Raw genomic sequence first — 72,089 nt, forward strand, 5'->3', positions numbered from 1 at the left:
TGTTCCTTTTCTTAAGATTGAGTTAAATAACGAGCCTATAACCGCTCTCTTAGATTCAGGCAGTGTTTGTTCCATTATTTCGGCTGATTGGTATTCTAAATTGAAATCTGTTTGTAAACTCCCTGACTATGACTCATCTCCTGTTAAATATGTTTCGGCTAATTCATCTCCATTAGAAATTCTAGGTTCTTTACATGTCAAAATTCGGGTTTTCAAATTTACATGGAAGATCAAATTGTTTGTGGCCAAGCGTTTGTCTTGCCCCATCATATTGGGAGCGGACTTCATTTCTCACACTGGTCTTGTGCTCGATCTCCAGAGTAGGTCGTGCACATTCAAATTTGCGTCCAATTGTAGAATTCCCTTGTTAAAGTGTAATTCTGTATCATGTTCATCTATTTCGCCTACCCAGGATGAGATGTTGTTAGACCTTAGACATCTACCTGAGGAGCAGGCTGATAGTATTCGGAAACTGTGTCAGTCGTTTCCCGAGGTGTTCTCTGATACTCTTGGTGTTACTGACCTTATTGAATACAAAATTGAGGTCACGGATTCGATTCCTGTCCGTTTTCCACCGTATAGGCTATCTCCACCTAAAATGAAGGCTCTGAAAGAAATCATCGATCAGATGTTGAAGGATGGTATTATTAGGCCCTCTAAGTCAGCGTATTCTTCGCCTATTTTTCTAGTCCCGAAACCCCAAGGAGGCTTCAGGCCTGTCATTGATTACAGGGCTCTCAATCGGAAGGTGGTGTTGCAATCTGTGCCCCTTCCCGACCTTCATTCTTGTTTTTCATGGTTTCGTAAGGCCAAGTTCTTCACCATCTTGGACTTGAATCAGGCCTATAATCAAATTCCCCTTGCCGAAGAGTCTAAACATCTTACAGCGTTTGCCACGGACTGGAATTTATATGAATACAACCGCGTGCCTTTCGGGCTCCCCACGGGGGCAGCTGTGCTCACTAGGCTACTAGATAGGGTCTTTTCCGACATCAAATTTGAGTACTTATATCACTACTTGGATGATGTCGTCGTATTTTCCGAAACCTTTGAAGAACATCTAGATCATTTGCGAGAAGTTCTCAATCGCCTTCGTAAGGCTGGGTTAACTGTTAAGTTGTCCAAGGTTGCCTTTGCTAAGCCCTCTATGTCATTCCTAGGGCATATTGTGTCACCTGATGGTGTAGCAGTCGATCATTCAAGAACACAGGCCATCCGTGATTTTAAACCTCCCAAGGACATTAAAGGTATCGCCAGGTTCATTGGCATGGTGAATTTCTTCAGGAAGTTCATTCCTAATTTTGCTAATAGAGCAGCGCCCTTAAACCTTCTTCGTAGGAAAGGCATCAAATTCGAGTGGGGACCTTCTCAACAAGCCGCTTTTGAAGATCTGAAATTAGCTCTCTGTAATGCCCCTGTACTTGCTATGCCTGATTTCTCGAAGAAATTCATCGTCCAAACCGACGCATCGTAGTCAGCAGTAGCTGCAGTTCTTCTTCAAGAGACTGAACTAGGGAGGCGACCCATCGCCTATGCGTCTAGGACATTGTCAGCTCAAGAAGCAAAGTACTCCATATATGAGCTTGAAGGTTTGGCAGTCTTATTCGCCTTAGAAAAGTTCCGTCTCTATCTGGAACACGTCAAATTCGATCTGGAGACAGATAATCAAGCCTTAAGCTGGGTCTTAGGTAGGCCGCGTCGTACAGGTCGTATAGCCCGTTGGGCCATCCGTATTTCTGCCTTCCAATTCGATGTACGGCATATCAGAGGTACTGAAAATGTTGTTGCCGATGGACTCAGCCGTATGTTTCATAACGACGTAGAGACCCACGAACCGGTCGACAGTTCATCACCTTCCGAGTCCATACTATCTGGTGTTAATGCCATCTTAACAGATGCTCCCATGCTTTTTAGGGATATTGAGAAATACCAACGTGAAGATCCGACGCTGGCTCCGATAATGGAAACCCTTTCTTCTGGGGAACATGCTGTCCCTTATGTTCTGAGGAATGGTGTTCTATGTTGCCCTTCGAGGCATGATAAGTTGATGAAAGTTGTTGTTCCAGCGGTTCTTGTACCTATGATCTTCAAATACTATCATGAGACCCCATTGGGGGGGGGCATCTTGGAATCTTTAAAACTCGTGAAAAGATTCGTGAAATGTTCATATGGAAAGGTATGGACGGTGAAATTCGGGAACTTGTAAAAGCTTGTAAATCTTGTTTGATCAGTAAACCCACCATGTCCACTAAAGTAGGCCTTTTGTCTTCTCATCAAGCGTCGCGCCCCATGGAACGCCTGTATATCGATTATGTGGGACCCTTCCCCCAGTCAAAGGGTAATGCCAACAAGTTCATCTTTGTGTGTGTAGATGGTTTTACAAGATTTTCCTGGTTATTTCCGACTAAGCTGGCTACCGCTCAGTCCACCATTACTTGCCTAAATTCTATTTTTGCTTCTTTTGGTCCGTGCAAATACATTGTATCTGATAATGCTAAAGCTTTTACATCAAATCTGTTTCGTAAATTCTGTTTTGACTTGTCCATCTCTCATGTAACTACATCTGCTTATTACCCTCAACCATCTCTGGCTGAACGGGTTAACCGTAATCTCAGGTCCGCACTTATTGCCTATCATCATGAAGATCATTCTAGGTGGGACACGTCCCTGCATTGGTTAGCTTTTGCTTTGAATTCGGCGGTTCATGAATCACACAAATTTACTCCAGCTTCTTTGATGTTTAAGTTCGTTCCCAACACGCCGCTCTCTAACCTCTGGTCTCTGAATGACATTCTGCCCGAGACAATAGATCCGGACAACATTAAAGATCTTTGGAAGAAGGCTAAAGCTAATCTTAAAGTATCTCATGAAAAGGTTAGGGAAAGGTATGATCGTGGACGGAGACCCACCACCTTGAAGGTAGGTGACCAGGTTATGGTCAAAAATTTTGTTCCCGCGGGCAAGCTTGCCCCCAGATTTCATGGGCCTTGTATCATTCTCGATTTTCTTACGCCGGTTACCTTATTGCTAAGTAATCCAGCCACCGAGAGGATATTTAGAGTTCACCTGTCCCAGGTGAAACCGGTGTAATTTCTGTGTTAACTTGCTTCATATTATTTTGAAAGGATATGAGGGTTATATTTTTTTTTTTGAGTTTCACTTTAAGGCATTCTGCCCCTTCTCTAATATTTTGGTTTTAGATGTAAGCCTTGTGTAAAACCTGCCCCGACCCGTTAAACTGCCATCCTGTTCTTGCCACGGCCATTACCACGCTCCCGTCTCCTGCTCCACCTTACACTGTGGCTTCATAATAGTAAATGCCATGGATATCTACACGCCGCTGGCCCCTCAACCTCTCCACAAGCCTGTACCCTCAAAGAAAATGATTGTCCAACACAATTCTGCCGCCTAGCTTTAATGTTTCAGCGCCCCCGCAGCCGCGCAGCGCCGTGCAGCGACTGGGGAGGGGGATGGGCCCCCTCCTCTCCAGCGAGGACGACATGTGCACGGCGAGCCGGAGCTCACCTCCCGGCCAAGGCTGATGTGCGGCGCACGACCTGCTACATGCCCGCAGCCTGTATCTGTTCACCGCGGGCGCGGCGTACTTCAACACCTCTGCTCCCCTCATAGTGCGGGCAAACGGTATCTCAGGGTACTTGAGGGGTCCGAGCGGCCTCCGTTGGACGCAAGCTGCAACGGCCGGTCCGGCCATTCGACTCAATCTACATCAACTACATGGACAGTCACCATAAGCAATAACTACACTTGGGAATTCAACTACAATATTTGGTGGACATTGCAAAATTTTTCTTCACCTTTAAGTATTAAAAGTTTATCTTCAGAAATTCAAATTCTACAAACATAAAGACTTTCATTCACCTGCAACAACAACATTTTGAAACTGAATTAAGAAATCTTGTAAATGCTTCTGCTATCTATCTTCGTATCAACATCATTACTTGGACTTTGTTTCAAACGGATTTCATGTGTCACCCCTGGAGGAACTTTTGGGGGGGGAGGTCTGTACCGGGCGGTACACCTCTACACCGTTTATTTAAAAGTTGCGCCAGTTGAAACTCCTCTTCTGGAGGAAGGTTGAACTTTATCTATTCTATTAATTCTCTACTTTCTCCGAAGATGTCACCACGTGGAAAATTTTGAGTTTTTGAACTGTGTCACTTTTGATGTGTTTTTGTTTCGCTTGAAGTAAGAAGTGTGAACTTTCTCTTCTAGAGGACACTACTGAAGAATTACAATAGTGCAACCTAGTGCGAAATCAAAGAACTATTTTGTTGGAGAAATTTTTATTTCAAGAGTTTGTTCTTTGTTAAATTTCTTTCTGTCATGGTTTAAGTTGGCTGTATACCCCTCTTTTTCCCCTTATTTTGGATCTAGCCAATCCCGAATTTCTTTAATTAATTTTCCACCAATAATGTGTTCCTTCTTCCTCTATGTAGGGGTTTCTTTTCCCTAGCCAATAAAAACTTTGAGGGAGGGTGTTTTATTTCCCCTAACGCCTAGAATCTTCCGCGAGAGGATATAAACTGCTGATTTTGGGGTCTCCGGGCCACTTCTGTTCCATCTTTCAGTGTATTAAGTACATAGCAGGAGGCGGGAAGCGCCTCTTTCTTCTTCAGCCGTTCAACACCAGGTAATGGCCCATTAATAACTTCTTTTCTTGCTAGATCGGCAGTTTAACACTCGCGGCGGGTTCGAAGCATTTCCATCATGTAACCTTTTCCTAAAATGTAATTACTCTTTTCATCTTTTTCTTGTAAAGCTACATATTGGGATAGAGAGTGCTAACCCTCTCGAGCTCCCACTCACATTTGTTTTGAGGTGAACTTATTTTCTCAAACTATTCTTCGTTTATGTAATGTAAAGTGTTCTTCTCTAAGTCACCTCTGTAGTATGGGATTAGCCCTTGCGTTAGCGGCCCAGAGCCAGATTAGGTTTTAAAAAACAAAGTGTATTAGGAGTGCAAGATCGCCTCCTCTCAAATTGTTATTTTAGAGGTCATGTAATCAACCTTCTTTTCATGTAATAGACCTCTGTAGGTTGGGTATTTTACCCCTGTGAATACGTCCTTAGAGGACAGCTTGAAGGTAGAGTTTGGTGTGGCCTTTGAGAGGCTTAAATTTTAAGAGCGGATCGCTCTTTTGAAAATGGAGTGTCATATGCCTCGTGGAGGCTTTTCTGTGTAATTCGGAGCCAGGGGCTCCTAGGGATGAATGGGGTTTTCTGCCCCTCTATTAAAACTTGTGTTTGTGGTAAAACTGAGCTGATCGCTGAAGTCAGGGCGTGAAGCCCAAAACCTGAAAATATTGTATCTCCCCTTGTTTTGCTACATTGTACCTGCCATGTCTGTTATTGCTTGGTTTTTGAAAAGAAAATATAACCTAGTTAAATTTTAAATTAATTTTACATTAACTTTGATTCCGTAGTTTGAAACCCATTCACGCCCGCACCTTCTTACGCCTCTACCTACCGCTAAAACACGGTAACAATAATAATAAAATACAGATAAAATCATACAATAATAAAAATACAGATATCATCTTGTAACGGGATTTGAACCGTTACAGTACAAAGGCAGTATTCATTTTCATAACCACACTTCGACGGAATTTCGCGAGTGATTTCGTATCACCCCAACACAGGTTGACTATAATCTTGAAACGATCGGTCATTTATTGAAACGTGCAACAAAAAGAAGTCAATCCCTTTCCAAAAAAGAACACATTGTTACATGCTTACATTGGTTAGTAAATGGTGCCCAGCTGCACGGTGTAGCAGCAATGTATGGGGCATCAAACTCAATTATTTGCAGAACTGTTACCAATGTCTTGGATGTTATAGTAAATGTAATATTTCCTAACATAGTACGTTGGCCTAATAATCCACATAATATAGTGACGGAATTTTTAATGAAGGGTGAACTTCCTTCTGTGTGTGGATGTGTTTACGGTACTCTCATTAATATTGATGCGTGTCATCATTTGAGAGGTTATTTTCAAAGTTGCCAAAAGGATGTCCTGTTTCTCCTTAACAACTTCCAACACAGCCATCTTCTTGTATAAACCTTTATTTCCTATGATAAAAAATTTAAAACTAACGGTACCACAATTAAACCGTCAAGTTCGCCGTGAAAAATAATGCATTAAAATCATAGAATATTAGGCCTATAAAATTTGTCCTTGGAATAAACTTGATCAGATCGCTCATTCGCAAAGACTTTTCACCTAGTGAAGAAACTGAAAAGTACAACCTACACTTCTCAAGAATTGAAAAATGAAAAGTGCAAAGCTGAAAAGTTGCAAAGTTCGTTCGTGGAACAGGCCCCACCTCGAGAGCACCAGTCGAGGTAAAGAACTCCACCAGAGGAGGTATTTGAACGTGGATCCCCAAAAGCTCTTGGATAATACCTGCGAGTCATGAAGAAGCGTACTGTGGCAAGGAGAAAAATGGGTAGTTTCTCGTTGCTGTTTTCACTGAGCTACAACGTGGCATTTCAGTCTGCCTATCCCAGCGAATACACATAAGCACCATCTTAACCTGCGTGACACTTCCACACCATTTACTGTAGCGGCTAGCTTCGCAATGAATAGTATTTCTATCGAACAAGTTGGCCGTGCGTTTAAGGGTGCATAGCTGAAAGCTTGAATTCGGGAGATGGTGGGTTCGAATCCCATTGTCGGCAGCCCTGACGATGGTTTTCCAATTTTCACACCAAGCTGGGGCTGTACCATAATTATGACCACGGCCGTTTCCTTGGCCTTTCCTATCCCATCGTCATCATAAGACCTATCTGTGACGGTGCGACGTAAAACAAGTGGTTAAAAATAATACTTCTAGCAGTACTCATTTCTCAGTTATTTATAACCAAGTATGAGACTGACACAGACCATTAAAAGTAATAAACTTGTTATTGTCCGTACATCAGCCACAGTTCACAGTGTTGAGCAGGTCAGACTGTAGAGTTTTGGGGTTCTGAGCTCGAACTAGCGGGCTCGACCCGGCTCAATCCCCTAGTATTTGAAGGTGCTCGAATACGCCAGCCTCAAGTCCATGGAACTTGCTCGTAAAATAATTCCTTTGAGACAAAACTGTGACACTTCGATACCCCGAACACCGTAAAATAACTTAGTGGGACGTAAAACTATTAACAAGTCATAGTACATTGTATATACTATTTCTTGCCAGGGAAAGATATGAGCTTCTTATAAATAAATAAATAAATAAATAAATAAATAAATAAATAAATAAATAAATAAATAAATAAATAATATTATTTAAGTAGGATACAATGATTGTCTCATTCCGAAGTCCACGAGTTCCCAAACTTATTCAAGCTGCACCTCCTCTTCCCACCTGTAAATACATCAACCCCGTACAGTTATTACAAATATATTTTTTCGCAAAAATCAGTTATAATTGATAATAATGTAGAATCAATGGCAGGATTTCAAAACTCACAAATGTGCAATAACGTTATCTTTTACAAAACCTAGAACTTCAAATCCAAAGTATTGACCGGGAAAGAAATTTTAAATGCACATGCAAATTAATTCTGTTTTACTCACATTAATGATTTAATTGAACCTGTCTTTCAGTATATAGACACTCAGAAACAAAACATGTAGAGACATGGTGGGGGAACAGACAGGAGTATTCCGAATCCTAAAATATGAACCGGCTGGGAAAAATATGATGATAATGCTTGCTGTTTAGAGGGGCCTAAGATCCAGGTCATCGGCCCCTAATGGTACGAAATGGGAAGAAATGTAATGACAATGTAAAAGTCCAAAAACATCCACTGACCAGAATTCAAAACGTGATGATGATGAATGAAGGGATCGATAAGAATTTAAAATAATCAGTGGATCCGACCCGCAATGCCCCCCCATTCCCTGAAACTATCGTAATACAATAGTATTGCAGATCAAGGGACTGCTCCTAAAGCACAATCCTTAATCGATGATGCTTGTTTTTTAAAGGGGTCCAAAATCCAGGTCATCGTCCCCTCATAATGGTACTTATAGCTAGTAAAGTATAACCATGGTATTTGTCATGTTACGGTACTAATCAAAAGTAGCGCAGACTCGCGGTATTGCATAGATTATAGTACTACTCACAGGTAATGTATTACGCACATATAATGCTGACCTATGGTGTTTCTCACATTGCGGCGCCACTTACAGGCAACGCAAACCTATGATGTTCCTCACTTAGGTGTACTAATCACAGGGACTCGTACTATCCCATGGTGTTCCCCACATAGCGCGTACTAATTACAGGCAACGCAAGCCCGTGATGTTCCGCATATAGTGGTACTAATCACAGGTATTGCAAACCCACAGTGAACCACTCTGCTGCTACCTAACATAGTGGTACTACTCGTAAAAAAAGGTGACCCATGGTTTGATGATTATGATGCTTGTTGTTTAAAGGGGCCTAACATCGAAGGTCATCGGCCCCTGACCCATGGTTTTCCCAGCGTGATGGTACTAATCACAAGTAGTTTGATGGTTCTAATATAATCATCCCTTGGTCGCCCCTCTTAGTCGCCTCTTACGATAGGCAGGGAATACCTTGGGCGTATTCTTCGTCTGTCTCCCCCACCACAGAAGGTGTGTGTTGGGTCCACAGGGGCTATTTTATTTCGGTCAAGTCCACCGGCAAGCCGGTTAAGATCTCCCTATCCGCCACCTGGGACACGCCTCGTGGGAGTAGTACCCTTCCCCCTGCTGTGCCAGCGTAGTAGGTTCGTGGTGGGAAAAATATATATTAGTTATGAATATTAATGCCTCTTACAGTCCAGAATACACGATGTCTTTCAAAATCGTGGCAACGTTGACTGTGTTCTAATAATAATGAAAAACATCCACAGCCTGTTTCCAGTCATTCGACCAGGTCCGGAATGGAATGAATGAAGCGCCCATCTAGCGGCGAGGATAGGAATTGTGCCGGCTGCCGAAACCTGTCGCACTCCTCTGAGGCAATGAATGATGAATGACAGATGAAGTGATATGATACTGGAGAGTGTTGCTGGAATGAATTATGACAGGGAAAACCGGACTACCCGGAGAAAACCTTGTCCTGCCACCACTTTGTCCAGCACAAATCTCACATGGAGTGACCGGGATTTGAACCACGGAACCGAGCGGTGAGAGGCCGGCGCGCTGCCGCCTGAGCCAAGGAGGTTCTTGTTATAATAATAATAATAATAATAATAATAATAATAATAATGTTATCGGATTTGCGTCCCACTAATTATTTTACGGTTTTAGGAGAAGCCGAAGTGCCGGAATTTAGTTCCGCAGGAGTTCTTTTACGTGCCAGTCAATCTACCGAGACGAGACTGACGTATTTTATCACCTGCAAATACCACCGGCCTGAGTCAGGATCGAACCTGCCAAGTTGGGGTCAGAACACCAGCGCCATATCCCTCTGGGCCACTCAGCCTGGCAACTGTGTTCCAATGGAAAGATGATTTTCCATTGTGCAGAGTTGACCTAGATTAATACAACTCAGCAAATGCTGGAAGTTCTTTATTTTTCCAAACGGACACGGGGTGTTTGTTTTTTCCTTCTGGGAACATCCCCCATCGTTCTAAAATGGTTGTGGATTTTGAGAAACCTGCGTGGATTTGTTTAAAGTCTCCCACAAATTATGTGCCGATGGTAGCTCTTTCTCTAGTGGAGCGATGGAAAACTTATTCTCGGCTGTCCATTTCTGACGTTTTCTAACTTCTCCTTTGTTCAATTAGGCATTGTTCTTGCCAGGTAGCTATGATGGGATGGAAGACTAGGTCTGGCCGGTTGATGACCATACAGGGGGTTCCTAGGATCCATCTCCTTCTTCTTACTGTCTTCTTCCAGAACATATTTTTTTAAAATCTTGAGTGGCGCTATGCCAGCAAGGGGATACACATGGTGGTTGGGACTAGTTTTAAGGCAGCCCATAATGAGGCGAACCGATTACATGAGGGCCATTACAACCTACTTTGCAATTGCTAATACACCTCAGCATGAGCGATGTACTGTGACCTGATTATGTCTCTATTATTAGGTCTTATGTTTCTCTCTTCTTATCTTTTTTTCTGAGTAAGCTGTCTCTGCCCCATTTTAAAATTTCTCTCGTCATCCAGTTTTGGAACCACTGTTGCAGACAACTTATAGTGAAAAGGTGGTTCTAGATTCTGACCACAAGGCAGGAGAGGGTTAGAGAAGCAACAAAACGTACCATTTGGATTTATATTTATTCTTAAATATTTATTAAGGTGATTATGGTACACGTCATGTTTCTAACACCGTTTGGAAAGCTTTCAACCCAGATCCTCTAACAGTAAATTAAATCAACTGTAAAGAAATGAGAATAAAACTCCGCACGCCAGTAAAGTCCTCTATGTGTGTCACAGAGCAGTTTTAATGATAAATATTCATGGTAAGAACCGCTTGAACTCAGTAAACGGTACGAGTAAAGTTTTATCTCAACAAAATATCATTTCGTTTAGCGACCTGTCCATGTTCCAAATTTCAGAGAATTAAATTTTCATCACAGTGAATGATTACGGACTACACGAGGGAAACAGCTTTTAATCTTCTCAAACCGTGTATAAAGACCTTGTTTTATGATCTTGGAGCATTATTGTATGCAGCCACGTGTGAAGTCTGCCTAAATAACTGTTATTACAATTTTTGTATACACATACAAGTTGTGTACAGTTGACCAGTTCGTTAATAATTCATCTACTGTTTCCGATACAAGAGAGTTTGGTCCTAGCTGAGGTCAGTCACATGTGAGGGTGTTTAAATAATTTCCCACCGAGCTCGATAGCCGCAGTCGCTTAAGTGCGGTCGGTATCCAGTATTCGGGAGATAGTGGTTTCGAACCCCACTTTCGGCAGCCCTTAAGATGTTTTACGTGGTTTCCTATTTTCACAGCAGGCAAATGCTGGGACTGAACCATAATTAAGGCCACGGCCGCTTCCTTCCTACTCCTATCCCTTTCCTGTCCCTATCTGTACCTATCTGTGTCGGTGCGACGTAAAGCAATTCGTAAAAAAGAAGTACTTTCTCGGCTCATGAAAGACAAATCAGGCAGACGTAACTACGTTTTTAGCTTTTTGTGGATTCACAGTTGACATAAGTCTCATGGCTAGGGTTATCTGAAAATCTGAGCCACGAATTTAGCGATAAAAATGTGCGCCGCCCTCTTACATTGCAGCCGTGCGCGCGGTTTTACCTAGCAAAACAGAACCTCCGTACCTATCATTGCAAAATAATGCAATTGGAGCTTCGTTTACTGAAAGACATATTTATGACCATTGGATCATTCCAAGGGGAAATTAGACACAATTTCTTTGAACAGGAAGTGCATCGTATCTATCTTTCAATAAACACAAGTGTATACTACCCGCCATACTCAATGGATTAGCTGGCAGCGTATCCACATTTCATTATTGAAATTACAGCTCATAGAGAGGTAAAAACAACGACAGATATTTGCGTCGAATCGATAGTTTTCCGGGTCGCTGGGATGAACTGTGACACTCTGAATGGTTAAGTCATACTCCAGCCTCAATCAGTATGGACGTTGAGAAGGGGTGTAAATGAATGGAAAAATAACCGATGTTATAGATGGATGTAGGTATGTTCCAGAATAGTTCTCAACGAAACTTGGTACCCATATGTGACTTACCTCCTGAAAAACTATTGAGATAAAACATCCCAACCTCCGCTGAGGGTGGGAGATGGGAGGGGAATTAATTGGAAAAGTAATGGAAAATAATTGATATTAATGTCGAATCCATTGTTTGTGTCGCTGAAACTAATTGTAACGCTCTGGATACCCATTACGTCCACGATCAGCCTCCATTGAGACTAGGATCTGAGAGGGTTTGAAAAGTAAATAGTCTAAAATGATCGAGGTTAGTGTTGAATGCACTGCTTTTGAGGTCTCAAGGCTGATTGGTGACAGTGTCAATGCCAGTTGAAATAGTGTACATCATACCTATAGCGCGACGGGTACATACTCTACATATAGTTATCACTTTTTTGGAAAGGATCATATACTTCCCATTCAATTCGAACTTCCACAAGGACAAAGTTTTATGCAAAAATTAAATAACCTCAAACTTGAAATCAAACACATCTAAATAACTCTCAAAGTACATGAGAGATCGTAAAATCAACATATAAAAATGAATTCTATAGAATTTACTTCACACGTAACTAACTGGTAATACAAATCTTAAAGGTAAACATTCAGAAACTATCCGGGCAACGCCGGCTACTACAGCTGGTAGAGGGATAAGAGCTATTCCGTCTATATGATTGTTATGGCAGGATGGATCACACTGCCATAAACGCTGATACATCTCTCTGATTCTAGACAGAGTGTTGATCCGTCTGCTTATCAATATACAAATTCACAGCTATATTGACGTAAACTGAAGTTCTTCAAGTACTCCTATGATGAATCATTTTCTAATAACGAGAAGCACACAGATTGTCAGCGACGTTTAAGTAACCTTAGATAAGGATTTACTGCGGTTTTTCGGTGCATGAGCGAAGCAAGGAAGAAATACTTGCTAGATCAGCAACATCTGTGTCAAAACAGTTGATTGTGAGACAGAAAATGGTCATGAAGGATAAGGAGAATTTCTAGAATGAAACATGAAATTAACGCCTTGAATTTTGTTCTTTAATTATGTGTACTAATTCCAGGGTAAATGAAACAGCTGGAAATTATAACCTGAGTTGGTGTTCGTTTTAGAATAATTCAGTAGACATCCAGTTAACCAGCCTACATCATAAGTTAGCTGTTAGTTTGGAATCGGAGAAGCGTAACTTCATTAAATATTTTATATGACAATTGTAGGGATAACTCATTTCGTCCTATTGAAATTATGTAAACTTTAACAATTAAGACACAGAAGAAGACAATTGTATGCATTTATATACTGCGATAGACCTACTTTTTAAAAATTTTGATATTAAATGACCGTAATTAATTTCGTGTGGCTATTTCTAACCGAGTGCAGCCCTTGTAAGGCATACCCTCCGATGAGTGTGGGCGGCATCTACCATGTTTAAGTAACTGCGTGTAACTGTGGTGGAGGATAGTGTTATGTGTGGTGTGTGAGTTGCATAGATGTTGGGGACAGCATAATCACCCAGCCCCCGGGTCACTGGAATTAACCAATGAAGGTTAGGATCCCCGAGACTCTCTGAACCGAAGTTCAGTACGCTGATCATTCAGCTAACGAGTCGGAAAATTTTGATATGATGAAAGGTATTTATTAGCTGCACAAAGGATTAAATGGCAGAGTTTCAAAAACAGAGATTTTGTGCTTCACGTATGTGATTCTAAGCAGTCGAAAACTTCTTCACTGAAGTTCCTTAGAATATACAGTGCGTTCCAAAAATATATGAAGGAAGTAGAACGTGGATGTTATACCGAAAAATACACACAACGTCGCAATGAACATAGTGTTATGGTTGATAATTCGCGAGTTACAGGCAAAGTTGTACTGGTATTATTGGAACATCCCGCTTCAAGTAAATGAAGCAATGTTTTTGGTGTACAAGCAAGAAGTGCTCATAATTTCGCCTACTGAACAGACGTATTTTCGAGTGTTGTTGGGAATCCTGCATCATGTTGTCAATGAGGAAATCTTACTTTCTCAAAATAAACTTACAACTTATTTGGTCGGCTTCAGTACATATTGTACACATTGAAGATATGCTAATTATACAGAATAAAAATGGTCAACCGGATACCCGTGAGATCCGAATCCACAATCGCTACTCCAGTTTCTATAGAATTCTGCAATTTCTTTTAAGTCTGTCTACACTCCTTTAATATATCTATAGAATCTTATCCTGCGTTTTCTAATGTCACTGTGAATATCTGTGTATTGTTTGATGTCTTGTGTGCCTCTGAGTCGGTATTGTCCGTCGGGCAGTTTTGGGCTTATAACTTTTTTATGATTTTGCGTTCGCTTTTTCTCAGTGTTTTCAGTGTCTGATTTTCTATTCAAAATGAGCTTTTCTGGTCCATAAAGACGTTCTGGTTTAATGACTATTGTAATGTCTTAGTTCCGTGTTCTTGGACATACATTTCCTGTTGTAGATATTTTGGGTTAGCTAGTATGCAGTTTCCATCTTTTAGCATCTAATTTCATTGCTTTTGCTTCAAGTCCATTTTCCTGAAAAGTTTCGCCAAGATATTTAAATTGCGATAGACGTTTCAATTTGCCATATTTTGTCTCCATGAGGTTTGGTGCTTGTTTCTTGCAGTTCTTTTCAAAGAATTCTGAAGGCCGAAATTTTCAAGTGTTATCTCAGGAGGTCAGTCAGGTTTTGGGCTGTTGAAATGTCTCGGGTTAAGATTGCTGTGTCATCTGCAAACGCTAAGCAATCTATCGCTAACTTTATTCTGCCTAAAGTGATTGGTGAATTTTAAGGACTAATTTATTTTGATACCGTTCCTGTATCACTGTTTCAAAGGCACAGTTGAAGAACTTAAACTTGGACTTCGTGTCTGTTAATACCTGTTTTATTATTATTAGTAGTAGTAGTAGTATTGAGTTAGTTTACAATATATTCCAGTTTTAACAATTACGCTATAGAGCTCTTTACTCGTTCAGAACGATTTTTTTATTTATTGTGAGGACGATATGCTATTGACTTGATTCTCTATAATTTCTAGAGGAAGTAAAGATCTGAGCGTGGTCCGTACGTTCATCAAGAAGGCAGGCAACCTGCCAATAGGCGGAGAACACCATTCCAGATTCAATATCGGGAACGTAGAGAAGTGATCGCCGAGCCAAATGAAGCATCTCGCTTGAAATATAGTAACTGGGACAGCAAGCAGGTCACTTACGTTAAGTTTAATTTATTGTCATGAATTATATATGAGGCTGGCATACTCTTTTGAATAGAAATGAGAATTTGAAACCATTTTTGTAACAATCACAATATACCATCAGGATTTGATTGGTCTGTTCGTGATTAGCAGTGTAGCCAGTGTTGCTAGTTTAGAACTTCTGGTACTAGGTCTAGGCACAGTTTCTTTAACTGTGTGTGAAATTAGCTTAACAAACGTTAACTAACAGTTGTTAATAATTTAACATTTCGGTTAAAAGTACCCTGTTTCATGAACACGTTTCCAACATTTCTTACGAAACACTTGTTAAAGACAAATTAACAGGTTTCGGTGAGATTTCTGAACGCGTTTTGTTGTGAGCATCTTTTGTTTCTTTACATAAAGCGCTCCTAGAGGTGTGTTGGAATAGTTTTTGTCACTCATGGTTGACATTATATTATTATACGTTACAGTCAGCGGAGACCGCTAAGACGTAAACATGTCAAGTAAGAGGCAACATGCGACACAATTGTTGTTATAGATTTAATTTGAAACTATGCGGCTGTGCTTGAAAAATGAATGAATGGACTGTTATATCATAGCATTCAATATATTCTTATATAAGCGCAATCTAGCCTCCTATATCTCCAGGAATGTGTGATGATTGATGTGTCCTGAAAGATTTTCGGGCATACTTTGGCTGCTAAAAATTCGAAAACTCTAAAGAGTATTTTTTCTTAGTATGGGTCATCATTTGCCTTCTTGAGTCTATTAATAGTATTCGTGCATAAATAAAGCTTCAGGCGTACGTTTTCTACAAGTTACCATTTTGAAATGTCTAGCAAGTGCCATACATGGACATCGGAAATTACATGTCTTTGGAGTTATCATCAACATTATCCTTGACTAAGGGCTATCCCTTGTCGCTGAACCCAACTTTCTGTGTCCATTGTCAGAATTGTTATCCCTTCATAGGTGCTATTGTTCATTTGCATCAAGAGATTCTTGTATGAAAGTCTCCACCGGCCGCCCTCTTCCGAGAACGTCGCCTTCTATGATGTTGCAAATGAAACTCTTGTGCCTCATTAACTGTACATACATTTTCACTTTCCTTCTCTCTATTTCACTGACGAGTCTTCTCTTTTCGTTTGGACCTCTCAGCACTACGGTTCCTCTTTTTCTTTCAGTCTAACTTGTTTGGTGCATTCGTCTCCAAAACTATATTTCAGCTGCTTCCACTCTGTCCTTTCTTTAGTTACAAACGATCTAACTTTCACTTCGGTATATTTTTAAATTATGCACATTAGACTAAACCACTTTGACCTGGTTTGAAGATTTTCATTTTTTTAAATACTGGAATGTATTATTTACCATAGCTATCCTCGTTTTAACCGCCCCCAATCGAAACCTAATGTTACCACAGATCTGCATATAGGGCTGTCGCCCAAATGACAGATTCCCTGTGAGTTGATTACCTAGGCTTTTCTTAAATGATTTCAAAGGACTAGGAAATTTACCAGACAAATCCGACGGTAAATTATTCCAATCCCTAATTCCTCTTCCAAGAAAAGAGACAGTTGTTGAGTCATATTACGAAGAGGCAACTTTCTTGGCTCCGACATAATAATGTGTTGATGGAAATTTTGGAAGGTAAAATACCAGGAAAACGCCCTCGTGGAAGACCAAGAAAGACATTCATGATGATATTTCTTGTGACCTCAGGATGGAGGAGCTTTGCAGGCGCGAAACGTACTGCAAAAAGTCGACCCAGTTGGGTGGCAAATCAGTCATTAGATTGAATTGCTGAAATAAAAAGAAGAAAGAGAATATAAACGAGTGTTATGCCGAATTTCTTCCCTTGAATTCCAACTTTACCTTTATACTGATTTATCCTGCTTTTAAAAATCCAGTCAACGTTATTCGTCTAATAACGTAATTTCAAGCCATTTCACCACAGACAGCTCGGAAAATTCAGCTTAGTCGAGCTGTTCATCTACTTAATCGCAAGTCCTCCCTCACCAAACTTTTCAACATTTTTGTAACACAACTATTTTGTAGGAAATTTACCACAACAAATCGTGCTGCTTTAGTTTGGATCTCTACCAGTTCTCAAATCAAGTAAACATCGTGAGTATCCCATACACTAGAAACATGCTCTAATTAGTGACTTACCAGTGATTTACACTCTATATATACTCTCCTTTACATTCGTACTTCAATCCCTAAATACCCTTACAACTCCCCCCCTCACTGTAGGTGGAGGACCCAGACGAAAAATACACCTACAGTATTCCCTGCCTGTCGTAAGAGGCGATTAAACGGGGGTGACCAAGGGTTGGTTATATTAGAACAATGAAACTACTTGCAGTGATCCAGTGAGTTACTGTCACCCTATCAGCACAGAGGTAACTAAAGATGAGGGAACTTCTCTTGATGAAACTTACAGCCACCCGGCGGGTTGGCCGTGTGGTTAGGGTCGCACAGCTGTGAGCTTGCATCCGGGAGATAGTAGGCCACGGCCGCTTCCTTTCCACTCCTAGACCTCTCCTATCCCATCGTCGCCATGAGACCTATCTGTGACGGTGCGACGTAAAGCAAATAGCAAAAAAAATTACAACCATACTTTTCACCCTGTTTACCACCATATCATTGTCTTTGCCTATCTCACAACTTTGTCGAGCTCTTGTTGCAGTCACAACACTGTAACTTGTTGTTGCCATGTACAGTATAATTCGTCTGTCTTATCATCTATGATCCCAGAGCTTTTGATCAATAGCGATCCAGTTCATCTTACTTCCAGGATCGAAAATATCTGCTACTTGCTACAGTACCCGTCGTTGACGTTACACCCTAGCTACTTTCCGCCAATATTCAGTCAGGCTGTTTTACTTGGTACGCATCAATAATCCTATTTATCGGAGATGAGAGGCAGCAGAAGAGACAAATCACATCACAACAATGCCCAATGTAATGTTATTTTTAATCCGCTTTATGAGTTTTCGATAGTGTAGACTTTCAAATTTCATTTTCTTCCAACTCGGGGATATTAGAGCATCAACTGTAAAGGCAGTCCTTATTTCTAGACTCCCTCTTGTCTTATCCTTCAAGCGATAGTTACTTTATATTTTTCTCATTTTTATAACATTCTTCACATTTTTTCTTGTCGATACGGGCCGATTACCACGCAGTTTTACACCTTAAGACAATCATGACAAAATACATCGCCAGTTAACACGATTAAACAAAATTTCCATGTTAACAATGCTTGGCATTGATATGGCGTAAGTAACAAAAGTCTAAATTCATTATTCTACATCATAGTCAGTACGGTAAGACTGCATAAACCATAAATGATTGGAACATGTATTCTCTGTAACTTTTGTTATGGTATGTAATACGTGTTGACAGGACCAATGGGTAGGTATTAAAAAAATAGGCAGCTTCACCTCAACTACTATTTTATCCAGCGTGAATAAAATTAATTATATCTTTGATATTAGCATCATATTCCCAGACTTTACATAGTAATTTTCATTAAATCCTGTTCAGCCATTTTCTCGTAGTTCTGCGTTGATATGGACTTGGCAACAAAAATAAAAATTCACGAACATTTCTGTTATCAAAGCTGGTGCAGTAAAAATGTTTAAGACAGAAATGATTGGAAATTTAATTCTATATAGCTTTAATGATTTATTATTTATTGATAGGGCCATTAATAACACATATATTTGAGAATTAAATTTTAGGCTTTCCACTACACTTCCATTTTCCTCAGCGCGTATAAAATTATTTATAACCTAGATTGTAGTGCATCATTCCCCGACTTTACATAACAATTTTTATTAAATTCTCTTCAGCCATTTTTTCGCGATTGCCGTACAGACAGACAGACAGACAGACAGACAGACAGACAGACAGACAGACAGACAGACAGACAGACAGACAGACAATGAAATATTGCATTTTGTTGTTACTGTGGACACGACCGATACCATTCTTTTTAAATTCTGAGCAGTGTACAGACAAAATTCTTTATTTTATACATATAGATGTAGCGCTGCAGTGAAACGTGATGAGCCCCTCTGGGATAACTTTTCCTAAACCCGAATTGCCTTCTATCATACCCGTTAATAATTTAACAAACATATATAACATATTGAGAAAGAACGTTTTTCCAGAGTTTACATGTAGTACAACACATGTCAATATGACTGGCCTGTAACTGTCCACTTTATTTTAATCAATATTTCCTTAGTGCTACAATAACATTTCCCTAATTATTTAGTATAGCTGATTAATGATAACAGCAATCAAGTAAGCACTTCAGATATGATATAACATCCGCACCCACAGCCTTTAGTATATCACCAAGAATCATATGAATTCCAGTTGCTTCTCTAGTTATCAAATTTTCTATCTTTTCTGTAAAATCTTTATTTTGATAGATATATTTCAGTACTTCGCTGGTATTATCACCTCCATGGATATTATATTTATATTTAACAACCTTAGCTGATGTCATTGCTAAATTCAATTTACTGACAAGTTCCTTCAACTACTCCTTGTATACACACAACATTTCGTAACTCTATTTCCTTCCATCCTGACTTCCTCTCTAATCTTTTCATTTATATATAATAGTGTATGTTATTCATCCCTTACTAACTTTTAAAGTTTCACACTTCACAACAATTGCCTTAAACCCATACCGTCGCTTGTTTGTAGTTTTATTTACCATTTTCCACCGATCATAATTAATCTCCCTCATTTTTTCATTATTAACTTAATACATCCAAGCTAACATAACTCTGAAATTTTGTCTAGTATGGTATTTCCAAGTCTTATTATTCCTTCCTGTCTATCATTTACTTTAGCTGCCATCATCGTACTTGAAGTACGAAACACAATCAAGTTTTCCCACCAGATTATAGGAAAAGTATATTATATACGTAAAAACTAAATAGGAAATGCAACGTGTACATCTCCCCTATACGATAAATGTGAGTACAAATTAATTGTTTCTCGTTTAGTTTCGTTGTATACCGGGTGGTTCAGCTGCCCCTATTCACGCAGTTTTATGCAACCCGCAGATTATAGTCGAACCTAAAAATATTGACCTTGACTACTCACTAAAATGTCTGCTCTTACAACGCTTTCCATAATTCGTTTATTCGTGTCAAGCAAATCAGCATTAATGATAAAATACCGATTGATGGTAAAGAATCGTGAAAATTACGTGTCGCAGAAACGTCCTGTACAGAGAATATTATTGGTGAATGACTAGAAGTAGCAGCAACACAACAGCGCTAAATAGCAACCCGTGATAGCCGAGCTTGCTAAAAGTTAGAGGAGAGTACCGGTGTTCGTTAGTAGGCGGTTCGAGTCCTGTGTACGACGAATATTTTTATTGCGTTGTTGATGTTCGTGAGAGTCGTGTTGTTGACGACAAATCTAAATCATGATCAGTTCTCATATTGCAGGTACTCAGCTATGTTTGGTTTTTAAGGAGCTCTTAAAAGAGCTATTTGCAATAAAGTGAGATTGTACCGACAGCGGTGCGATGGGCTTATGCAAGGCCATTCGATTAATGAAGCAAATGTTCAACATGACCACCTGCTTCGTTAATGCACATCTGAGCACGGTGGAGGAGAGACATTCTTGCTTGCTGCAACATATGTGGTGGAATCTGCCTGCAGGCTTCCGTGATGAGCCGCCGTAAATGATTCGTGCTCTCAGGCTCCTGCTCATAGACTCTTTCCTTTAAATAACCCCAGAGGAAAAAGTCGAGTGGAGTAAGGTCAGGTGATCTAGCCGGCCATGTGACCGGACCCCCTCGTCCAATCCATCGTCCAGGATATGTCCTATGCAAGTGGTTCCGTACTGCCAACGACCAGTGTGGGGAAGCTCCATCCTGCTGGAACCACATCCGTAACCGTGTCATAAGGGGCACATCCTCCAATAAGATTGGGAGGTACTCACGAAGAAACTCTAGATAGCGTCGTCCCGTGAGGTTTCCTTCGAAGAAATATGGTCCAATTATCTTGTCACCTAGTATCCCGCACCACACGTTGACGCCCCATTGTACCTGAAATCGAGCTCCCCTGATCCAGTGAGGATTTTCAACGCTCCAGTAATGGAAGTTGTGACGATTAACAGTTCCGTTGTTGTGAAATCTGGATTCATCACTAAAGAGAATGTCCATTAAGGAATTCGCATCAGCTTCAACTCTTTGTAATATCCATTGCGAAAATTCTATCCGTTTTGGAAAGTCATCTCCGTGAAGTTCCTGGTGCAGCTGTTGATGGAAAGGGTGGAATTTATGGCGGTGCAATATTCGCAGTACATATACATGACTGATGTTCAGTTCATTTCCTATGGCCCGTGAGCTTGTGTGCGGGTTGTATGCAATTGCATTTTGAACAGCTTCGTCGTTATTTCCAGACGTCACTGGAGCATCCCGAACGGGGGGTAATGTATGAAATGACCCCGTTGCACGCAACCGTCTTTCAACACGTCGAAATGTATCTGCAGTTGGCAGCCTTCGTCCAGGAAATCGATCTTGATACAAGCGTCTAGCTTCCCGTGCATTTTGCCTTGCTTCTCCATAAAGTAGTACCATATTCACATAATCATCCCGTGAATACATAATGTTTGCTTTCGTGCTAACCGTACAGTACGTGCTCACACGTTGCTGCTAGGATTACGATATGCTGTTTCATGTGCCCTACGTATGAAGTGTAGACCGCTGTTAGTTGGTCTTCGAGTCGAACGTGCGCAGTTGCTTAGTTGAATGGGTGGGTCAGAATGTTGACAACACGTGCACTGCGCTTCATTCCCTGTAGTCGTTTGTCATATGGAAGTCGCATGTTATTATTCCTTTCGTATGTATGCTTTCTTTGTAAAGGTGGCAAATTACTTTTGAGACTTAAGAACGTTAAATATTTATTACGAATGGCCTTACAAGTATAATATAAAAATAAAATTGAAAAGCTCGTAACTAGATTCGAACTCTAAATGCCTGCTAACCTATCGTATGTTCGCTGGGATTGGTGCCATGTAGCCACTGCAGGCGACAAAGAATTGGTCTCGTAGCTCTGTACTAATGGAATTACCTAGGCTATCGCTTCGATACTGATCGTTGATGTTAAAAGTTCTGAACTCGAATGTGCAAATACCACAGTGAACTAAAGAATCGCGTCTCTCTTACGCCCAGATAGTTGCAACCATTTTCTACGCGTTACTTGGTTGAATGAGTCCAGCGTTATGTTTCAGGTGGTATTCACAATCGGTGCGTATGTGGCGATACCTGTTTATTATAACTTCCGTAGAAGAATATCGGAGACTTCAGAAAGGTCTTCGTAAACGATGCCTAGGCGAATACGAAATGACATTAAAAAATGCACGACTCAAGAATGGTTGGAACCCTTCCTGCTTCAAGTAATCTATCGAGGTACGTCTTCCATACGTAATTCCGCGCAGCTATTTGCAACGTACAAGCGTCATCCTTGTAACTCTGTATTCACGAGGAGAGCGGAAGTTCCCGCTTCGACAAGTTACTGATGAGTTACAGCCTTATGGTCCCGTTTTATGCCTTTTTTGATCGCTCTAACGGTAGTAATTACATGGCGTAAGCTATCACATCTGCTGTATAGCATTTGCGTGCCACAGATTATAAACTACAGTGCAAAACACGTTTCTATCAATTTCGATGTGATGAGACTGTACAAAATGGTGGTGCATTGACATGTCTGTAATTGGTATTACCCTATCACGTTTTCTATGATACCACGACCGCCCTTTCTATCAAAAGAAAATGGCCTCTTGGACCAATCAGGTGCGCAATTCTCTACCGACAGCTATAGGCGTGTTTATGGTTTGTACAGTATAGTAACATTTCGTAAAAATTAGTAGAGTATTGGACACTGCTCTACATAAAATGGTACAGTGTTTTTGAGATGGACCTCACTTACTGCCTCTTGTACCATTTTTCCATTGTGCGGAGAAGTCTACATCGGGTTAACTGCACATAACATTGCTGTAAGGTGTTGCGCAAGAGGGGACTAAGAGGCATTTACGTCCTAGCTGGTTGCATATATTCGGAAAAAAATAGGGGCAGCTGTACCACCCGGTATTACTTCAATGCTCATGCTTTCCTGGTGTTTCAAATCTCATGGTTTAATGTCTTATCTTTTTGAGAGTTTGAAAGACTGTAAGCAGCATACTGCTGTAAAATGGTTAACTTGGCCTTTTACCTACCAGCTGGTAAGCTTTCAGTGAATTCCTGGTCGGTATCCGAATCATAAAGAATGAAGACGGAGAGACAGAGACACACACACACACAGAGAGAGAGAGAGAGAGAGAGAGAGATTTATTAAAGAAATAAATCGTCCGTCCTCCAACGAGGGTGACCATTCAGATCCGGAATACAGTCAGTTTACAATTTCAATAAGGGGCTGCTTGCCCGAGGCGGTAAAGGCGTGCTCGGTTCGCCCGGAAGGTCGTGGGTTCGAATCACCGTCAGGAAGTCGTAAAATTTAAGAAACTAGATTTCCACTTCCGGAGGTGGATATGGCCCTGAGGTTCACTCAGCCTACACCAAAAATGAGTACCAGGTTAATTCCTGGGGGCAAAGGTGGCCGGGCGTAGAGCTAACCACTCTACCCCATCACGTGCCGAGGTTAACAATGGTGGAAGCCTTTACCTTCCACTCCTCCAAGGGCCTTCATGGCCTGTATGGAGGTGACTTTGCTTTGCTTTACAATTTCAATAGAGTTTAAAACATCAAAAAATGGAAATTTAATTGTTAATGCTGTTATCTTCTCTTTTTCAGGGGGAGTATTGTTATTCACATTCGCAGGTATAGATGGAACTACATGATTTGTAGAGAGTCCCTCAGTATCTGTATTACAATTTTTCTATTTCGCCGAATGGGATTTTCAGAGTTAATAGTAAGGTCGATGTCTCTCTAAGAAAGGTGCTTCTTGCTTCGAATAGCAGGCTTCTGAAAATCTACCGGTCGATAGGTATTTTATATTTTGCTGACAGGTAAGGCAAGCACGGGTCCACATCCCGAATCTGATGCGAGTCTCTTTCAAAGCGGATGGAGGGATCAAAGACCACTGCTTTCTGTTGATGGATATGATGTCAGCCCTCCAATTCGCGTCATTGGTAGAGATGCAGTGAACCTCCTCGTGCACCTCCCATAACGCTGTCTCGCGGATTGAGCAATCGACGTTCATACCCGGTGGTGGCGATGGTTGCGCATTAGCTCAGTGCTCTGGCAGAATCCCAACACGTGTCTAGAGGTTCCTCTCCCGTTGCAGCCATTTTGGTAGCAACGGGTTGTGCTGAATGACCTAGCGTAAACCGATGTGACTGCAGTGAAGTTGCTGACATCTCACTGCGTTTATGTACTCAGAAGAGGACGGAGGTGATTTATGAGTAATCCAGGAGTTTACTTTCGGGAAGTTCGGATATAACGCTATTCCCTTTCATTCATGTGGTAACTGGCACCAGGACTGAAAGAATCGATTTCTCATAATTTGCCGTATGTACAGGGTGTGTTCAGTGAGTACCATTACAAGTCAAGCATTGTTCATAACATTTCTGAAGGTTATTGAACAAAGGTTACGTTGTATTCTCGCGTCATTCGGAAATTTTTGTTCGCGGTCATCTGTCTTAAAAACTGCTTCTTTCAATATGACCCATATGTATTTGGGACCGTGGGATCCGGAAAGTGGGAAGTGTACGCGAATGGAGTTCGACGAGAAATTAGGCGATCTCCAAAGTGTCATTTCCGAAGGGTAAATGACTCTCCAGGGGTGTGGGCTGTTGCTTCATCTTGATGCATCCATTGTCCTTCGAGGGGTAAGTTTTCGGCGGGATGAAAAATGGCGTAAATTCCGCAGAACGGATGTAATAATGACGTATCTGTGTACTGCATTGTCCACTACTCTTTGATTCTGTGCAATATCGTCGACAAAATAAAGGCTCAATATTCCACGACCGGAAATGAAACACTTGTTTGAGAAGTCGTCCATGATTCTCGTTTGTGGTGACGGTTCTCAGGCACTCTGTTATCAGCTTTCGTTTATACAAGAGTGATTCGGTATGGTGGAACTTGAAAGCGGCAGTTAATATTATTCTCCTATTTGGTATCTCTTCCTCGTACTCTACTTTGTTATTTACTTTACGTCCCACTAACTACTTTTACGGTTCTCGGAGACGCAGAGGTGCCGGAATTTAGTCCCGCATGAGTACTTTTACTTGCCAGTAGGTCTACCGACACGAGGCTGACGTATGTGAGCACGTTCAAATATCACCGGACTGACCCAGGATCGAACCTGCCATGTTGGGGTAAAAGAAGCAAGCGCCTCAACCGTCTGAACCACTTAGCCTGGCGTACTGTTCTTTAATGTGAAGAAAAGTCGACTATTCTGAATTCTCGCTTAGTATGGCCGAATGTAATGCTGAGAACTGCGATTGCATAAATCAACACAACACCGATACACAATATGTTAAATTATTATATACAATATACCAAGCCGTACTCTCTCCCCCAATCAAAGGAAGAGATCCAGAACGCCATTTCAGAATTGAAATCTAACAAAGCAGCGGGCGAGGATGGAATTATAGCAGGGCTCGGGAAATACGCTGATGAGGAGTCAATCCAAAGTATCCATGAAATCATATCTAATATCTGGGTGACAGAAGCGTTACCTAGCGACCGGACCTCAGATATCATCCACCCGTTACACAAAAAAGGCGACAAATCAGATCTCAACAACCACAGAGGGATTTCCCTTGTACCAGTGACCTACAAGATACTCTCCAAAGTATTACTCACAAGAGTAGAGGCTCAACTAGACTTCTGCTTCGGAGAGTACCAGGCTGGGTTTTTCAAGTCAAGGCTATGCGCCGAACAAATTCTGAACCTCAAAAACCATCATCACTTAAAAAATAACCTAAGCGCATCACCCTACGTGGCAATATTTGTCGACTTTCAGAAGATCTACGATTCAGTAGATAGAGAGTCACTCTTCCAGGCACTTGCTGAACTGGGACTAGATAACTAAACCTTGAATCTCGTGAAAGCAACTCTTACCAGCACTACTGCCAGAATTAAATTCAGAGAGGAACTGTCCCAGAGCTTTGAGATCAGACCAGGTGCTAGACAAGGGGATGGCCTATCTCCAATCCTCTTTAACTGCCTACTCGAAAAAGTCATTCGTGAGTGGACGAAAATACTAAAGGATGACTCTGGATTGAGAATAGGCTACAAGAAAGACAAGTTAACGGTCAAGTGTTTAGCCTTCGCAGACGACCTCACACTCCTGGCATCCAGTCTGGAGGAAACTGTCCATCGACTATCCTCTCTCGACCACATAGCAGCTAAAGTAGAGTTGGAGATCGCCTTCAACTAAACACAGTTTATCACCAGCATCAGAGATGCACCCAAAGGACTACAGTAACTCCTTCAAATTCCTAAGGGAATGGATATTCCCAAACATGAATGAAGATCAGGCCATGAACAGCAAATGTATCAAATTGGAAAGCTCCTACCACCTATGTAAGAGTATGTACAAATCCAAATCCCTCTCCCCTAACCTCAAAATCAAGCATTACACTACTGCAGTGAGACCGTCAGTACTATACGCCTCAGAATGCCTGAACATGCTAAGAAAAGGGAAACTTAGTAAACTGTAGCTGAAGGAAAGGAAGATCCTGATAAAAATCATGGGCCCTATTAAACAAGAAGGCAAGTACAGAATCAGGTACAACAACGAACTGTACGAACAATTGGAGAGCGTTACAACATCTATGAGGAAGATGTGATTGGACTTGTATAGTCATGTCATGAGAATGGACAATCAGGGGCTCACCTCCAGAATCTTCCACACCATCTCTAGAGGGAAAGCGACTAATGTCAAGTGGGCAAAACTTGTCAGAAAAGACCTTCAAGAATTGGACATTGCTCCCAGTGAAATCTATGATAGGAATAGGTACAGAACGTTGATCAGAACACCAAACGCTCTCTAGTCACTAACAGCAAAAGCGGTACGTCCAGGAGGAGGTGTGAAATGGACTCAGGAGCGGAAAGACATTCACAGTGCCAGAATGAACTAGTACTGGTCAAAGAAGAAAGCTGCTAGAGATAAGAACCGCGTGGTCCATAGCAGGCCCAAACGAACTAACAAATAAATAAATAAATCATCATCATCATCTGTTTACCCTCCAGGATCGGCTTTTCCCTCGGACACAGCGAGGGATCCCACCTCTACCGCCTCAAGGGCAGTGTCCTGGAGCTTCAGACTCTTGGTCGGGGGATACAACTGGGGAGAATGACTAGTACCTCGCCCAGGCGGCCTCACCTGCTATGCTCAACAGGGGCCTGGTGGAGGGATGGGAAGATTGGAAGGGATAGGCAAGTAAGAGGGAAGGAAGCGGCCGTGGCCTTATGTTAGGTACCATCCCGGCATTCGCCTGGAGGAGAAGTGGGAAACCACGGAAAACCACTTCCAGGATGGCTGAGGTGGGAATCGAACCCACCTCTACTCAGTTGACCTCCCGAGGCTGAGTGGACCCCGGTCCAGCCCTCATACCACTTTTCAAATTTCGTGGCAGAGCCGGGAATCGAACGCGGGCCTCCGGGGGTGGCAGCTAATCACGCTAACCACTACACCACAGAGGCGGACAAATAAATAAATAAATAAATAAATAAATAAATAAATAAATAAATAAATAAATAAATACTTCGTTGGTAGGGTATCGTGGACAACATGTGAACAATAGTAATAATAATAATAATAATAATAATAATAATAATAATAATGGCTTTACGTCCCAATAACTACTTTTACGGTTTTCGGAGACGCCGGGGTGTCGGAATTTGGCCCTGCAGGAGTTCCTTTACATGCCAGTAAATCTACCGACCCAAGGATGACGTAAATGAGTGCCTTCAAATACCATCGGTCTGGGCCAGGATCGAACCTGCCAAGTTGGGGTTAGAAGGCCAGCGCCTCAACCGTCTGAGCCACTCAATAATTGCAGTGTCATATGGTTTGCCGCATGCTGTATGACCTACCTAGAACGTTGCAAACATAGATGAAGCGTTAGGAAGTAATTCAATCTGTGTGCACGTACATAATAACGGATTCTAAGCCTGAATTGTTTAGCTGGTTAAGTCGACGTTTAAATCATATCATTGGCTCATTACTAGAGACCATGCAGCACAGCAATCAAATGGGGGTTTAACAGTGGTGAGTAATACTCTCTAAATTGTACGTTTTACAATCACATTAATTTAACTCTTAAAGCTTCAAAGGGATGGTCACTGTTTCCGAGCACCGTAATGAATGCACAACAGCATTGTCACCAGTATTCTTTTTCTATTGGTTTTACTTCACAACGACAGACAGGTATCAACCCAGTATTTGCCGGGTGTGAAAATAGAAAACCACAGTAAATCATCTTCAGAGTTACCGACAACATGTTCTAATTTTTTTTTTTTACAATTACCTTTATATCGCACTGAAACAGTTTTTTACTTGCTAGTGGCTTTACGTCTCAACGACACAGATAGGTCTTATGGCGACGGTGGGATAGGAGAGGACTAGGAGATGAAAGGATACGCCCGCGGCCTTAACTAAGGTACAGCCCCAGCATTTGCCTGGTGTGAAAATGGGAAACCACGGAAAACCATCTTCAGGGCTGTCGACAGTAGGACTCGAACCCAGTATCTCCGGAATGCAAGCTCACAGCTGCGCGCCACTTACCACACGGCAACTCGCCCAGTGAATCGGTTTTTATGGCGACGATGGGATAGGAAAGTGCTAGGGGTGGGAAGGAAGTGGGTGTGACCTTAATTAAGGTGCAGCCTCAGCATTTGCCTGGTGTGAAAATGGGAAACCACGGAAAACCATCTTCAGGGTTGCATAGAGTAGGATTCGAACCCACTATCTCCCGGATGCGAGCTCACAGCTGCGCGCCCCTAACCACACGGCAAGTGAATCAGTTTTATGGCGACGATGGGATAGGAAAGGGCTAGGGGTGGGAAGGAAGTGGCTGTGACCTTAATTAAGGTGTAGCCCCAGCATTTCCCTGATCTGAAAATGGGAAACTATGGAAAACCATCTTCTGGCCTTCCGACATTGGGGTTCGAACCCACTATATTCCGAATGCAAGCTCACAGGTGCGCGCTCTTAACCGCACGGCCAACTCACTCGGTACACTGTGATTCGAGCCCACCACTCACGAATGTAAACCCACAGCTACGTGAATAAAATCGCACCGCCGACTCGCTCATTGTTGCCAATACACATGTACATTGTTGTTCTGTTCGTCCCTGGTGTGTGAATAATAATGGCGTGTGGCCTCCGGAGAGGCCTTTTACAGGTCTTTCGAACTGACCTCTTATAGACGACATGCGCATCTGTGGAGATTGGGCTATATCTATGATGAGTTTTATTGCAGAAGGAGATGACACACACCACCAGTCCTCAAGCCATCGGATTGAACCAATGAAGGTGAAAATCACCCCAGCCAAGAATTGAATCCGAGACCTCTTGGACGAATTTCCAGCAAGGTAACCATTTAGCCATGGAGCCGGGCAGTCCCTAGTGTATTAATAGAAGGCATATCTTAATGATGATATGGTAGGGAAACCAACACTTTAGTGCTAGAACGAACCTGCTTTGCAGACGTCGCCGTGAATAGATGAGTGATTGAGCGTGGTACTTCCGATCGCTGGATCATGGTTCAAACTCGGCGAACATAGTAAATAAATTAAATTAAATAAATAAATAAATAAATAAATAAATAAATAATGTTATTTACCTTACGTCTAACTAACTACTTTTAATGGTTTTCAGAGACTCAGAAGTATCGGAATTTTGTTCCACTGGACTTCCTTTTACTTGGCATTAAATCTACCGACGCAAATACCAAATACCACCGGAATGAGCCAGAATCGAACCTGCCAAATTGGACTCAAAAGGCCAGTACTCTACCCTCTGATCTACTCAGCCCGGCAAATAAATTAAAACATTACACATTCTTGTAATTATTTTGCGCACAATAAAGGCTTTGCACTCACTATACGGTTAAAATTTGTCTCAGGAAACAAACCAAATTTCAGTAAGTCTGGCCTCAGTGGACTAAATGCCAAGAAGGAATACGTTGCGATTATTATTATTATTATTATTATTATTATTATTATTATTATTATTATTATTATTATTATTATTATTATTATTATTATTATACCGAGAGTCCACTACTTCTGGCGAAAACACTAGTGTTTCATAACAGACTGTATTCAGTTATGTATCACGAAATGTGGAATTATTTTTCACTATAGAACTGTGTTGAACATCATAACTGTGAAATGCGCACGGCAGTCGCAGAGTATTCTGTAATATATTAATGAAGTATGGTACACAACGGACCTATAAATCTGCCACGCTTACCCGTGGACATGTGGAAGCCAGTTCATGGAATTCAGAACAATTCACTAACATTACTCGTTTTACTTGCATGTTGAGATGTACTTTAAATTAGTGTGGGAAATCAGTGGAGGCTTGGCCCGCCTGCTATACTTCCACTCAACAAAAGAACAGCACAATGCCAATTTTGGGTGGGGCATCGTTGATCGTTGCTCTCATCTCATTCGTATATGAAATGGAAGGACTCTACTAATGGATGTCTAAAAAGTCGTGCAGGTTTGGATAACTGATATCAAACAGCATGTAAAAAGGGGAAATAGCAAAGCCTTACAAGCCGTGAAGACCTTAAAATTCTTCTACTATTTAATATTAACATTTATATATATTTGTTTGTGCTATTTGCTTTACGTCGCACCGACACTGATAGATCTTATGGCGACGATATCATTTTTATATAATCCTTACTTAACTTCCAGCTACTTCTACCCTCATCACAAACGCTCCCTAGTCCAGCCTTGTTTCGCTGTAACGCTACCTGTAACGCTTCTTAACAACCCTCCTAACTTATATCGCTGCGGTTCAAGTGAAGGCCTACCAAGCTCGATAGCTGAAGTCGCTTAAGTGCGGCCAGTATTTAAGTATTCGGGAGACAGTGGATTCTAACCCCACTGTCGGCAGCCTTGAAGATTATTTTCCATGGTTTCCCATTTTCACACCAGGCAAATGCTGGGGCTGTAACCTTAATTAAGGCCACGACCACTTCCTCCCCATTCCTAGCCCTTTCCTCTCCCATCGTCTCCATAAGACCAATCTGTGTCGGTGCGACGTAAGGCAACTTGCAAAAAAGAAAAAGAAAAAAAGAAAAAAAAGAAAAAGAAAAGTGAAGGCCTCTGAGCTCAGATACCTATCTCGTGTCCTACCACTGCACTGGGATCTACAAATCTTTCCTTAAAACTTGTAGGAGTACGTACCGGTTTTCACAATCCTCAGCAATTATTTCGTACCTATCCCACAGGATTTAAGTACGTACGTGTTAATATTAGAAAATTTTTTCATTAGGTTAATCACATAACCGGGATTGTAAATAAAAGTTACAGATTTCTTCATATGGTTATGAGGGTTGTTACGGGGATACCGTGTATTACAGAGGTGAAGGAAGATGCGGGCAGGAATGGGTGGATATCGAAAAATGTGAAGATTAATTCAGAACTTTAATTCCTTTCTCCTTTTTATTTTCAAATTTTAAACTTTACACTTTGCTAAGCAGATAGCAAAACAGGTACAAAACTAGCTCGTGAGCTAGGGTAACAATATTAGGAAAAATAATCAGTTAATAACCTGAGCTTGAAGATCCTTAATTACAAATTTTAGATGAGCGCTACCGCTCCTTTCAACCAGCAGTAAAGGAGACGCATCTCCCAAATGTTTACATCAGTGGAAGAGTTTCTTTGCTCTACAAGTTTACACTTCCCAGGCCTGTCCAAGGCACAACCTACATTTAACAAAATTAAACAGTATTCACTGTCTTAACTGCTCAACAAAGTGATTTGCCTTATAATGAAATGAATAACATTGACTTTAACAGGGGCAAAAAGTACCCATTCTACGTGGCCTTATTTAAAAACAAAAGGTTACAGTTACTAGACGAGCATTAACATGTTAGGAAGCGAATTCTTGCACTCCTTGAAATTTACATGAAATACTGTCCGGATCCATGGCTAAATGGTTAGCGTGCTGGCCTTTGGTCACAGGGGTCCCGGGTTCGATTCCCGGCAGGGTCGGGAATGTCAGCCTTAATTGGTTAATTTCGCTGGCACGGGGATTGGGTGTACTTGTCGTCTTCATCATCATTTCATCCTCATCACGACGCGCAGGTCACCTCCGGGAGTCAAATTGAAGATCTGCATCTGACGAGCCGAGCTTGTCCTCGGACACTCCTGGCACTAAAAGCCATATGCTATTTCATTTCACATCAAATACTACAAACCCTACTTGGACTTATGGCCCGACGTTCCTGCGGCTAAGCCTATACCACAGAGATGACCAGGTGGAGAAAAATATTGAAGTTACAGAAATTACTAGATAAATGTTAAAGGATACAAAATCATAGTCACCTCAATATCAAGTTGAGAGGGAATACAAGAGGGTACCTCACTCTTTATTCCCTAATTTCGAGTAAGTTATGTAGGCTTGTTCGAGAATTTACATTACCAAATAAAAGTTACATTGCTAAAGAAATTTGAAACCTTCCCCTCGAGCTAGCTTTCAAAGACAATTACGTTGTTAAGCATAATTTGCCATTACCTTGAGTTGCTGGACCACCCGAAGATGGACGAGGGAGCCCTTTCCCTCTGCCTCTGATACGTACACGCTCTAGACTGGAGCGATTACAAAGACATGTGCCAGCTTTTATAGCGGAGAGGAAGGTTCCAGATTTCTCTGGTCCGAAACCCTGACACACCCCCAATTTTGATTTGACAGTCAAATAAATATCAAATACAGTGATTGGTTACTTAAAAAAATGTAAAATGTTTCTAATTGGCTAACGAATTAAGTTGGCGCGAAGAGATAGAAGTGTTGATAACTTTTGAACACCAAAAACAATCTATACACAATTCAGTTTAGGAAACCTTAATATTCAAATTTAAATTGAAAATTAATAGTTCATCTTCACCCCAGAGGTCGCCACATAAGTAGAACGTAGCGACATCTGTTGAGAAATTTTCAGACTATTTCCAAAATGAGTTTCAGATTTCCTGATCTAGATGGCCTTCTACAAGGTACTAGTTTTAAATGAACGGGAGGGGTGTACCTCCGGTACAAGGGATTCAGAGGTTTTGGTATAAATATACAGGAGAGGGAATATAAGTTTCTGGCAGGACCAAATTAAGAGTATGGGTTCCAGTGTATAGGAACCTCGCCAGATTACTCGATTAGAGAACTGGAAAAAATCGAAAGCAGCTCCAATAAAAGAGTCGCGTTACGAAAATATTGCCAAGTTCGGGATGGGAAGACGTGGGGAAAAATGGAGACTAACTGCTCGACCAAGCGGTATGTTGCGAGCTGTCAGTGAAGGGATGGTGTGGAGTTACATTAGTAGACGAATAGGCAAGAGTGGTGTATTAAAAAGTAGGGAAGTTCACAATATGAAGATAAAGTTGGAATTCAAGAGAACAATTGGGGAAAATATTCGTTTATGGGAAGAGGAGTTAGGGATTGGAATCATTTACGAAGGGAGATGATCGGTAAATTTCCAAATTCTATGAAGTTACTTAAGAAATTACAAGTTAAACACCTGATAGGCAATCTGCCATTTGGGCGACCGCCCTTAATGAAGTTTAGTGGAAATTGATTGATTGATTGATTGATTGATTGATTGATTGATTGATTGATTGATTGATTGATTGATTGATTGATTGATTGATTGATTGATTGATTGATTGATTGATTGATTGATTGATTGATTGATTGATTGATTGATTGATTGATTGATTGATTGATTGATTGATTGATTGATTGATTGATTGATTGATTGATTGGAAGGTAAAGGTTTCACCTATCTATAACCTCAGCAGGAAGTGCGATACAGTAGTCAGCCCGTTGCCGGGCGGCCTTTGCACCGAGACCTAACCTGGCATTCATTTTAGGCGCAGGATGATGGACCTCACTTGTGTCCCTTCGGAAGTGAAAATCTCGTTTCTAAAATTTCTGACTTGCTGTTCGGGAACTGAAGTCACGTTCTACCAAGTGATTCAAAACTGCCGCGACTAGGGAGCTCATTATCAAACAAAATATTAAAATTTCATTTTCTATATCACTTGATGGGTGAGTCCAGTTACGGTCGGTGATAAGGGCTGACAAGATGTACCAGTAGCAGAACCGTGGTTCAGAGGTCGTAGCTCACAACGGAAATTTTCCTCACATTATTTCTTACTGAGGTTTGAGCTCCTTGCCAGAATGAAAATTGGTGAGTTGATATAAAATTTGTTTTTAAAGAAATTCAACATCTGGTTTAAGCAGTGATTTGGCCGCGTAAGCATTCGGAAAGAGCAGGGGTCGAAACCTACACTCGGCAGCCCTGAAGATGGTTTTCGATGATTTCTCATTTTCACACAAGGCAAAATGCTTAGGCTGCGTCTTAATTATGGACACTACCGGGAGAGTTGGCCGTGTGGTTAGGAGCCCGTAGTTGTGAGCTTGCATCCAGGAGATAGTGGATTCGAACCCCACTGTCGGCAGCCCTGAAGATGGTTTTCCGCGGTTTTCCATTTTCTTACCAGGCAAATGCTGGGGCTGTACCTTAATTAAGGCCACGGCCGCTTCCTTCTCACTCCTAGCCCTTTCCTATCCCATCGTCGCCATAAAACCTATCTGTGTCGGTACGACGCAAAGCGACTTATAAAATAATCTTTCCTTGTCGTTTCATTTTAGGAACTCGAGTGAATTACCTGCATGAAGTGCATTCTATTTCTGTAGCTTTAATCTTTGTGCTGGTATATACGTGAGAGAGGGAGAGAGAGAGAGAGAGAGAGAATAATTTGGACTAGAATTTCGAAATTGGTTCAGTGGATTGTTGTTCTGCTCCATGATGACATTAATTGATTTGACCAGAACTGGAAAATCACATAAAATCCCTAGTGAAATTGGCGACAATGTATCCACACGTGCGCCGCATCAAATCTCATACCAGGATTTACATCCTGCTCAGCAGAGTGTGAATAGATCAAAGGCTAATATACTAGTCCTATATTGACTAGCAATGTTTAGATAGGACTTCCCAGTATTAAAACAGCTAAGACGTGAGAAACGAGATTACTATTTTAATTCAAATATAATTCGGGTGATATCAGATTCCTTCCACTTGAGAGTTCAAACTAATTCTTTCCACAATTTTCACAAATACTACTTAATAATAATAATAATAATAATAATAATAATAATAATAATAATAATAATAATAATAATAATAATAATAATAATAATAATAATAATAATAATAATAAAAATAATAATAATAATAATAATAATATTAAATATAACCCTGACGCGAAAATCAATCGAGGTATTTAAGATATTGTTTGATCATTCTAGATCTTTAACATAGTGTTGCTGTCAGCCGTCAAGGGTCGTGATTAGTTCAGTGCGTTAGCTGCTGGCTTCGCTTCCGGAAGACAGTGGTTCGAATCGTGGTATTTAAAGAGTTGAGATTTTCATCTTAATAATTACGTGGTGCCAGGAGGAGCGTCCAGTTTTAAACACCAGCCAAACTGAAATGAGCCTGTGAGGTTACGGCGACCCCAGAAATGGTTGAAAATATACTAAAGAAAGGAAGATAGAAAGAAAGAAAGAAAGAAAGAAAGAAAGAAAGAAAGAAAGAAAGAAAGAAAGAAAGAAAGAAAGAAAGAAAGAAAGAAAGAAAGAAATTACTGCCAATCGTTGATATCTTCGATATACAGGAACAGAGAAGAGCAAGTATGAATACAACTGAGCTGAACCTCAGGAGAGTGGATCCGAATTCATGCCGTCCCCGCGGGGTAGGGGTGACTTGCCTCCCTCCTACCCGAAGGTGGCGAGCTCGATTTCCGGCCATGTCAGGAATTTTTACATGGATCTGTGGGCTGGTTCGAGGTGCACTCAGCCTACATGATTATGAATGAGGAGCTATCTGACGGTCTAGAAAGCCAAGAATAACGGGTGAGAGGATCCGTCGTGCTGACCACACGACATCTCGTAATCTTCAGGCGTTCGGGCTGTACAGCGTTCGCTTAGTAGATCATGGTCCTTCGAAGCTGTTGCGCCATGGAGTTTGGTTTGGTTTTGTTAGACTCCCAATTCATAGATAGCGGTAGGTGAAGGACCACTGTGATCTGTCAACTTTAAGTTGACGTATGCGGTTCTCAGTTGACGTGCTTACTAGCAGCAGTGAAGGACTGTTCTCTCCTTTTAACAGAAACCAATTTTTTTAACTGTCTGCATCTTCCACTATTCCAATAAAAGCTTCCACACGGCCACTAGGGCCGTAAGAACGTACCCACACCTTACTTTCGTCACGTATGACGGAAGGGTTAAACAATGCAATACTTACGAGTTTTGATAGTCCGATGTTGCAAGAAATGAAGGTTGTAGAAGAAACTGGAAGAATATCAACACTCATAGCAGTATTTAGGTATTGGTGATATGGGCATTAAGAAGCTTTATGTTGTAATTTGTTTTAATTACCGCAATCTAATTTGCCCCATTACATCTCTGTCATACACAAGTCTAGGGCACGTTAACATTAAAGAACTCCTCCAACCTGGTTAAAATAGAACAGAAACGGATTTTGACCTTAATAGGAACTAGTAAGTGGTGTTTACAGTGAACTAAATCCTTTGGTATGGGCTAGAAAAATTAATTTGAATGATCTGTCGCAGTCTCACCATTTGCCTTTGACAATATGAAAGTGATTAGGTTATGAACAATGTTAGTAACACAATTCATTATGCAGTCATTCCTCGTGATGAATGGCGCGAAAGTGCCGCTCAATAGTGTACGCATTTTGGTGGTCTTAGCAGACTAATACGTACCTGACTCTCTGAGGAAGACAACGGAAAACTACATCACTCCTCTTTTCTATAGTACGCCTCTTCAGTATCGCCTAGGCTGTCTGACAGCTGTCAAGTTTCCCACCAGACTTCTACGAAGTCTACTAGTCCACTTCCAAGTCACTGTCTTCTTCTTCTTTTTCTGCCGCTTTTCCTACAACTATGGGGTCGCGGGTGCGAACTCCGTTGCACATGTGGATTTGCCCTGTTTTGCGACCAAAGGCCCTCTTGACGCAACCCTATATGAAAGGATGTAATCACTATTGCGTGTTTCTGTGGTGGTTAGTAGTGTGGTGTGTTGTCTGAATATGAAGAGTAGAGTGTAGGGACAAACACAAACACCTAGTCCCCGAGTCAGAGGAATTAACCAGAAGTGATTAAAATTCCCGAACCGCCCGGGAATCGAATCCGGCACCCTCTGAGCAGAAGGGCAGTAGACTACGCTGATCATTCAGCCAACGAGTCGGACACTTTAAGTCACTGTGTTTTGTGAATATACAATCTACACCGGTATGATCAGTGGATCAATAAAATACCTGAAAATACGATCATCAACTTTCAGGATTATATTGTGGTCGATTAGCTATTAAAGGCAATCACTGCCGATAAAGTCCATTTAAAACTTCTTGAATGAGGAGAACAGTTCCTTCAAATCGCTACTTTTCGTCTTCTGTGTCAGATAATTTCACGAGGAAGATAAAAATTGGCTCTTTAATGAACTGAAATGGGAGGTGAAGGAATCCGAAGGAACAGGAAACTTCTCTGAAACGGAAACGTATCACACTTCATTTCTAGACTGTATGAGGTGAAAATGAAAATGAAAATCCACAGCCTGTTTCCAGTCATTCGACCGGGTCAGGAATGGGATGAATGAAGCCCCCATCTAGCGGCGAAGATAGGAAATGTGCCTGTCGAACTCTTCTGGGGCAATGATAAATGACTGGCAGATGAAATGAAATGTTAATGGAGAGTGTTGCTGGAATGAAATATGACAGGGTAAACCGGAGTACCCGGAGAAAAACCTGTCCCGCCTCCGCTTTGTCCAGCACAAATCTCACGTGGAGGGACCGGGATTTGAACCACGGTATCCAGCGGTGAGAGGCCGGCGCGCTGCTGCCTGAGCCACGGAGGCTCCACCGTATGAGGTATAGTTTCGAAATTAAATGAAATGGCATATGGCTTTGAATGCCGGGAGTATCCGAGGATATGTTCGATTTGCCAGCTGCAGGTCTTTTTATTTGAAGCCAGTAGGCGACCTGCGCGTCGTAATGAGGATGAAATGATGATGAAGACGACACATATATCCAGCACCCTTGCCAGCGAAATGAACCAATGATGGCTAAAATTCCCGACCCTGCCGGGAATCGAACCCGGGACCCCTGTGACCAAAGGCCAGCACTTAGTCATGGAGCCGGACTGTAGTTTCGAAGATAAGGCCCGTTGAAATCTTAGTTAACGTAAGAAGTTTACAGCGCTTGTGGTCAGCTGGTGCATGGCCGCGGCTTGTTACGTGCTTTGTTTAACTGTGGCTCCGCTTGCCTGGTATTTTCATTGTATATACCAGAGGAAACTAGCAGATAACTCACAAACTACACACGTGTATTAGCTGTCAGAGGACAGTTTGCAATACGGCCACGTATATGTACTGTGTGATGTTGCCAAGTTCATTATTTTTTTTTTTGCTCAAACTGCATTCAACGTGTTAGAGTCTTAACAAGCCATATTAGCATTCATTCATATCCATTTTCCTCCTGAGCTTGGCTGGCCCTACTCTTCAAGGTACACCCAGTTTATTGTGCTGTTTTGGATGAAAACCACAAATAACTAATTCATGTGCTTTAACCAATCCACACTGCGATTAATATTAATGTGAGAGTGCACGACCTGTTTAAATCATGACAAACGTACAAAGTACAACCAACAAAGCACATTCTTACTTCAAACAACTAAATACGACATTCTCATCCATTTGGGGTCAGATGGCACAGAAAACACACAACAGCGGTCAATGTAACTGTTCTAAGTATTTTTAAAATCTCAGACGAAATTCAGTCTAACTTTAACATGGACTCGGTAAATATGGGCTAAAAGGATAGGAAGGAAGATAAATTAATCCCGGTATGCAAAGGAAACTAATTCGCAATGAATGAACTGCAGTTCTGGTTGCCCTACAGTATGTGAAGCCACTGAATAATAATGATGATGACTTTCTTAAATCTTGACGGAACTTAGCATTGTAAACAATTGGACGAGTTGGTCGTGCGGATTGGGGCGCGCAGCTGTGACTTTGCTTCCGGGAGATAGTGGGTTGGAACCCTACTGTCGGCAGCCCTGAAGATAGTTTTCCGTGGTTTCCCATTTTCACACCAGGCGAATGCTGGGGCTGTGCCTTAATTAAGGCCACGGACACTTCCTTCCCACTCGTAACCTCTTTCTATTCCATCGTCGCCATGAGACCTATCTGGGTCGGTGCGACGTAAAGCTAATTCTAAATAATAAAAAAACCTTGGCACTTTATTTTTGCACGTAGTCACAATAGTGATTGAGGCTTATGCCTTACCTTAGAAGTTCTTTGAAGCATTTCCCAACGTGGAATTCTCACTACTGACTCGCGTTTCACTGCTGTACTGATGCTATAATCATATTTAAATCTGAGCCCCTCAAGATGTACTTTCAAATCCGGTAAGTGATGAAAATCACTTCTCTTCCGCGCCAGCTGTTGTGGCTCTACCACTCCACACACAGATAACTATTGTCATTCTGCAGGTTCGAAATTCGGAGCATCATTTTTCCACACTCTGAAGACTCATCATAATATCGCCCCATTTATCCACCACCTGATGGGGAACTTTCGTAGCTTTGAGAAATCGAATAGCAGCACGAGATTCGTGCTTGGCATACTGCTCCTGTCAATCTTCCAATCTTAACATGCATTTGTCAAAAATATCGTAGTGTGCAGTCCTGTCAAACGATACGGAAATGCCAGATGATACGTAAGCAAAGTTCTGGTGCATTTACAATCAGTCTGGTATCGCGCTTACAGGTGGTGAACAACTTGTAATATAAGTTTTGGATCAGCCCTCGTATTAATTTTTTGGATAGTCCGGCCCCGCGGGGGGAAACGCGTCCGTCTGTCACCCCGCACCCCAGGTTCGATTCTCGGCCGGGTCACGGGTTTTTGATTGTAAATGATTAATATCCCTGGCCTGGGGACTGGGGGTTTATGTTGTTCTTAAGGTTCCTTACCTCACATTCAACACACTACACTTCCGAAATTCTAACTACACGCAGGTTCATATCATATGGTGCAAGTAGGGGCAAAAGATCTCTATAGTTCGACGCCCCGAACAAGTAACATTTAAAAATAATTCACAGAGACATACGCTTCACGTCCTCGGATGAAACCACGACATTTACAATGCTGTAAAATTCTTTCTTACTTGGACACTTAAGGGAAAGTATTTATCGTCCGTAATGAGGAAATGCTCAGTATATACTCAGTATATACGTTAATCATTTGAAACTGTAAGTTTACAGTAAAGCATTTTGTAGAAACAACTAATTATCTTCCATGCGTTTATAAAAGTAAGATATTATTGAAAGTTTTATGGGGCCTACATTGATGAAATAATCATGCGATACTTCTAGAAGTCAGAGTCTGCCTGGCAGTGGTGGTAAAAGAGTACTCTGTTTATCCGGAAGGACGTGGGTTAGATTCCCCGTCAGGAAGTCGAAAAATTTTAGAAAGGAGATATCCACTTCCGAGGGTTCACTCAGCCTACACCAAAAATGAATACTAGGTTCATTCCTGGGGGCAAAAGCTGCCGGGTGAGCTAACCACTTTGCCCCACCGACTGCCGAGGTTACGGATAGTGGAAGCTGCTGTTACCTTTCACCCTTCCAAGGCCTTTCAAGGCCTGTAAGGAGATGACTTTGCCTTCTGTTTTTACTTGCAAAATCCAGTGCAGTTTTACCCTATATGCATTTTAAATTTTCATTAAGTAACAATACATTGCTTCATACTTACTTGGACCTTATACTGATCACTAAGCATAACACTTCCTGTGCATTTTTAAGCTCTTAAATCAAAATAAATGCTACAGATATTCTACTAGCCGCAGTGCAAGCATGGATACCACATAGGTACGAAATACTGAAGCATGAAGTGAACAGAGTTGTCATTGCAATTTCGACTTAACTGAAGATAAATGTCCGTAACTGAGAGGTAAAATTACGTCCTGATTTATGAAGTAGGTGACCTTGCCCGTTTATCAGAACGTCCCTTTTCCAGCAGTACTTCTACATGGCTTCACTGCCCAGTAACGTAGATGTCGGCCAAGGCGGAACATACAGTTTCAAACTGTGTAAAGTAGGTGAAATTCAATTTAAAAATTGTTAGGCCGTAAAGCTAAAATATGGCATGCATCTTTCTTGAAATCACAAAATAAGGAATTATTAGCATACGTAAAATAAAAGTTGTGATCGTTGTTTTTGTACTTTACAACTTCTGAAGTGATTTCCACGCATGCATACCATTACTCCAATATTATATACAAATCTTGATTTATCCTAATAATTTATATTATATACCCTATACTCCAAAATAATGGAGGAACAAGATGAATTATGGTATTTGAAGAAACTTTCTAAGATATACCATATTTAAGAAAATATTTGATGTTACGCATTCTTGAGAAACTTCTCAATATTTTTAATAAATTATTGTTTCTATGTATGATTTTATTACAAAATTAATTCACTTTATAGAACACTAGTCTATAATGTAAAGTACAAATTTTTATGCTAATATCTAGAAATCTGTTTTTTACAAAGGAAACTGTTTAAAAAAACTGCAAGCTGTGGGAAACGATCAAAAACGTACAGCTAAGTGAACATCCCAGGTGCATTCATCATTCTCTCTTGTGAGATCCTCTGGCCTGCTTCTTCCGTTCTGAGACGTCGTCACTTCTCAATATTTTAAATAAATTATTGTTTCTATGGATGATTTTATTACAAAATTAATTCACTTTTTAGAACACTAGTCTATAATGTAAGGTACAAATTTATATGCTAATATCTAGAAATCTATTTGTTACAAAGGAAACGGTTTAAAATAACTGCAAGCTGTGGGAAACGATCAAAAACGTACAGCTAAGTGAACATCCCAGGTGCATTCATCATTCTCTCTTGTGAGACCCTCTGGCCTGCTTCTTCCGTTCTGAGATGTCGTCTTACTTTCCTGACCTTCTTAGTGGATTCTTGAGCTCTATTATGGCTTGAAGTAACTCGTGCCGAGTGGTATTGCTGAAAGCCTGGACGCAGTACTCTCCAGGAACAATCTGTAACTGTTCAAGAACCTTCTTTCTACACTTAGTGCTATCATTGAAGGTCATAACAACATCGCGAATACCGCATTACGCCCTGAAAAGCCTGATTTAGAGCAAATTCTCCAAATGTTGTAGTTTAATGTTTCTTTATTGTCCTTAGTATGGACACCTTCAGTTTTGTTTTAATCAAACTTTAAAACACAGATTGGACTACTTCCATTATAGAAAGAGGTATGTTTTCTGGTGTTCTATAGCCAGGAATTTCTCCGGAAAACCTTGAGACATTTGGATCGCTAAAGAAACAAAAAAAATGCATTCATCATGATCTCTTCTCCTCATATTCTGTCATTTCGTATTATCTTCTGTTAACTCTCTGTCTGACCACCTGTATGTTTGTCTCTCTGTCTGTCTGTCTGTCTGTCTGTCTGCCTGTCCCTGGCACTTGATAATTTGTAGAGCTTTTTCCGATTACGAGGAAGTGAAGACATACGTAGATGCACCGTGTATCAGATGTTTATTCAGCCTACAAAGATTGCGTTCACTAAATGATGACTGAACAGATGAATGAGGACATGAACAATAAACATATTTTTCAGTAGATACAGTATTCACAGAGTTCATCACAAATACCTTATGTGAACAAATCCAACCAGCAACGTTTCCATTTATTCCTTTGCGTCACCGGGCTGCTGTTTGTCTCCTGAATGAAGATCAATATCCTTTGTTTCCATTCTTCCTTCCAGAGTACTATCCACGGAGTTATGTAATATCGACTTTTGAATTAAATTCGTAAACAAAAGTTTATTTCCATTACTAACCTGGATTCAGAGACTCTGTAATTATTACTCTTATTACTATTTTAATTATTGTGGTCTTCATACTTAACCAACTTAAATTACGTAGCCTTTTCCATGTACAATAATTTGTTGGCAGCACTTGTTAGCCATGCACCAGCATATTTACGAAAGTGACAATATCTACCCCTTTGCGACAGACAATCAGATGTAATATTCAATTAGGTTGTAATAAGCCATATTGCCGGATCAAATCTGGTATTTGCGGGTAAACATGGTCATTTTCTTTCACCTTGTCGAATTCTTCAGTCTACTACGGAGCGCACAGCCTTTACTCCGCTGTTTTTTTTGCAGAGTGGCCCAGCAAAGTATATTGACCATCCATAAGACGGTTGCTAGGTAACTTTGTCTGACCATTCATCCATATCTTATATCACTGCCTGAACGATTGCTATGGTTACACTTCCGTCACATATTTTGTCGTGTCACTTTACAAAAATTTTCGGATGATCTCGAACCATAAGCCATATTTATGTCAAAATGGCTTATAGTATGTTTCGAAAGAGGTGTTCCCTATCTCCAATTGATATATGTGATGTCTGTGTCCTTTTCCAGCATCACCGGGTGAATTCATGTTCAAAACTACTCATATTATCATTCTGTGGACAGTTTTGTAGCAATGGCAGGTGTGCACCGTTGCTACGAGGTCTTAAGTCACGGGTGTCAAACATCGCACGCCGTAAGAGCAGTCCGCTTGCTAGAAATACCTGTACACGATGGCGCAAGTCTCTTCCCCTCAGTCGGTTTGTACTTCCCTACGTTGCTGTCTCAGGGCTGTGCAGGCCTTGAGGTGACAGGCTCCAGTTACCTTCTTTGGTCTACACTAGGGCCTCTCAGAGTGCATACACCGGTGCCTTGTGCAGCGCAAGGTACAAAAGACGACTTCGCTAGGCTGACCAGAGTGCAGACCCCCACTCCTCGATTTTGAGCAGTAGTGTTGTCTCTCTCTTTCACTATGCCTGCCTTGCTTATTCCCCCTGTCTCTCCTTCCTCACTTGCTCTACAGCGCTCCACCACCTGAGCTTAGCCGAAAGTAGTCGAGTCGTCACCCAGACAAAAAAGCTGGTCCGAACAAAGCCAAGTCGGACCGATGCACTGTGCACGGAAACTCTGCGCATTTGTTTGCACCCGTGATATTTTGGGCGTTTGAGAGGCCCTGGTCAATACGTAATGGTTATGGATTAGTGCAGTAATTTGTTGGGGCGTGTTTGTATTTGTGTAATTTGTATCAGTACGATTGCTTGAGATGACGCTAATTTTATCGAAGCCTACTTTTCTTTGTTTAACTTTATGAAAACATGACGTTTTGCCACAGAAGACGCACAGTATTCAGCATTATTCTTCTTCATAATAAATTTGTTCATAGGAGAGTTGAGTATGTTAAGCCAAAGCAAGCAAAAAAGCCTTTTACTTGATGGCAACTTTCGTAATAATTATTTATTTTCCTAGTACATGTTGATTAAAAAGCAGGTGTTTTGCCCATTTTATGTAAACGCCGTGTTAAACACATTTAATTATGAATGTCCCTATGTAAAATAATACGTGTGTTGGGGAAGTACCGTAGTAATGAAGGTGTAATATAGGCCTACACACTCCGGGCATGCGCTATCTGAAGACGTCCTGGGCTAACGCTCGTGACAGCTGTTTCTCGTACATGCAAATCTCGTGACATTGACATACCTGTCTTAATTAATCATCCTACCCAGCTGATCTGCAATCGACTTGGCCCAATCCAGAAAATTTTCTTGCAAGACGTGTAAACTGAATATAAATGATGCGAACGTTTACAGGACGAAATTATCAGACAAAGTGAAAAAATAGGAGTCTGGCACAGGTATGTTGAAATTTTGTGGCCACCGCACGCTACTTTCAAATTCTAATACTCTATTTTAATTGTAGATTCGATCACCAGTCTCATAGTTTGGAGGTATCGTCTGTGCTTCTTACCACCATGTTCCTAGTTCAATTTCTGCCTTGTCTATGAATTTTAGGCTTGTCCAAGTTTAAATCAAGCAGACTATTATATTTGAAGGCAATGAATCCCGAAATGAAAGAAAAATAAGACTGAGGAAAGCCGCTACACTGATAGCATTTGAATTCAATGTCAGGAGGTCATTAGGATAGTAGCAGCCGTCTTCACAGGCCTAAAGTTTCTCATTAGATATGTGACATTTTATTCGGACCTGAACCAAATAAAACACATATTGACGGTTCGATACAGATTTATTATATTAATGAGCAACTCTGCAGTTGGCCCTAAGTCAGTGTCAAAGATGCCATACATGGTTCATATTTCGATTGTCCTCAGGCATAAAAGTTCAAATAGATACGAGTCCATTGTTCCATGAACGAGTTGTAGACCAGGCGTTGTTTTTAATGAAACCTGTAGTTAACGAAGTTCATTTCCGGCCAGGTCAGGGATTTTTACCTTGATCTGGGAGCTGGTTCGAAGTACATTCAGCTACGTGATTACAATTGAGGAGCTATCTGACGGTGACATGGCGGCCCCGGTCTCGAATGCCAAGACTGACGACTGAGAGGATTCGTTGTGCTGACCACATGACACCTCATAATCTGCAGGCCTGAGCAGTGGTTGCTTGCTAAGCCATGGTCCTTCGGGGCTGTTGCGTCATGGTTTTTTTATAGTTAAAGAAGTATTAGGTTTTTTCCGCTTATTTGGTACTAGATATTGACAGCGGATGTACAAATGTGTAAAGCCCGTGGTGCGTCTACGTGAACAATGTCGTCAGTGGTACAGCGATAATCTTCGTCCCCCATTATCTTGCGAAGGGTTCGATTGCGACCTCGTATTCACTGGACGTTTTTGCTTGTCCTACTGTGTACGTTCCACAGTTTTAGCTCTAGCATCACTCCTGATGCTCACTGTACGCTTTCCTTCAAACCCTGTCTCTCTCGCTCTTCAGAAATCCAACTTTCTTCAGTTTATCATGGTTATTTATGAGCTTATGGCACCACCCTGGCTTATTTCGAGTTTTGACCGGATGCATAAGGCCATTCCCGACACCACGTGATTTTCAGGTGAAGTCTTCAACTTGTAACTCACCGGAATTGGAACCTAGATTATCCGGGTGGAAAGCCACTGTGCAACTCAAACCTTCTTTTTACTAAGTTTAAAACAGATTTTTGTAATCGCTATAAAATACTTAAAAAGATGAAAATAAACATGAATTACTCAGTCACTTCGTGCAATCTTAATGACTTGAAACATTGTATGGGAGAAACTGATGTCCCAAAAAACCCCTATAAAAATAGAAAATTGGAGAATTCTCTTGGGAGGCCGTGGTAGGGAGGTTCAAAATTCCGGTTTACAAAACAGAATAAGTGCGGATACACTTCTCATACAAAGGAAAACAGATTGCCACTGGTGAAAATAATGTTTATGTTTGAGTATTGGTGCTGCTTTACATCTTAGTCGCAATTCGAACTCTTCAACTTTGCTATCTCTGGGAATTATGAGAAATTATGATATGTTACGGGTCTTCAGGGTATAAAGTGTATTTTTTTAATTTTTCTGGGATGCCTGGAAATGCCTCATTATTTCATGTCTTGCCTATCACTATTGTTCAACTTCTAGTTATTAGTACAGATGTGTTGGTCTATGTTTGTATACTTTAATGTCTTTTTAATATTAACTTGAATAATATATATTACTCTATTTCAAGGCAATGCCTTATTCTACTGTAATATATATTTTCTGTCATTTTATCAGAAAATAAGGCACCGCGACTTAGATCCACTGATTTTTTAAACTCATAACCCTTTTTCATCATAGTTTGTTTTAAATTCTAGTCAGTGGATACATTTAAAAATTTTAATTATCGGATCATTTCGTTTCACGTCGAACCATTACGGGTCATTGGACCTAAATGTTGGTCCCCTTTAAACAAAAAGCATCATCTTCATTAGTACAGATTGCCCCACCACACTAACTGCGGTGGTATCACCTAGCGACAGGTCTGTTTCATGAAGTAGCGTGTCAGTTCAGTATCTAAGATCCTCTAACTATCGTTGGAAACGTCTTCCGAGTTTGCGCATTAGAACTCGAAGGAAATGTTGAGATATATTTCCTGGTAGGTTTTGGCCTCATTTATTGCACTGCAGCTTCATATAAATGCAAATTTACACACCAGAAGGTACCTTAGAAAAACCTCACATGCAGTAAATATACAGAGCAATGGTCTCCAGTTCACAGAAATATCCAGACACTATGGACAGCGAGTGCTTGCGCAATATGCTCAGAGCAGCGTGAAGTAAAGCACGACCGGAACAAATGCAGAGTTATAATTGTTTGCTAATTCTTCATGAACTCAATTGCTAGCATGTTTAAAAGTTGCGCTAGGGTGTCTTCATAATGTTAGCACTATAATACTGGGTATTATAAGTTAGATTTCTCTTTTCCTGAACACAAGCGCTCTTGTCAGGTTTACTCTCAACGGAGGGGAAATCACGACTCCAGACTCCTTTGTCTCATTTAGCTCGTATTTACTTGTCTCTTATTAATGGCGAGTCGTACATCACCACCCTCTGTTAGTCTATACCATTGCACTAATTTCGCATTGTTCCTCTCAGTATAGCAATACAAGTTAATGAACGGAGGATTTGAAGTTTCCTGGGAACAATGTTCAAAGATAAGTGAGCTGGCGCTGTAAGATGTTTGATGCAAGTAATGGTGTTAGTTAAGGATTAATCTGAAACGGCGCAAACATTAAAAAAAAACTTATCTTCCTTCTGAATATACAATCTATTGTCTTTTGATAGTATTATTTGAATAAGTCATCATTTTAAGGCTTTTCGTAATTTGGGGGTTTACGTACCTCAGTGGCTTAGCTGCTGGCTTCCCACCAGGAAGGCTGAGGTTCGAATCCCGATCGATTCTGGATCGAGATTTTCCTTGATGTCACGAAGGGCATCCGGTCTTAAATCTCTAGTCAAAACCAATATGGTTTTCCGTGGATTCCCATTTTCACACCAGGCAAATGCTGGGGCTATACCTTAATTAAGGCCACGGCCGCTTCGTTCCCACTCGTAGCCCTTTCCTGTCCCGTCGTCACCATAAGACCTATTTGTGTTGGTGCGACGTAAAGCAATAAGCAAAAAAAAAAAAAAAAAAAAAAGATTAAGCCTACGTGTCTCCAGCGACTACCACGACTCTCAGAGATAACTGGGGTAACCAGAAGAAAGTTTGTTTTAACGCTTTTTAACTCTCCGTCGATAAGTTCGCTTTACACAGAACATGAGGCAGCAGTCCGTACACCATATAGCGACACTGAATTGTTTAAAACTGAAATGGGTGTCCGCTAAGGCTGCATTCTTTGACCATTTCTTTTCAATCTGTATACAAATATATATATATATATATATATTTGCTATTTGCTTTACGTCGCACCGACACAGATAGGTTTTATGGCGATGATGGGATAGGAAAGGAATGGGAAGGAAGCGGCCGTGGCCTTCCTTAAGGTACAGCCCTAGCTTTTGCCTGATGTGAAAATTGGAAATCACGGAAAACAATATTCAGGGCTGTCGACAGTGGAGTTCGAACTCTTTATCTGCAGGGTGCAAGCTCACAGCTGCGCGCCCCTAACCGCATGGCCAACTCGCCCGGTACAGAGATAATTAGCCCCCCCCCCCTTGGTGCAACAGCCCCGAAGGACCATGGCCTACCAAGCGACCGCTGCTCAGCCCGAAGGCCTACAGATTACGAGGTGTCGTGTGGTCAGCACGACGGGTCCTCTTGGCTGTTATTCTTGGCTTTCTAGACCGGGGCCTCTATCTCACCATCAGATAGCTCCTCAAGTTTAATCATGACCTGTCTGCCTCTTACCCGGAGGCCCCGGGTTCGATTCCCGGCCAGGTCAGGGATTTTTACCTTGACCTGAGGGCTGGTACGAGGTCCACTCAGCCTACGTGATTAGAATTGAGGAGCTATCTGACGGTGAGATAGCGGCCCGGTCTACAAAGCCAAGAATAACGGCCGAAAGGATTCGTCGTGCTGACCACACGACACCTCGTATTCTGCAGGCCTTCGGGCTGAGCAGCGGTCGCTTGGTAGGCCAAGGCCCTTCAAGGGCTGTAGTGCCATGGGGTTTGGTCTGGTTTGGTGGTACAGTTTTTCTAAAGAAAAATGGGGAGGAGATAGAGGGTGTGGAGTATTTCGTCTTCCTGGGAGCCAAAATCAGTCAAAGTGGAGATTGCGATCCTGGTATTAAAGAACGAATTTCGTTTGGACGAACGTTATTATGACTATGTCCCCGATATGGAAGAGCAGAGATAATATCAGTTTGGCTACCAAGTACGGATTAGTCAATGCGATTATATTCCTACAGTTCATGTATGGATGCGAGAGCTGGACGCTGAAACAGGCAGACAAAAAGATCATCGACGCTTTTGAGCTCTGTTGTTGGCAAAGACTCTTACGAATACCATGGCCTGAAAAAATCACCAATAACGTGGTTTTAGAGCGCATCAAGCCCCGTATGTCATAGGTTGGTAAGATTATGAAGCTGAGACTAGCATATTTTGGCCACGTTATGCGACCAGATGCATTAGAAAAAGCAATCATGTTAGGAATGATCAGTGATACTAGAAGACCAGGTTTCGATTAAGACACACACCACCCTCATGCTAGAACAACTCGAGGAAGCAGTGTGGACAGGACAAGTTGGAGAGTGCTAATTCATAGAATCACTGATGGTCGGATTCGACTGAACGGATGACATCAGAAGTGAGAAGAAAGCAGTTAGTGGTGGTGGTGGTGATTTTTGTTTTAAGAGGAAGTACAACGAGGTAATCATTCTCAAGAAAGCAGTTATGGTGTATAAGTTAGGTATGGTCGTTGCGGTCGCTTGAATTTGATTGTAGAAACAAGGAATATATTGCACTAAAAGGTCGAGAAAACCCTTGTTATCGTTGAAAACGTCAAAAAAGTAAAAATATTAACAGCTTCTATTTCAAAATTTATCTACAAGAGAACCATGGCAAGTAAAACTTTGATCCGTTACGTGGGGCAGAAAGCAACTGCCTCTCAGAACAACAACAACAACAACAACAACAACAACAACAACAACAACGTTGGATACTCTAGCCTTCGCAGATGACGTTATTCTGATAACAAATAGCTCTCACACAGCCAAGAAGCAAGCGGAATAACTACAAAATATTGCGGCCTTAACAGGATTAAGAATTTCCCTTAAAAACAGCGTTTACAGACTCAGACAAAGCAGATGGCACGAACAGAATTGTAACTCACTTTTGGGACATCCATCGCGTTCACAAATGTTAATACCTGAGAGAAATTCTCACTCCCAATGGAAATGAAAAAGAGACATTAAAAGAGAGGGCGAGGTGGTGGTGGTGGTGGTGATTTTTGTTTTAAGTGGAAGTACAACTAAGTAATCAACCTCTCTGAACAAATTAAGTGGAAAATAAAACAAAATTATATATTCAACGAAGAAATTTCGGAATCAAGTACAAAATAAGACAACAAATTCTATTGAGCCGAAAATGTCACTAACGAATCCAAAGGGAACGTGAGTTTCCTGAGTAACAGAACACTTGCAATTTACATAGCTTTGATTAATCCACTATCTCACATAAAGTAGTAGTCGCATCATCGGCTAATATGCGTTAGTGTGTCTCCTGCAGGCCGAGGCTCCGTCTTAGGCCAGAGAGATCAGCGCACTCTGTGAGGATGTGGGCCACGGTGTGAAGTCGGCACCACAAGAACACACTGTGGGGTCTTCCCTCTTTAGGAGACAAGAGTGCGTAGATCGTCCATGACCTATCCTCAATTTACAGAAAACAACGGCCTCTCTCCGTGAAGGCCGGAAAGAGGACTGCCACACGGTAGTAGTTTTTTTAATTGCTCTCGGCTTGTTGGGAGTTCAGATAGGTAGGCACTCCGATTTCCAGGACGACAAGATGGTTCGACGAAGATGAGAACAATTAATATCTTTAGCAGGCACATTCATAGGCCTTAAAAGGATGAATTAAGACAGGTTGGCCAACAACATACTCCTTCAAGAAAAGTGGAAAACACAGCCTGGGTGACTTACACAGGTGCACCTAAACCTAGCAGAAGTAGGTGTCATGTAGGAAGAGATATAGGACAGGACAACATTTAGGAAGGAGGTTGAAGGAAAGAGGGATACATCCGAAAAGCCAGTGGCGAAACCACGGAACATCTCGGTAGGAGAAGCCAATGGCGGAGAGAGTGCAAATAGAAGGGCGTTTGTCTGTGTAACAGAAGGGCACGCAGATTGTGTAAACGTGGCCCACAGATGTCCGTACCGATGAAAGAAATTAGTAATAATATTTAAACCTCCTCAAATGCACTATTCACGTATTAGAATATTTATCGGTATGTAAAATAACTCCTGCGGGACTAACGTCCCCTGATGTTTCTGTGTGGTGAAGAAAATAATGTGTTATATTTATTACTAGCAGGTGCCTTTCGCCTACGTTTATTAATTCAACTGCGTTAGATATTTCTGAACCGTTTAATTAAATGCAAAGGAAAAACTATACTTGTTAACCTACATCGATACTGATCGTTTTCTGTTATTTTAATATGTTAACCCTTTCCATCCCCGTCCGTAGGGGTGTCTTACCCTACAGTTTTCTTTCCCTAAGAGTAAGTCATATGATTATTATGTTTGGTTGAGAGCTATGCAGGAACATGCATACGCACATCCATGATTTCGGTCACTATGGACATTCCTTTCATCCCTTCTAACCCCCATCCCGATGGGGAATGAACTTTGGCTGAAACGGCATCCAGAGTGTCACGGTTCATGCCAGCTACCCCAAAGACTATGAACTCGCCACTAATATAGGTTTTTTTCGGATTTTTACATTTCACCCCTTCCTTTACGGGTGCTAGGGGTTTCTCACCCCTTCAGTTATTTTTCCAGATAGTAAGTTATACGCGTATCTAGTTTGGTTGAGAGCTCTGCTGAAACATACACACACATTCACCCGCAATCTCTGTCATTTTCGATATTTTATTTCTTCACTCTTTCTCACCCCCTATGCAATGGGGACTGAACTTTTCATTTTCATATACCAATTATAGAAGCAGAAGAAGATAAGTTTTAAGAGACACATCATGATCTTCACATACTGTTGTTTAGGCAACCCTCTGATCAAACTTTACATGCGGTTCACTTGCCTTGCCCTATTTTCTTTGCTTTTTTTTCACCCTGCTCACCCCCTATGCCGAACTACCCACCACATTTCGTTCAAACTACTTTTTAAACCCTTCCAGGAGTAACAAAAACAAATTGTGAATATTTCAGCCAGATCGCTCCAGTAGTTTCTGAGTCCATTCGAGACATACAAACAAACATTCATTTTTATATATAAGTGTGTAGATTACACAACTGCTCAACAGAAATAACGACTTAACTCCGTAGTGCTGTTCCAGAAGATATTTCCCGTGAATTGCGGTGAAGTTGAAATTTTTATAATCCCACAACGCTGAGATAATGGTCCATTCCTGCGGTCGTGTCTTCGTGTGGTTCACGATGATATTTCAGAGTAGAATGTCGAGACTCAATTTTAAGTGGCATCTCCATGATAAAATGTGGAGTTTTATGACTCATTAAAATTTCACTCGTTAAGGACGAACATTAACGATTTTGTGACCAGTTTCGTGGTAGCCTACAAATCTCTGTTAGTTATTGGTATCCTTAAAAATCAAACTCTACTATATTGCTATTTTAAGTACAATCGCGGTGTTTATTACTTATTTTGTCAGCTTAAGAACTTTCTATCCAACGGCGAAGTTTGAGATATAGTCTGACAACGCTGACAACATCTCTCAGGTGGTGTAGAAAACCGAACCAGACCTCTTTTTCATATTAATTTCTACCAGTGCTCATGTGTGATAGGACAATGTGCAACAGCTTTTTGTCACATGGATATTATGTCCATAAGGACAATATGTAATGTATTACTGAACGTTATTAGGACAGTATGTCATATTTATTTATTTATTTATTTATTTATTTATTTATTTATTTATTTATTTATTTATTTATTTATTTATTTATTTATTTATTCAGGATCAGCAGCAGCGTAACGCCGAATTACAAAGATTCGAGCTATGTGCTATAGATATTAATCTAAAATGAAAGATATATAAATATTAACACAGGACACAAATATACATAATAAAAACTGTACAATCATATATAATACATATTCACATAAATAACGACATTAACAAAGGAAAATACATTTACAGTAAATACAGGAGCAGAACAGGAAAGAACAAGAAGAAAAATTAAGCTATTTGAGAAATATCATGACAGAAGGAAGGAAACGTTACGAAGATGTCTAGGTTCATGTTGATAGATAATGTATTAAACGTTGCTGGAATACGTACAGAAAGGGACCTTTGGGTGAGAGAGAGCCGGGAGTAAGGAATTCATTCTTGTACTACGGGATGGGACCTGGGGGTGGAATAAGGAAACTAAATTTAGAGACCTAAATAGACCATTAGCTGCTTTGTATAGCATTAGGTCGGCTACTTCCCTCCGAGCAGAAAGAGTCTTGAGATTCAGTTTCCCAAGCACTTGGATAGTGCTTAAGTTGCGACATGCAGGGATCCTGACTCTGACGATAGCACAGAAAAAAGATTGTACACGGTCAAGGTGGCTGAGATTTGAAGAAGCAGAAATGGACCAGACTGGAGAGGCGTATTCAACAATAGGTAAGATATAGGAAGCGTAGAATGCTCTGAGGGCTTTTACATCTGTGATGTCAGAAAACCTGCAGAGTAAACCAAGGAGTGACATAGCACGTGAGGTGACCCTGTTTATGTGCGAGAGAAACAACAATTTACTGTCAAAATACACTCCTAAGTCCTTTTGATTCTCAACAAGTGCAATCGGTTGGTTCAGTAGGTGACATTCTTCTAGAACGGGGGATTAACGAAGTGTGAACGAAATGGTGGAACACTTGAGGGATGAGGTTTAAGACGCCATGTAGTACACCAACAGACAGTGAATAAACTGCATTTTGCGATTGGATTGTATCTGTGGGAGAATCGATCTGCTTGAAGATTTTACAATCATTTGCAAAGAGAAGGATTTCACATGAATGGTGGGAAACAGTATCGATAAGGTCATCAATAAACAGGGCAAAAAGAAGAGGACCTAGGACACTGTCCTGCGGGACACCAGAGAGGGTGTTGGTGGGAGAAGAACTGCATCCATCAAGGACCACGCGCTGTAGTCTTTCGCTCAGAGAGTTATTAATTAGAACTAGGAGTCTTCCATACACGTTAAACCGTTCGGAAAATTTGTGTGCAAGAAGCGTGTGATCCACGGTATCGAAGGCCATCGTGATGTCGATATAGCATACATCAAGTTGAGAGCCCCCGTGGATGGCAGACGTGGCATGCTGGAGGATGATAGCCAAATTAGTTACGCAGGAGCTTCGAGGAAGGAAACCATGCTGAGGGGATGCATATGAAATTGAAAACGAAAGCAAATGCTGGTGGATGATCCTTTCACAAATGACTGATAAAGCAGGTAATATAGAGACCGGGCGATATACGACCTCTGTCCACCTTTAAGAATGGGTGCGATATAAGCAAGTAAACTGACATAATTTCTAACATGAAAAATCTATTTAAAATAGAGCCTGATCAAAAAATTAAAATGTGGAGGTGCAAATTTGTGTACCTACCGGATGAAGAGGTTAAACCGATTTTGAATGGATTGAGGGGATTGACTTGCCAAGGCAGTGAATGTTGTTTTCCTGGAAGAACATGGACTCGATTCCCCAAAATACATTTACAAATTATATTTTGAAATAATCTGCGTTGCGCCTGTGAAAACCGCTATGTGATAATACTGTGGGAAAAATACTGACTCGCAGCACATATGTCCTAAGTTATTTTTACGAGTTGCTTTACATCGCATCAGCACAGATATGTTTTATGACGACGATGGGACAATAAAGGGCTAAGAGTGGGAACGAAGCGGCTATGGTTTTAATTAAGGTACATTCCCAGCATTTTGTCTAGTGTGAAAATGGAAAACCGTGGAAAACCATCTTCAGGGATGCCGACAATGGGATTCGAATCCACTATCTTCCGTGTACTGGATACTGGCCGCACTTAAGCGACTGTAGCTATCGAGCTCGGTATATGTCACAAGAGCGAGAATTCCTTGAAATTACTCCCTCAGAAATACTTGGGATAAACTGATGAAAGTAAAGTATAGTGCAAGAAATATACTTGCTAATGGTGAAGTACTGAAATTACAAGCTCTGAAAATCAAGCTTACATCTTGATAACGACGACAACACGCACCTAATTGCATTGATACAGCATGTGTTCAGTATGTACATCCTTACGTCTCAGGCATTGTTCATAACGGTCCCGTAGATTGTCGAACATATTGATGTACACAGGCTATCAAAAAACTAAGTTCTCTCATAGTTCAGGAACATTCCTACGTGGATCATCTGACCGTAAAGCGGATACTTTCATCATGCCCCAAGTCAGTTAAGTTGTTTTGTGTTCTTTTACGATTTGATTTGCGTTGCACAGACAAAGATAGGTCTTATGGCGGTGATGGGAGAGGAAAAAGCTAGGAGTGGGAAGAAAGTGGCCGTGGCCTTACTTAAGGCACAGGATTTGCCTGGTGTGAAAATGGGAAACTACCGAGGGAGTGGGCGGTGCGGTTAGGTCCACACAGCTATGAGCTTGTATTCGAGAACCAATGGGTTCGAACCCCACTATCGGCAGGCCCGAATATGGTTTTCCGATGTTTCCCATTTGCACACCAGGCAAATGCTGGGTCTGGATCTTATTTAAGGACACGGTCACTTCCTTGCAACTCCGAACCCTTTCCTATCCCATTGTCACCATAAAGCCTATCTGTGTCGGTGCGACGCGAAGCCAATTGTAAACAAAACTGAAACAATGGAAAGCCATCTTCAGGGGTGCCTTCAGTGGGATTCTAACACACTATCTCCCGAAGGTAATCTGATTGCCATAGCACCCAAGCTGCGCAGCTACTTGTTCGGTCATTCAAGTTCATATTTTTCACATATAAGCTTAGTAAAATTTTGTATTAATTTAATTTCAATGATTAAATGGACATTTGATAGGTACTTAAATTTTCATTTACGGGACCACCTACTTTAGTTTCCTTCCGAACAAACAAACAAAAGCATAAAACAAAAAAACAAATAACAGGAAGTAAAATATCTCCTTTTAACCCAAGGTCAGACGGAGTGAAGCAAGAATTCATTCTTTACTCATGATGGCCGAAATAATTCAGATTTAGCATTAGAAAGCGCGTTCTGTTTACGGGACCGATGGGATTTTTGTACACCACTGTATTATTGAAACAATTGTGTAATGAATGCAAGAAGTTGTGAGAAAATAATATTTTGAAAGTCGCACCAACAGACAATAGGTATTAAAATATAATCTCATTCAAAGGTGCTTTTTATCTGTCCACTCTTGATGTTAATGACTAGCTCTCCCCGGATGAACTCTTCTCTTATTTTAAACTGCCATAGGTGCGAAATTCACGAACTAAAGAGTTCAGAAAAGTATTAATCGAGTCGCAATTCACGTCACATAGCCACTGTTCGAAAATAAAAATGTGGAGGTGCAAATTTGTGTACCTACCGAATGAAGAGGTTAAACCTGTCTTGAATGGATTGTGGGGATGGACTTGACAAGGCAGTGCACGTTATCTTCCTGGAAGGACATGGAATCGATTCCCCAAAATATACTCAGAAAATATAATCAAGTTATCGTCTTTGAGCCTGCGAAAATCGCTATGTGATAATATTGTGCAGTAAATACCAATCCGCAGCCATAGATCATAAGGACAGAACGTAAGTAATAGCCACCATTTTTCAGCCTGCTTTGAGAAAAAATCAAATTAATATACCTGGGCTGTTCAAAATGGACTTATTAAATTTTACATGTAAATTTTCTTAACCTGTATTATACATTTAAAATATCTCAATAAAATTAGGTCACCTGCAACGGATTCTTTGTGAAAATGCATACAATTAATTTTGTTTCACGCATGCTTCTTTCTAGGTATAATTTTCCCATAAAATTACAAATGTACATGCACTGAACTTTTATATTGGATATAATCTACCGAACAAGAATAGTTTGTAAAATGGTCTAGTATTTAGTAAATTATTATTCGAATTTAACTAAATTACTTCGCATACAATTTGTTAATGCTAATTTAAATAATCAAAATAGTTTCAATTTAAATATCATAAATTGTATTTAGCACATTGAGGGTAGTTTGAATAGTTCGCGTGAAGAAAAAAATATCATTCTGTCTGAAATGGTTACTGAGAAAATTGCACCTGAATATCTGAAAATTCAAATTTTATGTGTTTTCAAAAAATCTTTGGCAGATGAGCTAATTTCAATAGAATTTTTGACATGTATATCAACAGTTAGGGGCTTCCTGGCTGAGGCGGTAAAGGCGAGTTCGGTTCACCCGTAAGGACGTGGGATCGATTCCTCGTCAGGAAGTCGTAAAATTTAAGAAAATCCTGTAGATTTCCACTTTCCGAGGTGCACATGGCCCTGAGGTTCATTCAGCCTACACCATAAATGAGTACCAGGTTAATTCCCGGGGGCAAAGACGGCCGGGCATAGAGCTAACCAGTCTACTCCACCAAGTGCCGAGGTTACTGATAGTGGAAGTCTTTACCTTGCACCCCTCAAGGGGCCTTCATGACCTGTATGAAGATGACTTTATTGTTTTGCTTTGCTATAACAACAGTTAAGAATATTCTTCATTGTCGTGTCTGTACACGAACCCACGTTTCAAAGTAGCAAGCATAACTTACTATAAGCAGTACATTGTTTGAAGTGATTATTCTCTGCTAACTAAGCAACCATGCGCTGGGGGAAGGAAGGCTACACAAGATGTACATGTAATATAAACAGAGTTATATGAAGTCACGAATGTCCCACAAGTAAATGGACACGAGCGACTTAAAAAAGTCATATTTCAATACCAATGTTTGGAAATAGAAAGTGAAGGGGTAGTTTGAAGTATCATATAATTTAAAAGTAATGGGCCACCAAAATAAAGTATTATAAAAGCGAAAAATTCTATTTATTATGAGACAGAGAGTCTTGTTTATTTCTATTTATAAAGATGAGAAGTGCTGTGTATGCAGGGGGTTCGAGTATATGTACCAGGAGGAGGTGATAACCAATAGGACCTGGGCAACGCCCGGACGAGAAGAGAAGGATAAGGATATGACAAATACTTGTTGCTTTAAATACTGGGGTAAACAAAGCAAAAACAAAACAACAGGGTCTCATTACATCAGTCTTCCCCTTGAGCAGCTTGCCTTCGGCTTACGTCAAGGAACGGCAATCGGTCCCCAGAAGTGGAGTCGCTACTTAGAATATTTTAAAGCAGATCGAGTTTGGAGGGTGTTGCCAGCATTCGGTATTCATCATCTATACTTTGATTCTCGACGTAAAGCTCTTGTCCTTCTGGGTTCATCGTAGTTGGAAACTTAAAGATTGAGGAATCTCTGTGAGACTCTACGATACTCTGTTTATACCATCGCTTTAGCATTTCAGTGGTTCCCTACTGTTCAAAGTTCACTTACTTTTATTGTAGTGGCCGTTCTGAAAAGGCCAACTCCTTACGTCATACTAAATGGTAGACTTCACGATTAATTGTATAATCTTTGTACATCGTCTATTTAATATACGCATATACAGGAAATCACATCGTGAGTTTCAACTCTTAACAACCAACTCACCTATCACCTATAAATTACCATCTTCAAACCCTTTTAATTTTAGTATTGTTGTTAGCCATCAGGTGAGTGCACTCACCGCTCAGCGCCTCACCGATTGGCGGGGATACGACATCATGATGGTGAAAATATCATTAGTCTATTGTGAATAGAAGCCCAGCTTTTTTTGTTTCAACTTTTCCCAAAGTACGCTGCGATATGATAGCATTTGTCCGTAGGAGCGAGAATTTTTCGAAATTACTCTAACAATGTTGAACCATACATAATAGAATGCCTTAGCTGGTGGGACGTAGTGTTTACAGTACACTGAGTCTTCCGGTATAGGCTAGAGCAATTGTGTTACTTTCATAGATCTGTCTCTGTCTTATACTTGGCTTTGACAGTATGAAAGTGACTGAGGTGTGAGCGATGCTAGTAATGCTATTCGTTATGCAGCCAGTCCCTGCTATAAATGGTGTCAAAATATCACTCATAGGGTCGGTTGGTGCACGCATTTCAGTGGGCTTGGCAGACTGATATGTAATAGCAACTTCTGCCTCTTCAGTGATGCCTAGGCCTTCTATGACAGCTCATGGCGGAGCTGTGGAGGATCCAACCAGCCTTAGCGCTGAGGATTGAACACATACACACATAACAGTACCTTTCCGGTCAAAGTTCTCAGCTGAAATACTCCACAATTTCACGTAGTAATTTTGCAGGGTTAACGACGTTGACATATGATGCAACCTTCTAACTATCGAATGAAGTTCTGAAAGCAAAGTCGGCCGAGTATTGAATTACTCTATCACATTTAGTATCCAGGTTACGATCAACAACAACGAGTGAGAGGTTCATATGGTAGAGTGCTGGCTTTCTGAGACCAAGTTGAATGATTGGATCTCGGCTGAGTGCACTGGTACGCTAAGGTGCTCAAATACCCCAGAAATACGTAAGAGAACTCACGTGGCAGAAAATATCCGGCATCTCGACGTCTTCACAAACCACAACATCAGCGAGTGGGGCGTGGAACCAATAACATTATTATTTACGAAGAGTAGAAATCTTTACTTCCCATCCATACAGCAATCCAATTGGATTGGATTGGATTGGATTCAGTGTGTCAATATATAGCAGGGGGTGGGACGCGCCTCTTTCTTCAAGCAGCAGTTCTCCTACAAGGTAGTGGCCTTTTAACATCTTTATTTCTTGCTAGCTCAGCAGTCTAACTCTCGGGGAGGGTTCAAATCCTTTAAAATGTAAACCATCTTTTAAAAATATAAATTCCTTTTCTGTCTATGTAAAATCTACAAATATCCTTTACTGTAATTCGGGTATAGAGAGTGCTTCACCCTCTCGAGCTCCCCATCACTTTGAAATTAAGGTGATCACGTTTTCGTAACCATTTCTTCTCTTCTTTAATGTATTAAAGTTTTCTCATACTGGTTACCTCCATAGATTGGGATTAGCCCCTGTATTATCGGCCTTGAGCCACTTAGGTTTAAAGTGTAGATTTAGGAGCGCAAATTCACGCCTCCATCCTTTTGTTTCAGGCCAGTTAAATTAGTCTTGTTTTTGCACACTAAGGTCCGGTAGATTGGGTACGAGGTACCCCTGTTTCATGATTATGCCTTGGTGGCAGTTTGTGTAAAAGTCCGTTATTGCATTTATAGGCTTGAAAGATAGAGAGCGGGGCAGCTCTTTATGGTGTTGTGGTATAAGTGCCTTAGAGAGGCTTGAGATGTAAGGTTGGGAGCTAATGCTCCATGTAATTAAGGGTGTTCTGCCCTTTGGTATTTTTGTTGTTGTGAGCTGAGAGCTCAGAAATTATACTTGGGGCTCGAAGCCCAGATCTCGTAATAACCCCCGAAATCTTGTGATATCTATGTACCTGACTTTGGCTTGTTGTTAACTTGTTAAGTTTACAAAATTCTATGTCACCATTGTTTTCAAGTTTTGAAAATATAACCTTTATTTTAAATTAACTATAATTCTGTAGTTGAGACCTATTCCAGCCCGCACCTTGTTTCACCTCTGCTGATCCACCAAACTCCGTATATAATAATATGTAATTCATTCGAAAGTTAGAGACTGAATGAAGCCCTGCATCATTCGTCACTTAGTAAAGTTGTCACTCCTGCAAAAACAGCTGTGTGAAATTGTGAAATATTTCAGCTTAGAACTTCGGCTGGTAAGATTCTATTATTTAAGGTTCAATATCGTGAGAGTAATTTCGAAGAAATCTCGCTCTTACGGACAGAACGCAGGTAATTGCTATCATTTTCTGGTTCCAAGCCATATAACATTTATTTATTTATTTATTTATTTATTTATTTATTTATTTATTTATTTATTTATTTATTTATTTATTTATTTATTTATTTATTTGTCTTTAGTAGTGGCGAAGTTAGGACTCAAGGTCTTCTCTTACACTTAACCACATCATTGTACAGAAACATTATGGAGAATATTAAATATTTCAAAAGGAACTAATTTGTAACATAAATTCAAAATAGATGCAACATAATAATTGTACCTATATATACATATCATTTGTCAAACTACTAAATGAAATTTAATGAAAAATAACTTAAAATTCATTTAAAGAGAATTAACTAACTTGCACACACACACACACACACACACACACACACACACACACACGTGTGATGAAAATGTTCTGTAGGTTTGGCCAGGCCTTATTGTTACGCCGTCTATTTACACCGAAGGAATCTTGTTATAATATGTTTCCAAGAACTAACATTAAGAGAATTCAACATAATCTTCTTTAGCAAGATATTTTCCTTCATCATTTATAAAGAACGTCTTATAAGTATGTGTCAGAAAGGTAAAGTTAAAATTATTCTACACTAAACATATATTACACAGCCCATATTTCATAGCAGTGTGCACCTTAACCCCAACTGAATAAGTGTCGTATAAAATTAATTTATTGCTCATTTATACTGGAAGTATACTTTTTAAAGTCATGTATTAATTAAAGTGCCGTAATAATGTAATTAAAACTCGTGTAACGGTAGTTCCATAAATTCAACGAATTGGAACCACTATATTTAATTTTCCTAATCTAATATTTGCTCTGTGCCGTGCTTAGCCGTCCAGAGAAACAGTTGAAGCACTGTTTACTCATAGAATTTATTGTAATTAACTTAACGTTTGCGATGGAATAATCTAGTAGGTGAAGTGCGTAAAACACTGCACTCTTGTTAATACACAGAATTAAAGTAATACCTTATGACTGCTTGCTTTTAAAGCGCACTTAACGTAATGCATTACTCAGTGTGGCTTGTAAATGTTTTCTGAACAAACAGAATGTTAAAACAGAATCGTTAAAATTTGAAATGTAATTTCGTAGAACTTGTTTTCAGCTTTTTTCTCATCCCACAAAAATAGTAAGACTGCGTGGATTGCTGTAGGGATGGGAAGTAAAGGTTTCTGCTCTTCGTAAATAATAATGTTATTGGTTCCACGCCCCACTCGCTGATGTTGTGGTTTGTGAAGACGTCGAGATGCCAGATATTTTCTGCCACGTGAGTTCTCTTACGTATTTCTGGCGTTTTTGAGCACCTTAGCGTACCAGTGCACTCAGCCGAGATCCAATCATTCAACTTGGTCTCAGAAAGCCAGCACTCTACCATATGAACCTCTCACTCGTTGTTGCTGATCGTAACCAATTCACTGAATTGTACTAGTGGCACGGAGACAAGAAAATCAGCAGTTTTTATACCCTAGTGGAAAATTCGAGACCTTTCAAGAATGAATAGACACACCCCTCCACTTTATTGGATAGCTTAGAGCTACATATCCCTATCGAAGAAGACATACATTATTGGTCAAAAATTAATTAAATCAATTCGGGATTGGCTGAGTTCAAAACTGGCGGACAGAAAAGTTAATATTGCCAACCCAAAAAATAAAAGAACAAAATGTAGTAAAGACAAAACTTAAGGATACCAAATTTCTTCAAGAAAGTTCATTCCTTCGCACCAGAGTGCGTAATCATAGTTTTTAGTAGAGACATCTAGTAGAGAACGTCCACACTTCTTGATCAATTACAAACAAAAACACATCAAAATTCACACAGAGCCATCTTCGGAGAAACTGTAGATTTAATACAGTTTTTTAAAGTTCAGGCTTTCTCCTGTAGAGGAGTTTCAACTGGCACAATATATGAATTAGCGGCGTGGAGGTGTACCGCCCGGTAAAATTATTATTATTATTATTATTATTATTATTATTATTATTATTATTATTATTATTATTATTATTATTATTATTATTATTATTGATAAATGGAGTGAGATTAAACAACATCCGGTATGCTGATGATACAATTGTATTTGCTGATACTATCCAAGTGCTACAATCACTAATGGATAGAATTGTAAGAGTCAGCAGCCAATACGGGCTTGAAATAAACACCGCAAAGACAAAACTCATGGTTATAAGTAAGGAAAATATTTCCGGAATAAACTTGGTTATAAATCAAAAGAGTCTAGAAAGGGTAAAACAATATACATACCTTGGAACCATAATAAATGAAGACTGGGATTGCTCACAAGAAGTCAAGGTACGCATTGGAAAAGCAAGAAGTGTGTTCCAGAAAATGAGTAATGTGTTTAAAAGCCACAATCTAACTTTAGGGACTAAAGTCAGACTTCTGCACTGTTATGTATTTTCTGTTCTTTTATATGGTGTAGAGACATGGACCTTAAATAAAAACACAGAGAAGAAGCTGGAGGCTTTTGAAACATGGCTTTATAGGCGGATCCTGAGAATATCTTGGACCCAGAGAATTACAAACGTGGAAGTAATGAGAAGGATGAACACAACACCTCAGTTGATCAAGATAGTGAAATGCCGAAAGCTGCAGTATCTGGGACATATAATGCGCAACACAGATAGATACAACCTACTCCAAAAAATATTCCAGGGGAAAAACAACAGCAAAAGAGGTCCTGGAAGAAGAAGAATATCTTGGCTTGACAATCTTATAGGCTGGTGCAATATGTCATCAGTTGAACTGTTCCGCTCTGCCACAAACAACGAAAATAGCCATCATGATCGCCAACATCCGAAACGGATAGGCACCGAAAGAAGAAGAAGAAAAATACATCGCAAATGGGAAATATCCCGGTGGCAATTGTCACTTAGAGTAGTGAAATAATAAAGTAAAGTTAACATAATTACTCAACAACAAACTAACAAACAAACAAACAAACAAACAAACAAACAAACAAACAACAAGGCAGAAAATATTACTAGAAATACTACTAGTCTAACAATCTAAATACAGCATCATCATATACATATTCACACACAACTTAAGTATTTGCAGTACTTAACACTACGGCTATACTATAGGTGCTAAAAGCAAAGTCTCGCCGAGTTTTGAATTACTCCATCGCATTTAGTGACCAGGTTAGGTACAAGTGAGTGATTCATATGGTAGAGTGCTGGCTTTTTTGATCCGTCAAAATATTATGTTAGAACTCATATTCTACAAATCTACATAGTACATTAATCACGGGAAATACATAGAAAGGTGCTTACCAGCATACCACACGAAACTCTTACTTCTTTCTTTTTTAATTTATTGACCATTGGCTACATTACCATTTGGTCATCACGGACATAAAAATGAAACAATATAGAGTGAAAGCTCTCATGGTACCACGTTTGTTTTCCACTGCACACAGGTTCCCGTTGAGAACAGGTAATCGTGATATATAAGGTACATTGCATTCACCTATTGTGCACTGCGGTTCTCCACAACAGTCTGTGATGTTTCCTAGTCACTTTACTGCGTAATGGACTTCTTACGCTATAACACTGTATACTTTACTAATCATTACAGAGCAGTCACTACAATACATTTTCTTTTCACTGCTTTCCCTGTTCTCATGGAAGTTAAATTATTCGCAACAATACTACAGTTTAACATACTATAATTAATTTGTGGACTTAGTATAATTTGTAGGATAGCATATATCCTTGCTGTTTCTTAAAGATTAAAAAAAATTAAAAACTTGAAAAACTTGAAAAAATTGTTAACAATTCAACTCACATCATTGTATAATATATTCCGCTTTATACTGATAAAATAATTCCATTTCCGCGCTGGGCAGGTTCCGCTAAGTACACGTACTTTTGTATATATTTTAGTGTTTTTTTTTTTTTTTTTTTGCTAGTTGCTTTACGTCGCACCGACTCAGATAGGTCTTATGGCGACGATGGGACAGGAAAGAGCTAGGAGTGGGAAGGAAGTGGCCGTGGCCTTAATTAAGGTACAGCCCCAGCATTTGCCTGGTGTGAAAATGGGAAACCACGGAAAACCATTTTCAGGGCTGCCGACAGTGGGGTTCGAACCTACTATCTCCCGAATACTGGATAGTCTCATGGGACCTGAAATGTTTCCGTTAGTACCAGGTTTCTCCTGTGTACAGGTTCCGTTGTAAACAGGTTTCATTGTACACAAAGCAATAAAGTAAAATGTAGAACACATATTACCATACAATCAAGGTTCTGCTTATATTTTATTCCAACTTTAAATAATTCGTGTCCATATTCTGCCCAAGTAGCACCCATCACATTTTATTTACACTTTTTATATTTTAATACCACACGATTTCAAAAATTGAATCAGTCTTGCTAGAAATTCTAAGTTGTTTATTTCCAGAAGCAAGGAACATTTCGTTGGAAAGGGAGCTCCGAAATGTAGCAATGTATTCATGAATCGAATCCTTGGTTCAGAATAATGCCTGTTGTATTCTACTGTATTCCATAAAAATTCTTCTTTCAATGTAATTCTTCACAAGAAAGTTAAGTTATATCTTGTCAAGGATTGCTCAACATTGCTGAAGGTTTGACGAGATTTGAAAAGATTTGGCAATGTTTGATAGCATTTTGGTTTTCCATGGAGGAAAGGCAAACCGCAGTTGTGGTTCATGGACTAGCAATGGGGTACATTCTTAAAAAGAAGAGACACGCGCTATAAACCATAATTTTTTTTTTTTTTTTTTTTTGCTAGTTGCTTTACGTCGCACCGACACAGATAGGTCTTACGGCGACGATAGGACAGGAAATGGCTAGGGGTGGGAAGGAAGCGGCCGTGGCCTTAATTAAGGTACAGCCCCAGCATTTGCCTGGTGTGAAAATGGGAAACCACGGAAAACCATTTTCAGGGCTGCCGATAGTGGGGTTCGAACCTACTATCTCCCGAATACTGGATACTGGCCGCAATTAAGCGACTGCAGCTATCGAGCTCGGTAAACCATAATTTACATCGGGAAAATATTAATGTGGTTGTCCTCAACATAATTTTTTCAATGTATTTACTGACTTAAGGTCATTTTCAGAGGTTAAGTTATATTGCATTTCCTCGCATTACTTAAATAAAAATTATAGAATCAGGCGAGTTCGCCGGGTGCTGAGGGACGCGCGGCTGTGAGCTTGTATCCGGGAGATAGTGGTTTCGAGCCCCACTGTCGGCAGAACCTGAAGATGGTTTTCTGTAGTTTCCTATTTTCACACCATGACTTCTTGATTGAGGGATGTTGCGTGTGTATTAATTGCTAAGTATGAGGCACAGCCCTGCCTATAAACAGTAGACTCTGTAGAGTGCCACAATAAAATTAATAAATCGGCGGTGTACGAGGAGATTGCAAGAAATATATCTCCAGGTAGTGGGCAGCTTTTATGTTTATTACCGTACTACCGAGCTCGATAGCTGCGGTCGCTTAAGTGCGGCCAGTATCCAGTAATCGGGAGATAGTGGGTTCGAGTCCCACTGTCGGCAGCCTTGAAGATGGTTTTCCATGGTTTCCCATTTTCACACCAGGCAAATGCCGGGGCTGTACCATAATTAAGGCCACGGCCGCTTCCTTCCAACTCCTAGGCCTTTCCTATCCCGTCGTCGCCATAAGACCAATTTGTGTCAGTGCGACGTAATGCAAATAGCAAAATATATATATATTACCGTACTGTAACCTGTAAGTAAACAGTCAGCAGTGATTGATCCATGACGACCTTCGCATATTATTATGGATTGTTATCAAATATTGAAGTAATAAGGTATAAATTTCCGTTTCATTGCTGTAAGTATTTTTCCAATTTGTTTTACGTCGCACGACACAGAGAGGTCTTATGGCGACGATGGGATAGGAAAGGCCTGCGAGTGGGAGGGAAGCGGCCTTGGCCTTAATAACGATACAGCCCCAGCATTTGCCTGCTGTGAAAATGGGACACCACGGAAAACCATCTCCAGGGCTGCCGACAGTGGGGTTCGAACCAAATAGGGATTGCTAACCTGCTAAAAGAGAAGTGAATTCTCGGTTTTCAAAAAATATTTAGTCCCCATGGAGGTACAATTTCAAAAATTGTTTTTCACGGCTGCGGATTTTACGATCCTACACCCAAAAGCTGGTTCTATTGCCGAGATTGTAAGTACTGTGGCCATGAAGGATATTTTTGAAATATCTATCGGAGTTTTTAATCGGTCAAGATTAAATTTCAATTACAATATGACTCGTAAATGCGAATAGATTTTTACTTTGCAATCAGAAAAATTTAAGTTCAAAATTACGCGTTACAAACACAAAACTCAGGATGTAGCCTATTATGATTCTAGTAGTTCCACACTACGGTGCTAAACGTATTTGAAAATTAAACTCTGATTTTTTTAGATCCACCGAGGGTTCGAATCCCACCGTCAATGGTTTCCGATTTCTATACCAGGCAAATGCTGGCGCTGTACCTTAATTAATGCCAAGGCCGCTACATTCCAAATCTTAACCCTTTCCCATCCTTCCGTTTCCCAAACCTTAGATGTGTTAGTGCAGCGTTGAACCATTGTTAGATCCTCCGAAAAATATAACACCTCCGCAACAATGAAGACATAAGAAATTCGTTATACAGGGTGAACCCAAACTCCATCGACAAACTTTCGGGGGTTGTTCAGGGATACCTTCTGAGTATATTGGTTCGCTGCGCCGTACGGATCACGCTTGTGAGCTTGCATTAGGAAGATAGTTGGTTCGGACCCCCTATGTTAGTAAACATTTTTCACGCCAGCCAAAGGCTGTACCGTCATTTACAGTCCCATTACACCTTTGCCATAGGACGTGTGTGTCGATGCGCTGTACGAGAAAAAGAATTTCGAATCCTCTAAGAATTTATCTGGAGCCGTCGAATTATGAAATTACTGACTTAGGAAAGAGAAGATACTTCAAAAAAGAGCAACTTCCCAAGCCTCGCACACTTAGTACCGTCGGGGTCGAAAGTAAAAGGAATTGACCGATGAGGTCGAACAGGAAGGATGCTAAGAGAGGAGAGGACCGTTGTTTTGTTCTCCCAACAAGAGGACCACGCTCCGCCATTGTGCACAATCACTTCCAGGCGTGTGACGATGGAATCAATTAGGAGAGAAGCGTACGTATTGTCGCCATTTGCTACCTCGCTCCAAGCCGCACTAGCAACATCCAAGACAGGGTCGTTCTTATTTGGCGCGGTATCGGGCCAGGTTTCATCCATTACCCTCTTCGTCTCGGTTCATACGCTCTTGATGGAATTCATGACTACCTCACAAGGGGGCCAGTCGAAAAGCTCGACCAGACCTTGCCTTGCGACATATCCGGGACGTGGGGATCAGAGACGAGATCCTGTTGAAATTGTGTAATACTAGCGGGATAATGCACTTGCACCGAAGACACCACAGTATTCACTAAATGTTGCACATATTGCCGGATAGTCCGACTCGTTGGCTGAATGGTCAGCGTACTGGCCTTTGGTTCAGAGGGTCCCGGGTTCGATTCCCGGCTGGGTCGTGGATTTTAACCTTAATTGGTTAATTCCAATGGCACGGGGGCTGGGTGTATGTGTTGTCTTCATTATCATTTCATCCTCGTCACAACGCGCAGGTCGCCTACGGGAGTCAAATAGAAAGACCTGCACCTGGCGAGCTGAACCCGTCCCGGGATAACCCGGCACTAAAAGCCATACGCCATTTCATTTCATCAAGGAAAACAAATAATTGACTGTAATTTAATTGCGATGAAGTGTGCACGATGTATTCTCACTCCAATATATGGCATTTCATTGTTTGATCAGTGCTGACAATAACTTCATATGAACGGTTTTCCAAACGCACTTGCGTCTCTAATAATCATGATTATTTAATGCCAGGTTATTTTTTACTTTTACTTTGGTTTTTAGGATAAAATTATTATTATTATTATTATTATTATTATTATTATTATTATTATTATTATTAGTAGTAGTAGTAGTAGTAGTAGTAGTAGTAGTAGTAGTAGTAGTAGTGGTAGTAGTAGTAGTAGTAGTAGTAGTATTTAACAGGGCCTATATTGACGAAAATAAGGGTCATTGTTTCTTACAGTGGTTGAGTGCGATGCCATTTGATAATGAAGTCACAGTCGAGACCGATAACATTTCAGCCAGACTTCACACACATGAATTACAAAGAAAGTGGAGAATTTGATTCTTAATGAGTTGACATACACATTACGTCTGTTGCGTTGAAGGAGCCGTGTGGTTCCTCCCTTCATTCCCCTCCCCCCTTCATTTTCGAGCCAGCGGGACGTGTGGGCAGGCGGGGAAGAAAGTACCTTCCCCTCCGCGTGTGTTTCTTTCATGCTAGATATCCTCGTACTTCGTTTTCTCCACCTGACCTCGCTCTCCAGATGTGTGCATGTGTTAACGTGTCTAATGGTTGCGACCAATGAGAGAGAGTGAGTAAGCAGCTACTGGGTGGTTCTGAGGACTGTACTGATTTCTTGCCTGAAATGAATATTTTTGACCACGAGGTACTAAATATTTCGAGTGTACAACATTCGTACCCTAGGATAGCTCCTTCAACTTAGCGCGCAAGGGATACACGGCTAGAGCGCCTATGTTCGGCCGAGTATGCTGCATTGTGTTGGGTGTTGAAAAGGGGAAACACGTGTGCTGTCCCATCATTAGTGGAAAAAATATGGGATTCGACAAACCACATAGCACGTTCTCCTCGGAAAACGTAATGCGGTATACTTGGGGACAAACCATGACGACATCGCCTCCCACCACTAATCTCGGGCGGCAGCCCGGTGTCTGTTAGCGGCTTATAGGATTTACTACGTCTACTGTAGCCGGAGTTGCCAAATCGTCTACTGTACTTGACACGAAGAAAGAGTTAAGACTGAAAAGAGTGCGGAAAATCTGGTTTAACAACCTCTCCACACCAAACAAGGATCACTTAGAATTCGTTAACTCAGCAGGGTGCAAGGTGTGATTGACAGCTGGCTTCCAGCTCGCTTCCAGGACTGAGGCCGTCAGGTTTTGTCCCGCAGTTATACATCCTTTACTTATCAGTCAGTCGCTCGCCGGGATTATAACTCTGCCTCACTCAGGAATCTCAAAGCCATCTTCTAATTCCCGGAAAAAACGCGCGACTCGGAGTAGCTGCACGGCGTTCATGAACGGCATCGAATAGTCCTCAGCGTTCAAACGATCGTTCTGTTCCCGGTTCGAGAATCGTAACGAACCCGAGTCAGCAAGTCATCTTTATGTATCCCGATTCTCGGAAACTTCTTATCCAACGCGTCGCCATGCTCTGTAGGATGCTGCAGCGTCGTATAGTTTTGTTGCGGTTAGATTTCCTTCTTCAACAAGAGCAACTACCCCGTCAAGCATTATGACGAACTTGTTGGTAGCTGAGTATAGTAAGCGTGGAGGATGCACCCTGCAATCTGATCGGTTTGCCCGCTGCCGGCGGAGTGAACAAAAGAGAAGAAACATCCCAAGCGCATTAGCACCAGCCACCGTCCCACTATGGACATTAGACCTTACCCCCTGGGTTACGGTGCTTCACGATCAGGCACAATTAGCACTCCTATTAGTCTGCCTACTACCTTACCCATCGCTCGTAACTCCTATATACATAATGTTTAATTACCATTGTGTATCAAACTAGGAACCACACCATGGTTGCTTGTGACGATGCTCGACGTTGTGCACTTGAACTTCAGACTTTTCGCCATGCCCATTTTCTGCGCCGGCAAGTGTACATATAAAAGTGTTGGAGAGAGGCGAACGCCTTGTTCCATACGTACTTTATCCACCAATTTGTACTCAAGTTCTACAGTTTTATTCCTCTTGTATATGTCTTAACGGGCTCCAGGGTCTAGGTGTAGTGTGACTGTTTCTTAACCGGAGGCCCTACGTTCGATTCCCAATAAGGTCAGGGATATCTTACCTGGATCTGAGGGCCGATTCAAAGTTCGTTCAACCGGCATGAAAACCGTGAGGAATTGTCTGATTGAGAGATAGCGGGTCCGGAATATTAAGCCAAGAATAACAGCCTAGAAGATTCATCGCACTGACTACACATCGCTTCGTAATCTACAGGCCTCCAGGATGAGCAGCGGTCGCTTGGTCGGCCAAGACCCAGTACGTTTGTAGCAACTTTGGGTTTGCCTATGACTTAACATCACCTATTTTGGATATCCAAACTTTTATTTATTTCCTTCCACATTTCTTTCCTCCCATATTTCTTTCGAACCTTTCTTTAGTCCCTGGCCTGACATATGATGAAAATGAAAATCCTCAGGCTGTTTCCAGTCATTCGACTGGATCAGGAATGAAACGAATGGAGCCCCCTCTAGTGGCAAGAAAAAGAATTGTGCCGGTTGCCGAAGCCTGTCGAACTCCTCTAGGGCAATGATTAATAACTGACAAATGAAATAAAATGATACTGGAGAGTGTTGTTGGAGGCAAACCGGAGTACCCGGGGATATACCTGTTCCACCTCGGCTTTGTCTAGCACAAATCTCACAGGGAGTGAGTGACGAGGAATTGAACCACGGAAACCAGTGGTGAGAGGCTGGCGCGCTCCCGCCTGAGCCATGGAGGCAGTCTGACATATGATGATTACGATTAAATTTAAGGGTAGTTATCAGTTATATTTAGCAAGCACACTCGGCAAGTTCACGTAGCTAATCTCGTCCACCACACAATTCCTGAAATGAAACAACAGCAAACAATAGGAAATCTCACTAATGTAGACAGATTGAATTGAGTCCAAATTCACGCGTGTACGCATGTCACTGACATTCCTAGCTTTCATTCAAATCCACAGTAATCCGTCGTTAGGGGGAACAGGTTACACACACAGTATGCAGGCTGCTTTAATCACGCAAATACAGGCTTAAG

This window comes from Anabrus simplex, chromosome 7, assembly GCF_040414725.1.
Source record: "Anabrus simplex isolate iqAnaSimp1 chromosome 7, ASM4041472v1, whole genome shotgun sequence".
Lineage (NCBI taxonomy): Eukaryota > Metazoa > Arthropoda > Insecta > Orthoptera > Tettigoniidae > Anabrus > Anabrus simplex.